The 70,767-nt window shown below is 41.2% G+C and overlaps 5 protein-coding genes and 1 long non-coding RNA gene across 20 annotated transcripts in view; 2 read left to right on the top strand and 4 right to left on the bottom strand.

The window, feature by feature from the left end:
- Positions 1-14,310: 14,310 nt before the first annotated feature.
- Positions 14,311-37,650, bottom strand: LOC127002998 (putative sodium-coupled neutral amino acid transporter 7). 3 transcript variants are annotated; one of them, XM_050869355.1, is made up of 12 exons: positions 37,533-37,650; positions 31,125-31,393; positions 30,574-30,695; positions 29,900-29,980; positions 29,305-29,422; positions 26,262-26,394; positions 24,311-24,422; positions 21,463-21,567; positions 20,783-20,979; positions 19,115-19,196; positions 17,054-17,171; positions 14,311-15,708 (listed from the first exon to the last, which is right to left on the bottom strand). In XM_050869355.1, exons 2-12 carry the CDS (start codon positions 31,384-31,386, stop codon positions 15,521-15,523), a joined length of 1,518 nt encoding a protein of 505 aa, XP_050725312.1. In that variant the 5' UTR covers positions 31,387-31,393; positions 37,533-37,650; the 3' UTR covers positions 14,311-15,520. The 3 variants fall into 3 exon arrangements, with proteins under 3 accessions (XP_050725312.1, XP_050725311.1, XP_050725313.1); XM_050869354.1 differs by lacking the exon at positions 37,533-37,650 and adding an exon at positions 36,706-36,813; XM_050869356.1 differs by lacking the exon at positions 37,533-37,650 and adding an exon at positions 36,617-36,728.
- On the bottom strand, positions 19,256-20,216 carry LOC127003001 (uncharacterized). The gene is made up of 3 exons (XR_007756812.1): positions 19,887-20,216; positions 19,682-19,785; positions 19,256-19,577 (listed from the first exon to the last, which is right to left on the bottom strand). It is a non-coding gene; the product is annotated as an uncharacterized LOC127003001 (long non-coding RNA).
- A 907-nt stretch (positions 37,651-38,557) lies between the features above and the next one.
- Positions 38,558-41,854, bottom strand: LOC127003000 (probable small nuclear ribonucleoprotein E). Its single transcript, XM_050869359.1, has 3 exons — positions 41,688-41,854; positions 40,094-40,262; positions 38,558-38,947 (listed from the first exon to the last, which is right to left on the bottom strand). The coding sequence occupies exons 1-3, from the start codon at positions 41,736-41,738 to the stop codon at positions 38,877-38,879; spliced, it is 291 nt and encodes a 96-aa protein (XP_050725316.1). The 5' UTR covers positions 41,739-41,854; the 3' UTR covers positions 38,558-38,876.
- Positions 41,855-42,572: 718 nt separating this feature from the next.
- LOC127002999 (PDZ domain-containing protein 11-like) lies at positions 42,573-44,278 on the top strand. Of its 2 annotated transcripts, none has more exons than XM_050869357.1 (4): positions 42,573-42,691; positions 42,996-43,048; positions 43,315-43,401; positions 43,743-44,278. In XM_050869357.1, the coding sequence occupies exons 2-4, from the start codon at positions 42,998-43,000 to the stop codon at positions 44,013-44,015; spliced, it is 411 nt and encodes a 136-aa protein (XP_050725314.1). In that variant the 5' UTR covers positions 42,573-42,691; positions 42,996-42,997; the 3' UTR covers positions 44,016-44,278. The 2 variants fall into 2 exon arrangements, with proteins under 2 accessions (XP_050725314.1, XP_050725315.1); XM_050869358.1 differs by lacking the exon at positions 42,573-42,691 and adding an exon at positions 42,761-42,848.
- LOC127002997 (probable ATP-dependent RNA helicase DDX17) lies at positions 44,246-54,661 on the bottom strand. 6 transcript variants are annotated; one of them, XM_050869352.1, is made up of 12 exons: positions 54,482-54,661; positions 50,318-50,581; positions 49,976-50,162; positions 49,586-49,825; positions 49,171-49,323; positions 48,846-49,018; positions 48,037-48,147; positions 47,659-47,720; positions 47,499-47,558; positions 45,633-45,869; positions 45,346-45,480; positions 44,246-44,680 (listed from the first exon to the last, which is right to left on the bottom strand). In XM_050869352.1, exons 1-12 carry the CDS (start codon positions 54,499-54,501, stop codon positions 44,673-44,675), a joined length of 1,650 nt encoding a protein of 549 aa, XP_050725309.1. In that variant the 5' UTR covers positions 54,502-54,661; the 3' UTR covers positions 44,246-44,672. The 6 variants fall into 6 exon arrangements, with proteins under 6 accessions (XP_050725309.1, XP_050725306.1, XP_050725305.1 ...); XM_050869349.1 differs by lacking the exon at positions 48,037-48,147 and adding an exon at positions 48,374-48,484 and having other exon boundaries at positions 44,246-45,480; XM_050869348.1 differs by having other exon boundaries at positions 44,246-45,480.
- A 6,445-nt stretch (positions 54,662-61,106) lies between these two features.
- Positions 61,107-70,767, top strand: part of LOC127002995 (daf-12-interacting protein 1-like) — a 46,665-nt gene continuing 37,004 nt past the window's right edge. For 5 of the 7 annotated variants that reach the window (XM_050869341.1, XM_050869346.1, XM_050869347.1 and 2 more), the window contains exons 1-3: positions 63,050-63,146; positions 67,302-69,594; positions 70,139-70,220. In XM_050869341.1, coding sequence (XP_050725298.1) covers positions 67,387-69,594; positions 70,139-70,220 — 2,290 coding nt within the window. In that variant the 5' untranslated portion in view covers positions 63,050-63,146; positions 67,302-67,386. Of the gene's footprint in view, positions 61,253-63,049; positions 63,147-67,301; positions 69,595-70,138; positions 70,221-70,767 lie in introns of those variants that run through there. The other 2 variants (XM_050869342.1, XM_050869343.1) reach the window with 2 other exon arrangements.

Below are 70,767 nucleotides of genomic sequence, written 5' to 3'. Positions count from 1 at the left end.
GAAAACAAGACAATGGTAGAAATTAAAAACCAAACGAATGGACAATAGGAGAATTTACTGAAGGGAAATCTGCCGAAGGAAAAGACGATAATTAGAAAAGGGAAGATTACATATGAAACGAATGCACGAAAGCAGAAAGGAAAAGAAGACAGCTAGAAAAGGGAGAGTTCCTTATTGTAGTCTCTCCATACAAGAATCTCTCTCTCTCTCTCTCTCTCTCTCTCTCTCTCTCTCTCTCTCTCTCTCTCTCACACACACACATAAACTAGCTCGTATGTATGTATGTATGTATGTGTGTGTGTGTGTGTGTGTGTGTGTGTGTGTGGCGAACGAAAGGAAGCAAGTGAACCCAACTTAAACACACACACACACACACACACACACACACACACACTCACTTCCCGACCTCCCGACTCGTCCCAATTGTTATGGAGATGCACCCGACCATCCCCTCACTCCCCCCCTCCCCCCTTCCCCCTTCCCCCCCCCCATAGATTTCCCATAGAGTTCACGCCGCCACTGGACGCTCAATAACAATTTGCGTAACGAATGGCCCATAAGGCGTCATTGACCAGCGAGGAGGAGGAGGGGGAGGAAGAGGAGGAGGAGGAGGAGAACTGATTTTAGATGGGACACACAGAGAGGAGAGAGGATGCGAGGGGGTGGTAAGTGGGTATATTGGGGAAGGAGGAGGAGGAGGAGGAGGAGGAAAGGATGGACGCAGCATGGTCTTACAAATGAGGTGGAGGAAGCAAAGAAGACAGAAGAGGTGGAGACGAAGGAGGAGGAGGAGGAGGAGGAGGAGGAGGAAGAAAGGGTCCAGGCATCATGGTTTGGCGAAGGAGATGAGGCGGAGATAAAGAAGAATAAAGAAGAGGTGGAGAAGGAAGAGGAGGAGAAGGGAGAAGAAAGGGGAGAGGCTGCATGGTTTAACAAAGAGGAGAACCTGTTTAGCGAGGAAGGAGAACAGAAATTGGGTATCAGTGTAGAGTTGAATGAGAGAGGGAAGAAAGGAGAAGATTACATGGTTTTTCAAAGAGGAGATCAACCAACCGAACCAGGAAGTACACACACACACACACACACACACACACACACACACAGTATATAGCGCTGCGTCACGCCAGAGGGAGCACCAACGAGTCTTTGTTCCGCCTTATAAGACGCAGAAGGTTCGGATCGGGTTCGCGGGAGGTCGGTCGAGAGCTCTGAAGCACTTCCTGAACTGACCACTCGCAACGCACGCACACACGCACACACATACGGTCAGAAGGGAATGAAGGAGGCAAAGAAGTACACAGAGGAGGAGGAGGAGGAGGAGGAGGAGGAGGAGAACTGATTTTAGATGGGACACACAGAGAAGAGAGGATGCGAGGGGATGGTAAGTGGGTACATTGGAGGAGGAGGAGGAGGAGGAGGAAGAAAGGGTAGAGGCAGCATGGTTTGACAAAGATGAGGTGGAGCAGGCAGGCAAAGAACACAGAAGAGGTGGAAGAGGAGGAGGAGGAGGATAGAAACTGATTTTAGATGAAGCGGTGAGTGGGGGAAGAGAAGGAAACGGGGGGGGGGGGAAGGGGGGGGATAAAAAGGGGAGAGGCTGTGAGGAAATAAAGGATTAAGGGAATAGATAAAGTGATGGAGCTATAAAATGCACAAGAAAACATCGAATCGGATCTTTTATGAACGTGAACACTGGACACCAAAACACTATCAGGAGAGGAGGAGGAGGAGGAGGAGGAGGTGAAGAATGAGGGAATAAGGAAATGAGGTGTTTTGCTATACCCTAAAAAACACTTCTTTAACTGACTCATCCCATCAAACACACACACACACACACACACACACACACACACACATGAGAAAGAGGTTGCCCGGACGGAAAGGGGGAATGAGGAAGGGACGAAAAAATGAATCAGGAAATGAGAGGAAAAGGGTGAGGAAGAGAAGGGAGGAGTAGAGTTTATTAAGGGAGAAGAAGGAAGAGTATTGATGAGAGAACGAAGATAGGGCAGTGATGAGGGAGAAAAAGGGAAGAAAAGGCAGTGATGAGGGAAGGAAGGAAGGAAGGGTGATGAAGGATAGAGAAAAACTGAGGTGATGAGAGAGAGAGAGAGCGAGAGAGAGAGAGAGAGAGAGAGAGAGAGAGAGAGAGAGAGAGAGAGAGAGAGAGAGAGAGAAAGGAAAGGTAATAATGAGGGAGATAATAAAGAATAGGCGTAATATATATTGATGAAGAGAAAGGGAGATGAAAGGGAGAGGGGCAGTGAGAGAAGCCATCGAAGTACAGCAATTTAAAAAAAAAAAAAAACAGACTGGTCAAACACTTCATCCGCCCCTCCCTCAGTATTTGGTCTGTAAGCTTTGCAATCTCCGGCTCCTTTCCCTGCTACTGACCAAGAGAGACGGGGGGGGGGGCGAGGGGGGCTGGGGGAGGATTAAGGGGGGCGTGTTCCTCCGCTAAGGGTGTCGGGTGGCGGGGCGTTCGTATACAAGAAGGGGCTGAGATTTGTTTGGCTAATGATAAAAGGGACTCTGGCCGGGCCGCGGGGATGCTTAATGAGCCTGGGTCCCGTTCGTGCTGGCCCTTCTTTCCTTCTTGCTGGTGGAAAATGATCAAGTACTGGGAGGAATGAATACGAGAAGAAAGGGATGGAGAGAAGAGGGATGGGAGATAACGAAAAGGGAAGAGAGGAAAGAAGAAACTGAAAGGACAAAAGAAATAAGGAAAAGATTAGAAGGAAGGAAAGGTGGAGAGAAGAGGGAAGGGAGATGACGAAAGGGAGAAAGGGATGGGGGAAGAGAGGAAAGAAGAAACTAAAGAACAAATGAGATAAGAAGAGAAAGATTAGAAGGAAGGAAAGATGGAGAGAAGAGGGAAGGGAGGTAAAGAAAGGGAGAAAGGAATGGAGAATAAAAAAAGGGAGGAAAGAGGGAAGAAGAAATTAAAAGGACAAAAGAGATAAGAAGAGAAAGATTAGAAGAAAGGAAGGAAGGAAGGAAGGAAGGAAAGATGGAGAGAAGAGGGAAAGGAGAGAAAAAGAAAGGGAGAAAGGAATGGAGAATATAAAAAAAGGGAGGGGAAGAGGGGGAAGAACAAAATAAAGTGATAAAAAAGATAAGGAAAAGAATAGAGAGAAGGAAGGAAAGATGGAGAGAAAAGGAGGAAATGAAGGAAGGAAAGGTGGAGGCGATGATAGTGTGTGTGTGTGTGTGTGTGTGTGTGTGTGTGTGTGTGTGTAAGCGAATATATGCAGAACCTGTAACTTCCTATGCACAATCATTATATTCTAAACACACACACACACATACACACACACACACACACACACACACGCAGGGAGGCAGGGAAGTGTGTTTAAGTGATTGGATGTTTTCAAATGAGGAGGAGGGTATCTTAGACGTGGTAATATGTCACTTGCTGGAAATAAGGTGTTTGAGCCTCACGAGATGATGTATTGTACTGAGTGAACCAAAGAGTGAACCACTGCATTCGGAACAAGCTGACTGTCTCTACACACCACCAAATAACTTAAAACTCTAAATGTGCACGTAAAGGTGGAGGAGAGGAACTAAATCACCTGTTTGTGTTCTTTCATAAGCAAGTATTTTGAACTCTGAATAGTATTGTTATAAGCCAGAAGGTAAGTTGCTGGAGGATCATTAATTAAGAAGTGCTGGGGCAAGTAGAGTATGTGATGGAAGTTAAATTATATGACTGTGTGTGTGTGTGTGTGTGTGTGTGTGTGTGTGTGTGTGTGTGTGTGTGTGTGTGAGCCCCTTCCCTAACTCTTTCTCTCCTTCCTTGATCACGCAGACATCTTTAACGACCTCCCCTGGTGTCAAATGACCGCCGAGGAGTGAGGCATCCCCGGGCAACTAAGAATTGTATATTGACCGACTGAGTGTGTGAGTGAGTGCGTGAGTGAGTGTGTGAGTGAGTGTGTGAGTGAGTGCGTGAGTGAGTGTGTGAGTGGGTGCGTGAGTGAGTGTGTGAGTGAGTGCGTGAGTGAGTGCGTGAGTGAGTGTGTGAGTGAGTGTGTGAGTGAGTGTGTGAGTGGGTGCGAAACAAACAATTCAGAAAAAAACATTAGGAGCGGGGTGTTTGATGGCTGATAAAGAGGTGATTGGCTGAATATGAACTGCTGGGCTTAGGGGGGGGGGGTAGAGGTGAGAGAGAGAGAGAGAGAGAGAGAGAGAGAGAGAGAGAGAGAGAGAGAGAGAGAGAGAGAGAGAGAGAGAGAGAGAGAGAGCATTTTTTCCTTTCATTTCCTCTTTCATCTTTTTCTATTTGCTTTCGTTTTCCCTTCCCTGTTTTCTTTATTTCAGTCTTTTTCCTTTTTCCTCCATTTTCTCCTTTAACAATCTTTTCTTTCTTTTCGCCTTCCTTCCTTCTTAAGCAAACTTTCTCACTATATATATGAGGAGAGATCATTTACCGGGATATAATTGTGTTGCAACGTGTGTGTGTGTGTGTGTGTGTGTGTGTGTGTGTGTGTTTCCCTCATCTCTCATCGTTTACTCTTTGTTTGTTTTTTCCTTCCTTATTTCTCTTCCTATTTCTCTTCTTCTCTTAACCATTTTCTTCTCCTTCCTTCCTTCCTTTCTTTCTTCTTAATCATACTCTTTCAAAATAAAAATAAAATCACTTAGTGCCGGATATATGCAACGTGTGTGTGTGTGTGTGTGTGTGTGTGTGTGTGTGTTTGCCCAGCCAGACTAAACTATGGGGGCCGTGAGTCGTTTCCTTGTAAGGGGCGTGAAAGAGACACTAAGCCAACACGTAAATCTTAAGCGAATAGCGATGGCGAGATTAATTGAAAGATTTTGTGCCAGTCACTTCCCCGCTTGCCACACACACACACACACACACACACGTTGATTCATAATTATATTTGGTCTAAGTGATTTTTTTTTTATATACTGAAAGATGGAATACAAATGAGATGTTAATAAGATGGAAGGAAAATAGAAAGATCAAGAAAAGAAATAAAAAATAAGAAAAATAGACAAACTGAAGGAAAAAAAGACGAAACAAAAGGAAAAAAAGAAAGAGAAAATGAAATGAAGAAAAAAAGACTTTACATACAAATAAATAAAATAGGAATAATGAATAAATAAATAGATAAATAAGGAAATGTACACAAATGAAAATATATATATCTAAGTTAGCGACTGAATAAGTAAATAGCATAACATAAATAAGCAAGGTGTGTGTGTGTGTGTGTGTGTGTGTGTGAGAGAGAGAGAGAGAGAGAGAGAGAGAGAGAGAGAACGATGACTATGGCCCACCCACAATATTCACTGCAATCACAACAGAAGTAGGAAAAAATTGCTATACTCAAATTACCCTCGTGTGTGTGTGTGTGTGTGTGTGTGTTCGTTCCACTTCATTGAGCAAAGATAATATCCTTGAAAGCTTAATCATCGCCGAGGAAGATTTAAAGGTGATTTCATTAGCCGGAGTGAAGGGACTGCTTGTTTGAACTCACTCATAACTCTCTCTCTCTCTCTCTCTCTCTCTCTCTCAACTTGTGATGGAGTAACAAAAGAAAGTGTGAAAGAAAGGCGAGAAAGAATAACAAACTCAAGATTAGGCTATGCAACAAATGACACTCAACACTTAATGGGCTACAAAAACATTGAAGAATTAAAAAAGGGATACAGAAATAAGGAAAGGAGGCGAGGAAAGAAAAAAAACAATAACTAGGAAAAGCTACAATGATTCCCAAACACATTACATTCAGCAAAACGAGAAATAACAAAAAATTAGGCGAGAGGAAAAAATAACACTAGGCTAAGCTCCGAAGGTTAGCAAGCACACAACTTATTCAACAAAACAACAAAATATTTAACAAAGGAGGCGAGGGGGAGGGGGGGGGGGAATTTTAAGCTGCAAAGGATCCGAACACAAATCATTCAGCAAAAAGAAATGAGAAAAAGTAACATTAATGAAGGTGAGGAGAGAAAAAATATTACTATAGGCAGGCTGCACAGGTTCTATAACACGGCTTATTCGTGAAAAATAAACAAATAAACAAATAAATAAAAATATAATGGGGAAAAAACAAATCCTAAGCTAGACTACAAAGGTTCTAACACAGCTTATTCGGTAAAAATAGATAAAAGAAACAGAGGCGAGGGAGGGAAAATAATAAAACTACCGGGTGGGGGAATTAACAAAAACTAAGCTACGTTGCAAAGAGTCTCAAATACCACTTACTCGACATAGAAAAGATATGTGAAGATAAACTGAAGGCGTCTATCTGTATCGAAGTGACTGAGAGGGGGTGGAGGTAACAGAGGGGGAGGAGTTAAGAGGCATAGGGGAGAAGATAAGAGGCAGAGGGGAGAAGGTAAGAGGAATAGGGGTGGAGGTGAGAGGAATAGGGGTGGAGGTAAGAGGCATAGGGGAGAAGGGAGGCATAGGGGTGGGGGTGAAAGGCATAGGGGGTGGAGGTGACCATATATTGACTCCTTACCTTATTTCGGCATGCAGGGTGTCTTATGGTGTCTATGTAGCAAAGCAGGCACCGTGGTAAGCTATCTATGGTTGGCACGCATTAAAAACACCAAGAAAAGCACTAAAAGCAGAACCCCGCCGGCTAAACGTATCCTTGGACAATGATTTTCACCCATTTGAACTGAGGACTGGACCCCGGGCAGAAGAGTATTACCAAACTGTCGTACTCAGAACACTGTATTTGCTGGTTTCTGAGCCAAGTCTGTCTCACCCACACAAATAACGGTATTCAGTTATTCTTATTGTTAAAGTCGTAAATAACTGATGTTTTTGGCGTGTAGAAAAGATAAATCGAGGGTCCTAAAAACTTATCTGATTATCATGTATTTTGTATGATTATCGCACATCTGGGAACGATCCTACACTGGTGCTGCCATCATGCGGGCACTCTTCGCAACCCCCCTGTCGTCAAATATTGCTGCCTTTTTTTTTTACAGTAGAATAAACATCTCAAAGGCAGCTCAAGTACCCTCATCTCTCATATAGTCTCCTTGTCCACATCCCAAGTACTTCACTGCAGGAAAATCGCCTTGCTCAAGCTATAAGTTTAGAGGGTGTCTTCGCCTCCTCAAGATTCTCTATTTCAGAAACAATCTTGTATGGGCAGCCTGCCACATGCCCGTATCAAAGTCACAAATACGAAGTCGTTTCAGGGAGGCGGGGCGTGTGTGTGTGGCGTCAGAGGGTTTGAGTGTAGTGTAGGCTACAGGGCAAACTCAAATAAATAAAATATAAGAGCAAACAAAAAAGGTATTGAAAGGCGGACTCAATTAAACCCCACCCAAAAGGACTTCATAGCTGAGTCTGAATTATAATAAGTAGATAATAGCCTAATCATAACAGACGATTGATGAGTCAGCACAAATTACTTAAATGTTGCATTTGGTTGTATAATCTCGTCGCAGAGTTTTTAGAGGACAACTACATTTTTGTGTTGGGAGTCCCACAGCGCCCTCCACTTAAAAACAGCAATTATTATTTCTTCAATGTTCCTTATGTTTACATCAAATCTGCTTTAATAGTGTTTGCAAGCTGGTGTCTGACGTCTAGCGAGCCGCTGGGTTTACCTGTGGCGGGGAAGGTCGCGGGTACACATGGCGGTAACAGGTAACAGGTATGCCGCGTGCGGTGTGCCCAGCCTCATTAGATAATATGTTTGTTCTTGCCTCTAACCGGCTATAATAGGGAGCCCGCTACCTTCTATAGTCTACCTATTTGTAGCTTGCAACAGGATAGGCAGCCCGCTACCCACTAGCCTCCCAGCAAACCGCGTTCAGTGTGGCCGCACCATAATACCGTAAGCCAAGTGAATCCGCCGTAAAGCCTCCCTCCTGGTGAGACCCGCATGCAGCTGGCCCACGATAGCTATCAATGTCCTCGCCACACGCATGTACAGACTGCATTGTTTCATCCAGCAAGCCTCCAAACACTTCTCTCCAGGAGCCAAGGTCGTGAGTCAATGGTAATCTATCCCAGCTTAAAATGGTGGTGCGTGCCCCCTATAAATGGCATATACCTATCGCCCAAAGGAGCAGCACATTGAAATTGAATCATCACCTCTTAAAACACTTATTTCACATACCTGGTTAATGTTGCTTGATCACCTTCCTCTTGACTTCCTCCCGACGCCCCAGACACAGAATCACGTCCTTGCATGATCTCGTTAACGCAAAATAACACAAAATAAGAAGACAGCGCCACGTGGTCAGCCTCCCACTTGTCTCGACGTGACGGTCGACCCTCAGCTGCTCGAGGACGTCAGCAGATGATTCAGCAGGTGTCAAAAACGAATCTAAATCCCTTCTTTTTTTCTCTTTTTCTGCTTATTACCTTCTTTATCTGTTTCTTTCTGCAGTTATTATGTTATTGTCACTGTTATTGTTTTTTTATTTGTTTCGCTTTTTTTTTTTTTTTTGTTATTGTGTCAAAGACGAATCTAAATGCAGTTTTTTTTCTTATCAGTTTTACCTTCTTATTTATTTATTGCTTCTCTCATTATTATTTTTGTTTCATTCTTTTTTTTCTTATTGGTTATTCGTAGTTATTCCTTAATACTTTTTCTTTTTCTTTTTTTTGTCTTCAACGTCATTTCCTTACTTATTTTCTTAGTCAACGTATTCGTACATAATGGAATAAGAAAATAATGGACTAAAAAATGGCCAAGGAAGATAATGGACGTAAGATAATGGCCTAGGAAGATAATGGACTTAAGATAATGGCCTAGGAAGATAATGGCTGTAAGATAATGGCCTAGGAAGATAATGGCTGTAAGATAATGGCCTAGGAAGATAATGGCTGTAAGATAATGGCCTAGGAAGATAATGGACTTAAGATAATGGCCTAGGAAGATAATGGCTGTAAGATAATGGCCTAGGAAGATAATGGGCATAAGATAATGGCCTAGGAAGATAATGGCTGTAAGATAATGGCCTAGGAAGATAATGGACTTAAGATAATGGCCTAGGAAGATAATGGACTTAAGATAATGGCCTAGGAAGATAATGGCTGTAAGATAATGGCCTAGGAAGATAATGGACTTAAGATAATGGCCTAGGAAGATAATGGCTGTAAGATAATGGCCTAGGAAGATAATGGCTGTAAGATAATGGCCTAGGAAGATAATGGACTTAAGATAATGGCCTAGGAAGATAATGGCTGTAAGATAATGGCCTAGGAAGATAATGGGCATAAGATAATGGCCTAGGACGATAATGGCTGTAAGATAATGGCCTAGGAAGATAATGGACTTAAGATAATGGCTGTAAGATAATGGCCTAGGAAGATAATGGACTTAAGATAATGGCCTAGGAAGATAATGGACTTAAGATAATGGCCTAGGAAGATAATGGCTGTAAGATAATGGCCTAGGAAGATAATGGACTTAAGATAATGGCCTAGGAAGATAATGGCTGTAAGATAATGGCCTAGGAAGATAATGGCCTAGGAAGATAATGGCTGTAAGATAATGGCCTAGGAAGATAATGGCTGTAAGATAATGGCCTAGGAAGATAATGGCTGTAAGATAATGGCCTAGGAAGATAATGGCTGTAAGATAATGGCCTAGGAAGATAATGGCTGTAAGATAATGGCCTAGGAAGATAATGGGCATAAGATAATGGCCTAAGAAGATAATGGACGTAAGATAATGGCCTAGGAAGATAATGGATGTAAGATAATGGCCTAGGAAGATAATGGGCGTAAGATAATGGCCGAGGGAGATAATGGACATAAGATAATGGCCTAGGAAGATAATGGATGTAAGATAATGGCCTAGGAAGATAATGGATGTAAGATAATGGCCTAGGAAGATAATGGGTGTAAGATAATGGCCTAGGAAGATAATGGGCGTAAGATAATGGCTTAGGAAGATAATGGGACTAAGATAATGGCCAAGGAAGATAATGGACATAAGATAATGGCCTAGGAAGATAATGGGACAAAGATAATGGCCTAGGAAGATAATGGACATAAGATAATGGCCTAGGAAAATAATGGGACTAAGATAATGGCCTAGGAAGATAATGGACGTAAGATAATGGCCTAGGAAGATAAAGGATGTAAGATAATGGCCTAGGAAGATAATGGACGTAAGGTAATGGCCTAGGAAGATAATGGGACTAAGATAATGGCCTAGAAAGATAATGGACATAAGATAATGGCCTAGGAAGATAATGGGACTAAGATAATGGTCTAGGAAGATAATGGGACTAAGATAATGGCCTAGAAAGATAATGGACATAAGATAATGGTCTAGGAAGATAATGGGACTAAGATAATGGCCTAGGAAGATAATGGACATAAGATAATGGCCTAGAAAGATAATGGGACTAAGATAATGGCCTAGGAAGATAATGGATGTAAGATATTGGCCTAGGAAGATAATGGACATAAGATAATGGCAGCTGGTAATATACAGCCGTAGAAAAATAATAAATAAATATATGAAGAGCTGGCACAAGAAGCCGTAACACAATAACCATGCAAATAAAGGGAGGAATATTAAGGAAACTCAACATGTACAAAAAATCATCATGGCTCTATTGTCATTGTGTAGCAAAATTCATACAAAATACTGAGTTGTCGAGTGAGTGAGTCAGTGAGCAAATATTTTACAGATACCTATAATAATGATAATAATGATGATAATAATAATAATAATAATAATAATAATAATAATAATAATAATAATAATAATAATAATAATAATAATAATAATAATAATAATAATAATGATAATAATAATAACAAGTCAATCAGACCCACAGCGTAATATCACTGTCCCGCCTTACTGCTACACAATACTGGTGCGTGTGCGGCTGCTGTGTGGTGGCATGGGAGGGTTGGCTTTCATCAGTGGCTGGATCAGCAGCTGCTGTTCCCAACAGCTGGGATCCCAGAAGCCCACTAGGAGGGTCTGCCATGTACATAGTACATACTGCTCACAGTACTCCCTCCAACGAGCCCTCTGCCTGTCCATGTCCAGCACAAGGCAGCTGTCTGCTGCTCAGACAGTGCTCACCTGCAGAGGCTCGGAGCAGAGCTTCTTCAGGGCTCAGAGGTCATTTGCATTGAAATGGCCCTCAACATCCTGAACAAGACTCATGACATAACTCTCCTTGCCTCTCCTCAGGGGGGCTCTAGTCCTATGCAACAGATCCTCATGCTGGTCCTGGCTCCTGATGGACACTGCAACTCTTCTCAATCTTCTCCAGCGTCTCCACCGAGGCAAAACAACTCCTTGATATTGGAGGCTCTCCAATGCACTCCTTGGCAGCTTGAAGTTTTACATTTGAATGTATCCCAGATAAAAATCTACAGATATATACATAATGCATATTCATGATACATAAATCTGAAAAGCTAATAATATTTCTACAAAGAAAAAATGTATATACACTAAGGAAAGTGGGAAACATATAACAGCAGAGGACAGGGAGATGAGAATGAATGACTCACAGTGGCAACCCCTGACAGGAACAACCTAAAGAGGGAGAAGACTTGGGTAACAGTCGCCCCCCGTGGTGTGAAGCCCTCACTGAACCAAGAAGCACACTTCACACACTTAATGGAGGCAATAAATCTCCACTGTGCAGCTGATTCATCTCTGGGAGGGAGGGATGGAGAGCAGGAGGGCCAGGGTGCCAAATACTCAGGGGTGGAAGAGGGGAAGGAAGGGAAGGAGGGAGGGCCAGGGTGCCAAATACTCAGGGGTGGAAGAGGGGAAGGGAGGGAGGGAGGGAGGGCCAGTGGGCAGCTCATGAGGAACCAGAAGCAAATAAAAAAATAAACAAACCATCTTGATCACAAAACCCTCAATTAAATCATCTGTAAGGTCTGTCTATCCTGTCCTATCCAATCGATTAATCCTAAACATTTCATCATTCTAGGAGGGTTTCTGGGTCCACTGCTCATTAGTACTGCTTTACTCACAGCACAAGGAGACGGAATACAACCTCTACCCCTGACCTTAAGAACCATCAACAAAATCAAACTTGGACATGAGTATAAATGGTAACCTATTATGGACTATGAGCATTCTTCTGTAATCTTCTTTTTCCTCCTGACAACTTTTTCTCATGTTCATATAAGGCACAAAGGAGGTTAGTTGGGAAAGTTGGAAAGTTTCGTTTAGTCGGCACAACATCTGTGGTCATATGCCGCCGGAGAGAGACAGAAGGGGAAGGAATTATAGGAGAAGAGAACAGATCCCAGGAGACGGGACACAACCCCCGATTAATACCTGGTACCCATTCACTGCTGGGTGGACAGGGGCGCAGGGTATCGGAAAAGCTGCCCAAATTTTTCCACTCTGCCCGAGGTTAGTTGGATTCTCGTGTGTGCTTCTACACGTCCATTGTGCAGAAGCCTCGTCAAACTATCACTTGGCTCATAAAACTACCCATGAAAATACCCAGAACACAACGTCAATGAAAGCCTTATCAAATGTGGATGTGGAGGCCCCGAAGTGCTTGGGAATATGGGCCTTAAACTCTACATCAAAAGGTAGTGTGTTTCATCCTCACCCAAGGCATTACGACATGGACGAGAGGTAGGGTCACACTCTTAATCATTTTGGCCCCCACATGCACACATTTGGCAAGGGGTTCATAGGTGTCGTAGCCTTTCCATAGGTAGTTTCATGACCCTGGTGGTAAGTCAACAAAGCTTCTGGACCATGAACGTTAAGAAACACACTCATAAGGTCCCGATACATCTCCTATTTAGCCTTTGGAATTATTTTATGTGAGAGCCGGAACTGTCTGAGAATACCGACTGTAATGTTCTCCTGTAACACTAGTAAACTTAAGCCTTTGAACCAGCACAGCAAACACAAGCCAAGGCATCAGTTTCATTGAATTCTTGATACACTTGAGGATTTTATCAAGTTTTGCTTATTATTGGCAGTCAAGGCGTTGAAAGTTGTCTGTTTTTTCATCCCGTAGATTTACATACATCAATATTTACTCTGTTCTGGCAAAGTCCTTAACATGACCTTGTTAGCCAGAACAGAGTATATAAAGATAAAATTGTACCAGAGGAGCGACTGGACAGACTTGATTTTCTTTTTCTTTTTTTTTTCTTATTTAAAGTAAAGGAAACAGCTCAAGGGAAAAATGCAAAATGAAAACTATGAAGTCCACTCAACTCTGCTCCTATAAAACCAAACAGAAATGAGCACCCAGACGAGAGATTACCAATTACATCACCCTAAACTTGAAATCCTGCAGCAGTATCCAGAATAAAATTAAACTGGTGCTGCGGCTTGTGTTTGCACTGCCTGGCTCTGTCATGGACAACCAAACTGCAGTAGCTCAATCGGTTAGAGCACTGCGCTGCCAGGCTTCACAGCCTGACAGGCGGTGGTTCGAGCCCTGCTCTGGCCGGTTTCTGTTCATTGATTAGGAGTGGTTACTGTCCCCCCTTGACCAAGGGGGATGGGGGGTGTGGTGTGTGAGGTCCTGGCAGTACCCAGAGATCGACTATAATGAGCATGAGCTTACTCCTGTCGGGCGACTGTAAGTCTGAGTGTCTGAGATTTCTTAATGAAAATATGTGGTGCCTAGAAAAGACATACCAGCCACATTTAGGTATTGTCCATGCTTGTATTATATTAAGTAGGAGACTTACTAAAAATGTGGCTCCTGGGACTTTTACAAGCACCAGAAATAGGTCTAGGAAGCTGTTTAAGTAGCCATGTGTGTGCCTGACCAGAATTTCATATAAAATGTTGATATAGTACAAAATCTTACAAATATATATAAAATAATTCTATATCTCTAAATTATATATATATATATATATATATATATATATATATATATATATATATATATATATATATATATATATATATATATATATATATATATATATATATATATATATATATATATATATATATATATATATATATATATATATATATCAAGACAACCAGTTATGAAGAGTTTACAACCTTGCTCCAGCATTCAAAACATACAGAAAAATATTATTATTACAACTTAAGACACTGAAATATATGTTGAAAATAAATATAACTGGATACACAGAATGGTGTTGGGAAACACTCACAAACCATCACACTGAAACATAACCAAAAACATTCTCACATTTGCATAATTCTCCACATCATTATCACACGAGGCAGAAAACAAAGAAAATATAAAAAATTTCTTGTGACTAATAAATTCTAAATAGAATCATCACAAGACTAAAAAAATATATATTTATATATATATATATATATATATATATATATATATATATATATATATATATATATATATATATATATATATTTATATATACATAAAAAATCTCTTGATAATTAAATTCTGAATAATAATCACACTAGTGAATTCTTAATTAAAATCAAATAAAAAAGTGAAAAAAATTATCTCTACACTAAATTTTTAATAATACTTATCACATAAAACAAATAAGAAAAGATAAAAAAATCTTCCTTCATAAAACCATCACAGAAGAGATTAAAAACAAATAAAAATAAACCAAACCTCTTGATCACTAAACCTTCAATAAAATCATTAGTAAAAAAAATAGCAAGCAGTCAATCCTAAACAATTATCTTTCACTATGAAAAAAATCTCGTTCGACCCATTCACTATCAAAGGCTTCCTCTTGACCCATTCACTATCAAAGGCTTCCTCTTGACCCATTCACTATCAAAGGCTTCCTCTTGACCCATTCACTATCAAAGGCTTCCTCTTGACCCATTCACTATCAAAGGCTTCCTCTTGACCCATTCACTATCAAAGGCTTCCTCTTGACCCATTCACTCATAAAAGTCTCCCCATCTTGACCCATTCACTATCAAAGGCTTCCTCTTGACCCATTCACTCATAAAAGTCTCCCCATCTTGACACATTCACTATCAAAAATCTCTCTCTCGACCCATTCACTATCAAAAATCTCCCCATCTTGACCTATTCACTATTAAAAATCTCCACCTAATCCCTAAAAATCTCTCTCTTAACCCATTCACTATTAAAAATCTCTCTATCTTGACACATTCACTATTAAAAATCTCTCTCTCTCTTGACCCATTCACTATCAAAAATCTATATCTTGACCCATTCACTATTAAAAATCTCCATCTAATCCCTAAAAATCTCTCTTTTGATCCATTCACTATCAAAAATCTCTCTCTCTCTTGACCCATTCAATCAAAAATCTATATCTTGACCCATTCACTATTAAAAATCTCCATCTAATCCCTAAAAATCTCTCTTTTTATCCATTCACTATCAAAAATCTCTATCTTGACATATTCACTGTTAAAAATCTGTGTGAACCCTAAAAATCTCTCTATCTTGACCTACTCACTATTGAAAATCTGTATAAACCCCTAAAAATCTCTCCCTCTCAACCCATTCACTTTAAAACAACCTCTTCATCTAAACCCTGAAAATATCTCTATCTCGACTATAAAACGATCTCCCTTTCTAAAACACCCTCTCCGTCTATACCCTAAGCCGGCCATCATTCACACAGGGGCTGGGAGCTGTCCGGGTGGATGATGTGCTCCACGCCGAGGGTGAAGGCCAGGCCGAACGCAAACATCCCCACCACCACATACATCATCGCCACCCCCACCAGCAACGACCTCTTCCAAGTGAATGGGTTGAGCACGACACGCTTGCCCAAAACCTCCTGTAGTAATAACATGCCTGCAGGAGAGAGAGAGGGAGGGGTCAGGGAATAGAGTAAGAGAGGGTGGATAGAAAGGAAGAGGGAGGGTTTAGGGTTTAGGGAACATAGAGAGACCAGGAGGGATTGGAGAAAACAGTAAGAGAGAGAGAACATAGAGAGAGAGAGCAAGAGAGAGGGAAGGAGTCAGCTCAGGGGCGTGTTGTGAGGAAACTCTTAAAAACAAATATGACATGAAGAAGAAGAAGAAATAGAATAAGAAGAAGGAAAAGAAGAAGAAAGAGAAGAAGAAGAAGAAGAAGAAGAAGAAGAAGAAGAAGAAGAAGAAGTGAAATGGACCACAGTATTGAAGATGTTGAACGACCCAGCACTTGACTTACATACAAAATACACTCCCTAACTTTTGAACAGAATACTTACTCACTTATGAACAGAATACTTACTCACTTATGAACAGAATACTTACTCACTTATGAACAGAATACTTACTCACTTATGAACAGAATACTTACTCACTTATGAACAGAATACTTACTCACTTTTGAACAGAATACTTACTCACTTATGAACAGAATACTTACTCACTTATGAACAGAATACTTACTCACTTTTGAACAGAATACTTACTCACTTATGAACAGAATACTTACTCACTTATGAACAGAATACTTACTCACTTATGAACAGAATACTTACTCACTTGTGAACAGAATACTTACTTTTGAACAGAATACTTACTTAATTATGAACAGAATACTTACTCACTTATGAACAGAATACTTACTCACTTATGAACAGAATACATACTCACTTTTGAACAGAATACTTACTCACTTATGAACAGAATACATACTCACTTATGAACAGAATACTTACTCACTTATGAACAGAATACTTACTCACTTATGAACAGAATACATCTCACTTTTTTTTCTTTCTACATCGAAGGAGACGGCTCAAGGGCAACAAAAAGTGAAAAAAAAAAAAAAGCCTGCTATTTGCTGCTCCCATAATAGACAGAAGTAAAGAGTGCCCAAAAGAGAGGTCAATTGAGGGTGGAGAGGTGTCTTGAAACTTACTCACTTATGAACAGAATACTTACTTACTTACTCACTCACTTATGAACAGAATACTTACTTACTCACTCACTTATGAACAGGATACACTCCCTTACAAACAGAATACTAACTTACTTACCCACTTATGAACACAATACACTCACTTACACACAGAATACTAACTTACTTACCCACTTATGAACACAATACACTCACTTACAAACTGAATATTGACTTACTTATCTACTTATTTACTTACGAACAGAGTACACCACCTACGCTAGACTTACGGACAGAGCGCACTCACCAGGGAAGACGAAGATGAAGATGGCTGCCATACTCCCCAGCAGCTTCACCACGATGTTGATGTTGGGCGTGAATATTGCCATCAGCATGGAGGCCGCCCACAGCAGCAACGCGATGATCTACGGACACATGCAGCTCTTAGTCACTCTCCATATAGATCCTGAAGTCTCTCTCTATTAGTTCCCAAGGCAAACAGAAAACACTACAAACATTTCTTATAGTGCAGTGTTTGGTGTTCATGTAGAAGGTAGAAAATTTGAGGACACAATGGGAAATCTCTTTAGTGTTAAGTGAAGAGTCAAAAACCTAGTTACTTTACACATAGATCCTGAAGCCTCTCTCCTAGTCCCCAAGGCAAACAGAAAACACTACAAACATTTCTTATAGTGCAGTGTTTGGTGTTCATGTAGAAGGTAGAAAATTTGAGGACACGATGGGAAATCTCTTTAGTGTTAAGTGCAGAGTCAAAAACCTAGTTACTTTACACATAGATCCTGAAGTCTCTCTCCTAGTTCCCAAGCTAAACAGAAAACACTACAAACACTTCTTATAGTGCGGTTTGGTGTTCATGTAGAAGGTAAGAAATTTAAGGACACGATGGGAAATCTCTTTAGTGTTAAGTGCAGAGTCAAAAACCTAGTTACTTTAGACATAGATCCTGAAGCCTCTCTCCTAGTTCCCAAGGCAAACAGAAAACACTACAAACATTTCTTATAGTGCAGTGTTTGGTGTTCATGTAGAAGGTAAGAAATTTAAGGACACAATGGGAAATCTCTTTAGTGTTAAGTGCAGAGTCAAAAACCTAGTTACTTTAGACATAGATCCTGAAGCCTCTCTCCTAGTCCCCAAGGCAAACAGAAAACACTACAAACATTTCTTATAGTGCGGTTTGGTGTTCATGTAGAAGGTAAGAAATTTGAGGACACGATGGGAAATCTCTTTAGTGTTTAGTGCCAAGACAAAAACCTCATCAAAACACTACAGACATTTCTTATAGTGCGCTGTTTGGTGTTCATGTAGAAGGTAAGAAATTTAAGGACACGATGGGAAATCTCTTTAGTGTTAAGTGCAGAGACATGCACTGAACTTTGAGGTAGAGGGCAGAAGACCACCAGTAAGGCCAAGGAAGACGTGGAGAAAGGTGGTGGAGGAAGATATGAGGAGGATGAACACCACGGAAGAAATGGCTATGGACCGGCAACAGTGGAGGAGGCTCATATCCCGTCCAACCCCACCATAGGGAATAAATGGACGTTAAACGATGATGAAGATGATGATGTTAAATGCCGAGTCAAAAACCACATCATTATGGACAGTATAGTTTGTTTGGCATGGAAGAACAGCGACACAAGACTTGGAAGTGTAAGAAATAGAGGAAGGATTATCGCTGGATTGAGCAAGATGGATAAGGATCAAGAAAGTCCAACCCCAAGAATGGAAGATGGATTATAAATGAAGAAGAAGAAAGAAGAATAGTAGAGCTGAGGTGCTGGCCTTGTATTTAAACCCCTTGACTGTGGATTTCCTACCAGAAGACATCACCAAGCTACAGGAATGGAACAAAAAGTGGCTGCTACAATTCAATGAAGAAAAATGTGAAGTCCTGCACCTTGGGAGGGGATATCCAGCATACCAAGACCACATGGGAAACACTCCACTATACACCACAGAGGCAGAGAAAGACCAGGGAGTATGTGTTACCAGGCTACCAGTGAAGGGGATATCCAACATACCAATACCACATGGGAAACACTCCACTATCCACCACAGAGGCAGAGAAAGACCTGGGAGTATATGTTACCAGGCTACCAGTGAAGGGATATCCAGCATACCAATACCACATGGGAAACACTCCACTATCCACCACAGAGGCAGAGAAAGACCTGTGAGTGTATGTTACCAGGCTACCAGTGAAGGGATATCCAGCATACCAATACCACATGGGAAACACTCCACTATCCACCACAGAGGCAGAGAATGACCTGGGAGTATATGTTACCAGGCTACCAGTGAAGGCGAAATCCGTGCCAACTGCAGCTGACGGGTTAACAGTGTAACTCACCCTTCTCCTCCTGGGTTCGGATATGGCAGCCTCAGTGGGTGGGATGGAGCGCAGCTGAACATATAAGTCGCCGATTGCTTCCCTGCGCAGGACGGAAAAACAGTTTACTATATCCTGTAAATTTAAAAATGTCATCTATGCTCTTCTACACATAAGAAACCATATCCACTATTGCTTTTCTATATATCAGGGAAGATCACTTAACCTGGTAGCAGCGACGGGCCAAATTTGTGGCTTTACCGTGTAGCAGCGACGGGCCAAATTTGTGGCTTTACCGTGTAGCAGCGACGGGCCAAATTTGTGCCATGATATAAACCCCCTAAAATAGATGATGCATAAACTGATCACAAATGCTTTGATATATATTTTGAAACGGTTTGTGTGATTGATGATTTTTCTCATTTTTCTCGCTTAGAGGGACCATTAAGAAACATAATCCCTGCTGCTACTGGGTTAACTATACCTTATGCTGTACAAAATGACACATCAGCTCTTCTACGTAAATTTACTAACCTTTACATCCTATTGCTTTTCTGTATATATGAAGGGGACATCAATTAACTATACCTTATGCTGTACAAAATGACATATCAGCTCTTCTACGTAAATTTACTAAGCTTTATATCCTATTGCTTTTCTGTATATATGAAGGGGACAACAATTAACTATACCTTATGCTGTACAAAATGACATATCAGCTCTACATATATTTACTAAGCTTTATATCCTATTGCTTTTCTGTATATATGAAGGGGACATCAATTAACTATACCTTATGCTGTTCAAAATGTCATCTAAATTCTTTTACATATAAGGAAACTAAACATTATTCCCTATTGCTTCCTCGTACATGAAAGAAAACCTGTTCACTATTTTTTTTTTTTTTTTTTTTTTTAAAACAAAGGAGACAGCTCAAAGGCACAAAAAAAGTAAACAATAAAAAAAAAAGCCCGCTACTCGAAACTATACTAACTAACTAATTCTATTTTCGCTCCACTTTCTTTTTAGGAGCAGTGCTTTTTTTACAGTAAAGGGTTCAAGGGCAAAAATGAATAAATAAATAAGAAAAGCTCGGTAATCACGACTCCTATATAGAGTGTAGAGATGAGTGGCCGAAAGAGAGGTCAATTTCAGATGGCTTTTTTTGGCGGGATTTTTTTTGTTTTTTGGTTTCGTTCCGCCCCTGAGCTGCTTCCTTTACTGATACTATAAAAACAAGCATCCTTACCTACTAATCACTGCTCCTATAGAGACTGTACAGATGAGTAGCCGAAAGAGAGGTCAATTTCAGATGGCTTTTTTTGGCGGGATATTTTTGTTTTTTGGTTTCGTTCCGCCCCTGAGCTGCTTCCTTTACTGATACTATAAAAACAAGCATCCCTACCTACTAATCACGAGTGTAGAGATGAGTAGCCGAAAGAGAGGTCAATTTCAGATGGCTTTTTTTGGCGGGATTTTTTTGTTTTTTGGTTTCGTTTTTGCCCTTGAGCTGCTTCCTTTACTGATACTATAAAAACAAGCATCCCTACCTACTAATCACCAGTGTAGAGATGAGTAGCCAAAAGAGGGGTCAATTTCAGATAGCTTTTTTGGCGGGCTTTTTAGTTTTTCGGGTTTCATTTTTTCCCTTGAGCTGCTTCCTTTACCGTAAAAACAAATCATCCCTACCTGACGCAGAACATGAGGATGGGGTAGGTGGTCCAGGACTTGATGGCCAGGAGGATGACGGCCAGCAGGACTTGTGGCTTGGTGGCGTCGTAGGAGAGCAGCACATCGCCGTCCACAGTGGAGCCGAAGGTCAGGTAGCCGTAGTTAGCGGAGATTGTGTACACCAGGAAGCACACCACCACGGCACTCACACAGGACTGGGGAACCAAAGAAATGCTGTGATATTTATACTCAGTTGCCAGGACTAGTAATGACTGGGAATTAACCACTTGAGTGTGAGAGAACATTGAAGATTATAGAAATGGAGGGACAGAGGGGTAGACTAACAAATATCTTAAAATATATACACAACTAACAAACAAACAAATAATAAGAAAATCAAGAAGTACAAACAATAAATAAAATACCCAATATAATATAACAGCACAAGGTATAGAGGAAAGTTGGAAAGTTTCGTTTAGTCGGCGCAACATCTGTGGTCATATGCCGCAGAGACAGAAGGGGAAAGAGTTATAGGAGAAGGGAACAGATCCCAGGAGATGGGACACAACCCCCGATTAATACCTGGTACCCATTCACTGCTGGGTGGACAGGGGCGTAGGGTATCGGAAAAGCCGCCCAAATTTTTCCACTCCACCCGGGGGTATAGAGGAAGTTGACCTTATTTGTATGTGACGCACCTTGGTGAACATTGATGCCTTGCGGTCCTTGAGGCAGGAGTAGATGGGCACACAGCTCACGTGACACTGGTAGCCGAAGCATATCGTCGGCACCACATCGAAGACCTGCAAGGAAAAATAGGTTATTGTGGGAAAGGGAAAAGGAGACTCTGATGGTTTGGACATGTAAAGAGAGCTGGGGAGGATACAGTGCTGGGAGCTGTGGAGAGATTAAAGGTAGAAGGAAGGAGACCAGTCAGTAGACCTAGGAAAAATGGGTTGTGGTTGGAAGGGGAAAGGGAAAGACTACAATGGTTTGGACATGTAAAGAGAGCAGGGGAGGATATAATGCTGGGAGCTGTGGAGAGATTAAAGGTAGAAGGAAGGAGACCAGTTGGTAGACCTTGGAAAAATTAATTGTGGTGGGGAAGGGAAAGGGAAAGACTCTGATGGTTTGGGCATGTAAAGAGAGCAGGGCAGGATACAGTGCTGGGAGCTGTGGAGAGATTAGAGGTAGAAGGAAGGAGACCAGTTAGTAGACCTAGGAAAAATGGATTGTGGTGGGGAAGGGAAAGACTCCGATGGTTTGGACATGTAAAGAGAACAGGAGATACAGTGCTGGGAGCTGTGGAGAGATTAAAGGTAGAAGGAAGGAAACCAGTTAGTAGACCTAGGAAAAATGGATTGTGGTGGGGAAGGGAAAGACTCTGATGGTTTGGACATGTAAAGAGAGCAGGGGAGGATACAGTGCTGGGAGCTGTGGAGAGATTAAAGGTAGAAGGAAGGAAACCAGTTAGTAGACCTAGGAAAAATGGATTGTGGTGGGAAACAGAAAGGGAAAGACTCTGAAGGTTTGGACATGTAAAGAGAGCAGGGCAGGATACAGTGCTGGGAGGTGTGGAGAGATTAAAGGTAGAAGGAAGGAGACCATTTGGTAGACCTAGGAAAAATGGATTGTGGAGGGGAAGGGAAAGGGAGACTCCGATGGTTTGGACATGTAAAGAGAGCAGGGCAGGATACAGTGCTGGGAGGTGTGGAGAGATTAGAGGTAGAAGGAAGGAGACCAGTTAGTAGACCTAGGAAAAATGGATTGTGGTGGGGAAGGAAAAGACTACAATGGTTTGGACATGTAAAGAGAGCAGGGGAGGATACAGTGCTGGGAGTTGTGGAGAGATTAGAGGCAGAAGGAAGGAGACCAGTTGGTAGACCTAGGAAAAATGGATTGTGGTGGGGAAGGGAAAGGGAGACTCCGCTGGTTTGGACATGTAAAGAGAGCAGGGGAGGATACAGTGCTGGGAGCTGTGGAGAGATTAAAGGTAGAAGGAAGGAGACCAGTTGGTAGACCTAGGAAAAATGGATTGTGGTGGGGAAGGAAAAGACTACAATGGTTTGGACATGTAAAGAGAGCAGGGGAGGATACAGTGCTGGGAGCTGTGGAGAGATTAAAGGCAGAAGGAAGGAGACCAGTTGGTAGACCTAGGAAAACGTGGAGAAGGTGTATACAGGACAAATTTGCCAGATTGTCTTACTCAGCCTCTTATATTTACCAACTTCCGACCCCAAAACTGTCTCGTGGACCCCAATAATGAGATTCACTTATAATTATTGTTAAAATAGTTAATTCCTGATGTTTCTTGGCAATAGTTAGGCGTCAGAAACCGGTAAATACTATGCTCTGAGTACGACAATCTGGCAACGGTGATACAGGAAGACTTGGCATTGATGGGATTGGATGAACATCAGGCGGAAGACAGAGTAGGGTGGAGGAGAGCCATAAAGCGTCCAACCGCTCAGGAAGAGTGAAAACGGACGGTAAACGAAATGATGATGATGATGATGATGATGACGGTGGGATAAAAATAAATAAGAAAATACGAGTGAAATAAAAAGTAAAATAAAAATTAAAAGAAAAGCGTCGAGATGGAATTAAAACTAAAAAAGTGTGCTGAAGTGGAGGACATACTCGAAACTATGTGTGTAAGTGGAAAAAAAATGTTTAGGTGGAATATAAGCTAAAAAATGTGTTTAAAAGGAGGAACAAAAACTTTAATATTATGTTTAGGTGGAATAAACTAAATAAATGTTTAAATGGAATAAAAAGTCAAGTAATACAATAACAATGAAAAAATTGCACTTAGGTGGAACAAAAACAAAAAAAATGCGTTTAAATGGAATAAAAAACTCAATGTCTTTAAGTGAAATACAAATATGTTTAATTGAATTATTTATCATTTATTTATTTTGTTTTAACCCGGTAGCAGCGGGGATCATGTTTCTTAATGGTCCCTCTAAGCGAGAAAAATGAGAAAAAATCACCCCTCACACAAGCCATTTCATAATATATATCAAAGCATTTGTGATCAGATTATGCATCATCTATTTTGGGGGTTAAAATCATGGCAAAAATTTGGCCCATCGCTGCTACACGGTAAAGCCACAAATTTGGCCCGTCGCTGGTACACGGTAAAGCCACAAATTTGGCCTGTCGCTGCTACACGGTAAAGCCACAAATTTGGCCCGTCGCTGCTACATGGTAAAGCCACAAATTTGGCCCGTCGCTGCTACACGGTAAAGCCACAAATTTGGCCCGTCGCTGCTACATGGTAAAGCCACAATTTGGACCTTCGCTGCTACACGGTAAAGCCACAAATTTGGCCCGTCGCTGCTACACGGTAAAGCCACAAATTTGGCCCGTCGCTGCTACACGGTAAAGCCACAAATTTGGCCCGTCGCTGCTACATGGTAAAGCCACAAATTTGGCCCGTCACTGCTACACGGTAAAGCCACAAATTTGGCCCGTCGCTGCTACACGGTAAAGCCACAAATTTGGCCCGTCGCTGCTACCAGGTTAAGTGGAATGAAAGCTTACCTGAGTCCACGCCACATCGAAATCGTTGATGGGCCCGGGGTCGTAGTCGCCGGAATAGAACTCCGTGACGATGATGACGGCCAGGTACCAGATGGACACAACACCAACGTAACTGGAAAAAATGCTCGTGCTCAATCAACATTACACTTCAGCGGATCTGTTGCATGAAAGGAATCCAACGCCTTTATAAATCTGTACACAAAACACACTCAACATTACGGTGTATGGAAAATTATACAAAAGGAATCCAATGTCTTTTTAAAACTATGCAAAAAATAAAAGGATCCATGAAGACTAGAAGAGGACAGACAATCTATGTGAAAAAAATGTTTAAACCCAATAGACTATATGCCTCATGGAATTATTGCATGAAAGGAATCCAACACCTTTTTAACCCCTTGCCTGCCAATTTCCTACCAGAAGACATCACCAAGCTACAGGAATGGAGCAAAAAGTGGCTGCTACAATTCAATGAAGAAAAATGTAAAGTCCTGCACCTTGGGAGGGGATATCCAGCACACCAATACCACATGGGAAACACTCCACTATCCACCACAGAGGCAGAGAAAGACCTGGGAGTGTATGTTACCAGGCTACCAGTGAAGGGATATCCAGCACACCAATACCACATGGGAAACACTCCACTATCCACCACAGAGGCAGAGAAAGACCTGGGAGTGTATGTTACCAGGCTACCAGTGAAGGAATATCCAGCATACCAATACCACATGGGAAACACTCCGCTATCCACCACAGAGGCAGAGAAAGACCTGGGAGTGTATGTTACCAGGCTACCAGTGAAGGGATATCCAGCACACCAATACCACATGGGAAACACTCCACTATACACCCCAGAGGCAGAGAAAGACCTGGGAGTGTATGTTACCAAGCTACCAGTGAAGGGATATCCAGCATACCAATACCACATGGGAAACACTCCACTATCCACCACAGGGGCAGAGAAAGACCTGGGAGTATGTTACCACTTACCAGGCTACCAGTGAAAGCCAAATCTGTGCCAATCGCAGAGGATGGGTTTAACCTTTTCACAAAATACAAGGATCAATGGAAAGTAGAAAAGAGCAGACTGTTTATGTATGGTAAAGACTACATATGGTAAACTACCCACATGCTGTCCTGAAGACCACCTATCAACCCAAACTCTAGATTAACTTTCCAGAGGATCAAAAATAAGCTCCGGGGGACAGCATGCACTACACAAGATGGGGCCACTATAAACACACTTGCCTGAGCCATAACAGGGTGGGGCTGACCATCAGGCCCCACCAAGAAACCCTACAAGCACCACTGGCTAAGAAAATAAATAAATAAACTACTTTTTAACCCGGTAGCAGCGGGGATCATTTTTCTTAATGGTCCCTCTAAGCGAGAAAAATGAGAAAAAATCATCCTTCACACAAACCATTTCATAATACATATCAAAGCATTTGTGATCAGATTATGTATCATTTATTATGGGGGGTTTATATTATGGCACAAATTTGGCCCGTCGCTGCTACACGGTAAAGCCACAAATTTGGCCCGTCGCTGCTACACGGTAAAGCCACAAATTTGGCCCGTCGCTGCTACACGGTAAAGCCACAAATTTGGCCCGTCGCTGCTACACGGTAAAGCCACAAATTTGGCCCGTCGCTGCTACACAGTAAAGCCACAAATTTGGCCCGTCGCTGCTACACAGTAAAGCCACAAATTTGGCCCGTCGCTGCTACACAGTAAAGCCACAAATTTGGCCCGTCGCTGCTACACGGTAAAGCCACAAATTTGGCCCGTTGCTGCTACCGGGTTAAAGTCTTCCTTCGTGATCTCTTGGTTTCGTATTCACAGTTTTTTTTGTATATACATTATTGTTTCGTTTATATTTTCTTACAGGCAAAAAGAGGAAGCAAAATTTGTTATGAATAAGCAACTAACAAGAACGCCGCCCCCTCACCTCATGTAGCGCAGGCCGTCTATCCTCTTGAGGCAGCACGGGAAGATGAGCAGCAGGGAGGACACGGTCATGGTAAACTTGCGGTTCAGGTACCAGGAGTGGCAGAAGTCGCTCCCCAAAAAGGAGGCGAAGGCTGAAAGGACAGAAAAAGAAATATACAATGATTTATTTACCAGAGGAGGAAGTTAAGGCCATAAAAAGAAGTATACACTGATTTATTTACCAGAGGAGGAAGTTAAGGCCATAAAAAGAAATATACGCCGATTTATTCACCAAAGAAGGAAGTTAAGGCCATAAAAAGAAGTATACACTGATTTATTTACCAAAGGAGGAAGTTAAGGCCATAAAAAGAAATATACACTGATTTATTTACCAAAGAAGGAAGTTAAGGCCATAAAAAGAAATATACACTGATTTATTTACCAATGGAGGAAGTTAAGGCCATAAAAAGAAATATACACTGATTTATTCACTAAAGAAGGAAGTTAAGGCCATAAAAAGAAATATACACTGATTTATTTACCAATGGAGGAAGTTAAGGCCATAAAAAGAAATATACACTGATTTATTTACCAATGGAGGAAGTTAAGGCCATAAAAAGAAATATACACTGATTTATTCACTAAAGAAGGAAGTTAAGGCCATAAAAAGAAATATACACTGATTTATTTACCAATGGAGGAAGTTAAGGCCATAAAAAGAAATATACACTGATTTATTCACTAAAGAAGGAAGTTAAGGCCATAAAAAGAAATATACACTGATTTATTTACCAAAGAAGGAAGTTAAGGCCATAAAAAGAAATATACACTGATTTATTCACTAAAGAAGGAAGTTAAGGCCATAAAAAAGTGATAAAGCTAACACACAAAACCTCATCCCACAATTTTTTTTAATACCGAAGAAGGAAGTTAAGGGCAAATAAAAATGGTCTTAATCTCAATGGTCTTAATCTCAATGGTCTTAATCTCAATGGTCTTAATCTCAATGGCCTTAATCTCAATGGTCTTAATCCCAATGGTCTTAATCCCAATGGTCTTAATCTCAATGGTCTTAATCTCAATGGTCTTAATCTCAATGGTCTTAATCTCAATGGCCTTAATCTCAATGGTCTTAATCTCAATGGCCTTAATCTCAATGGTCTTAATCTCAATAGTCTTAATCTCAATGGTCTTAATCTCAATGGTCTTAATCTCAATGGTCTTAATCTCAATGGTCTTAATCCCAATGGTCTTAATCTCAATGGTCTTAATCTCAATGGTCTTAATCTCAATGGTCTTAATCTCAATAGTCTTAATCTCAATGGTCTTAATCCCAATGGTCTTAATCTCAATAGTCTTAATCTCAATGGTCTTAGTCTCAATGGTCTTAATCTCAATGGTCTTAATCTCAATGGTCTTAATCTCAATAGTCTTAATCTCAATGGTCTTAATCCCAATGGTCTTAATCTCAATAGTCTTAATCTCAATGGTCTTAATCTCAATGGTCTTAATCTCAATGGTCTTAATCTCAATGGTCTTAATCTCAATAGTCTTAATCTCAATGGTCTTAATCTCAATGGTCTTAATCTCAATAGTCTTAATCTCAATGGTCTTAATCTCAATGACCTTAATCTCAATGGTCTTAATCTCAATGGTCTTAATCTCAATGGCCTTAATCTCAATGGTCTTAATCTCAATGGTCTTAATCTCAATAGTCTTAATCTCAATGGTCTTAATCTCAATGGTCTTAATCTCAATGGTCTTAATCTCAATGGTCTTAATCTCAATGGTCTTAATCTCAATGGTCTTAATCTCAATGGTCTTAATCTCAATGGTCTTAATCTCAATGGTCTTAATCTCAATAGTCTTAATCTCAATGGTCTTAATCTCAATAGTCTTAATCTCAATGGCCTTAATCTCAATGGTCTTAATCTCAATGGCCTTAATCTCAATGGTCTTAATCTCAAGTCTTAATCTCAATGGTCTTAATCTCAATGGTCTTAATCTCAATAGTCTTAATCTCAATGGTCTTAATCTCAATGACCTTAATCTCAATAGTCTTAATCTCAATGGTCTTAATCCCAATGGTCTTAATCTCAATGGTCTTAATCTCAAGTCTTAATCTCAATGGTCTTAATCTCAATGGCCTTAATCTCAATGGTCTTAATCTCAATGGTCTTAATCTCAATGGCCTTAATCTCAATGGTCTTAATCTCAATGGTCTTAATCCCAATGGTCTTAATCTCAATGGTCTTAATCTCAATAGTCTTAATCTCAATGGTCTTAATCTCAATGACCTTAATCTCAATGGTCTTAATCTCAATGGTCTTAATCTCACCCTGTGTCACTAAAGGTACTTCCTATCTTATTATACCTGGGACTATATTCTTGATTTGCTTGTTTATAAATGTAATGTAAATATAATTAGGTATAAGTGATTCATTTAACTGTGTTGTTTTACTTTGAGTTGTTCGTCGCTAAAAGCTGTCACGCCTTCTTTTGGTGACGCAACACAGCATTTTTATTACCAAAGGAGGCGGTCTAGGGCATATAAAAAAAATAGGGATAAATCTAGCTAAACACTGCTCCTACAAAAACTACATATAAAGTGATAACTGCATTTTCCCTTGAACTGTTCCTTTGTTGTAAAAAAAATAGGGATAAATCTAGCTAAACACTGCTCCTACAAAAACTACATATAAAGCGATTACTGCATTTTCCCTTGAACTGTTCCTTTGTTGTAAAAAAAAGAGGGATAAATCTAGCTAAACACTGCTCCTACAAAAACTACATATAAATTGATAACTGCATTTTGCCTTGAACTGTTCCTTTGTTGTAAAAAAAAAGAGGGAAAAATCAAGCTGAACACTGCTCCTACAAAAACTACATATAAAGTAATAACTGCATTTTCCCTTGAACTGTTCCTTTGTTGTAAAAAAAAATAGGGAAAAAATCAGACTGAACAATGCTCCAACAAAAACTACATATAAAGTAATAACTGCATTTTCCCTTGAACTGTTCCTTTGCTTAAAAAAAAATAAGCCGAGTGTTAAGATTCTGACCTCTATCGAACTGGTCGCCGATGATGATGATGAAGGTGATGCAGGTGACGAAGCAGTACACGGCGATGCACAGCGCGGCCGCCATGCCCCAGCCCAGACTGCACATCTCTAACACTAACTGCACGGGGAGACACGACTCTTAGCGGAACAGCTCCTGCGTGTTTTGCCGAGGCTTGATGGAGGCTTAGGGCATTTTTTAAACACTTCAGCACCCAAGCAAATATTTAACAAGACTTTCATTAGAGTTTGTGTCATTTTCTTGGGTAGTTTTATGACCCTGGTGGTAGTTTGACCCTTCTTCTGTACCATGAACCTTAAAAACACTCATTACAACCCGTCTGATCCCCTTTATGGCCTTGGGAAATAGCTGATTGAGAGATTGAGCGAGTGAGAGAGTTTGACAAGGCTCTCGTGGGCATTTGGGTCATTTCCAGGGGTAGTTTTATGACCCTGGTGGTAGTTTGACCCTTCTTCTGTACCATGAATCAAAAAAAAACTTATTAGAACCTAACTGATTTTTTACAAGTTAACTAATGTGGAATGAACACTTAATTTCTATGAGTTTATAAGTGTGGAATATAGTTTTTTCACTTACTTCCTGATATGTTTTGCAGTTGCGTTCGCTCCCACACTTGGCGATGATGACGAGGGACCCTAAAGCTAAAGCAGTAAATATCTGAAAGAAAATCATACAATATAACTAATGGTTTGAGTCTGTATATTTGAGAGTACAGTGCTCCCTCTTTGTGAGATCAATTAACTATGGGAAAAACTGAATATCAAATGTGGGAGCAACGATTAGCAGAAAGTTGGAAAGTTTCATTTAGTCGGCGCAAAATCTGTAGTCATATGCCGGAGAGAGACAGAAGGAGAAGAAATTAAAGGAGAAGGGAAAAATTTTGGAAAGTTTCGTTTAGTCGGCACAACATCTGTGGTCATATGCCGGAGAGAGAGATAGAAGGGGAAGGAGTTATAGGAGAAGGGAACAGATCACAGGAGATGAGACACAACCCCCAATTAATACCTGTACCCATTGACTGCGTAGGGTATCGGAAAGGCCACCCAAATTTTTCCACTACGCCTGGGAATCGAACCCGGGCTCTCTTGGTGCAGCGATTAGCGGGCTTTTTTTCTACACTTTCTTTTTGTTGCCCCTTGAGTTGCTTCCTGTGCATAAAATAAATAAAATAAAATAAATGAAGCCCTGAAATGTTTGGGTATACGGGCCCTGCATACACATTAACCGAGGTGAAAACTGCAGGTACTCACACCATGCACCAAGTTGCCGGTCACTATTCCCCCAGCCTCGTGGAACGCCCGGGGGAAATTAAGCAGCCCAGCACCCAGGGCAGCGTTGACTATGAGGAACACTGCTTTGTACCATGAGATCCCTGGGAAGAAATATAGACGTAATGAATTCCTGGTGCAAAATATATAAATTCCTGAATGCCTGGAAATATATATTATGCTACAGAAAACCTGATGATAAATATACAAGTTACTGAACACTTGGCAATAACTACATAAACTCCTGTATGTCACTCCCTCAGGAATGACCCAATGGAAGAGATGTTTTGCAGATTACAGGTTAAAGAAGGGAAAGCATCTACAAGTCACACTGAACAACGGATACTCAGAATACATGTGAAAAAAATAAAATCAACCTAAACAACACTTCCTAGACTCAAATGGAGATGTGTTGCAGCTTACAGGTTAAAAGGGAAGACAATATACAAGTCACACTAAACTACAAATATACAGGAAACAATGAAAACAAGAATATTCAACCTAACACACAAACAATTCATTGGCTCCCTCACCCGGTTCCTCCTCAAAGCTTCTGGTAAGGAGTTGACACGGGGCGAAGATATCCACGTGTTGGTCCCTGGTGGCTGGCGGCTCGGCGTCCGTTAGGAGAGCCACCCCATCCTCCTGCTCCGGCCGCACCCTATACTCGGGGACGGCCGCCACCACAACCACTGGCGGGCTCGCAGGGCGTCTGCGGCTGTTCTTTGCTGACATTGCCGCGACCACCGCCACGACCCCGTCCACCTCCTCCGTGCCGGCCCCATCTTGTGACATGACTGTGCTGGAGTGACAAAGAAAATAGTGATGAGAGAGAGTGACTAAGATGATGGACAGACTGTGAAGGAGAGAAAATAAACAACTGTAATATGCCTAAAGAAATGGTAATAAGATAAAAAGATGAGGGAAATACGTACTGACAGAGAAGGTGAAACAGTGGAATGATAAATGGAAACAGCAATGAAAAAAAGTCTGAAGTGATGGAAATACTGCTGAGGAATAAAGTGAAAATAAACTGTAGAATGTTAAACGAAAATAATGATGAGCGTAAAAGACTAAGATGAAGGAAAAACTGACATAAACAACTGTGAAATGCCTAAAGAAATAGTCATAAGAGAAAGAGAATAAGACAAAGAAACTTAAAACAGTGAAATGCTAAAAGGAATAATGAAAGAAGGAAGGAAGGAAAGAAGAAAGGAAACAAGGAAGGAAGGGAAGGAAGGAAGGGAAAGAAGGAAGGAAGGAAGGAAGGGAAGGAAACAAGGAAGGAAAAAAGGAAGGAAGGAAAGAAGGAAGGAAGGAAGGAAGGAAGGAAACAAGGAAGGAAGGGAAGGAAGGAAGGGAAAGAAGGAAGGAAGGAAGGAAAAAAGGAAGGAAGAAAAGAAGGAAGGAAGGAAGGAAGGAAACAAGGAAACAAGGAAGGAAGGGAAGGAAGGAAGGGAAAGAAGGAAGGAAGGAAGGAAGGAAGGAAGGAAACAAGGAAGGAAGGGAAGGAAGGAAGGAAGGAAGGAGGGGAAGGAAACAAGGAAGGAAAAAAGGAAGGAAGGAAAGAAGGAAGGAAGGAAACAAGGAAGGAAGGAAAGAAGGAAGGAAAGAAGGAAGGAAAGAGGGAAGGAAACAAGGAAGGAAACAAGGAAGGAAGGAAGGAAGAAAGGAGGGGAAAGAAGGAAGGACAGAAGGAAGGAAGGAAGCAGGTGAAGGAGTTTGAAAAGTAAGCAACAACCCATCTATATAAATAAAATACCCACAGCAAAAACACTAAACACACGAGGGCCTGCCGGGGAGCTGGATGCATATAGTACCTGACCTGTAGCTCTCCTTCCAAACACAGAGGGGTGGCCGAGGAGTGGACCAGAACCATAACTTATCCACTGAAGCAGGTATGACTGTTATGGCCTTTGGGATATGGACCAGGTAGGGCACTGATAAGCTTAAGGACTTGCTAGATGTGCATTTAACTCTTAAAACCCTGTACTCATTCACTAGTCCACCTTACACACACTGAGGCTTTAGAAGATTATAAAAGCCATGTTGAAGACCCATCTAGTGTTTCTTTTTCCCTGTATATATTAAAGGTAAGGATACTGGAAAGGGAAGAATGCACAATCTGGTAACATACAGAATAGACAACCAGTCCAGAGATAAGCCTAACCAATGCTTGCAGGAGGTACACATAACCTTTTCCCTGTGATTATTACATTTTAAAGGGCTTACCAAGTATTCTGCTGTATATATGAACTATCACACTTTAACCCCTTGACTGTGGATTTCCTACAAGAAGACATCACCAAGCTACAGGAATGGAGCAAAAAGTGGCTGCTACGATTCAATGAAGAAAAATGTAAAGTCCTGCATCTTGGGAGGAGAAATCCAGCATACTAATGCCACATGGGGAACACTCCACTATCCACCAAAGAGGCAGAGAAAGACATGGGAGTATATGTGACCAGGCTACCAGTGAAGGCGAAACCCGTGCCAATCGCAGTGGACGGGTTAATAATTTTCCTGTCCGTCATGAAAAACACCATTCACGACATACTTTGTGGGCATACCTGTTTCTTTCATCACTTAAACTTCCCACTAATTACAAAATGGGTTTAAGTATCAAGACAGTACCCACCACAAGACAAGTTAACTAATGACCCAAGGAAATTAATTATGCTAATGAGTGCTGTCATGAGGAAGATTAAATAAGATACACATTAACATACCAACAGACATTAACCACCACAAGACAAGTTAACTAATGACCCAAGGAAACTAATTATGCTAACAAGTGTCACTGAGTCCTGAAGGCTGTCATGAGCAAGATTAAATTATATATGCGGTACATTAACAAATTAACAGAACAAAACAACAGACATTAACCACCACAAGACAAGTTAACTAATGACCCAAGGTAACTAATTATGCTTACGAGCGCCACTGTGTACGGAAGGTTGTCATGAGCGAGCTTTAATAAGATATACATTAACATAACAACAGAACAAAGCAACAGATATTAACCACCACAAGACAAGTTAACTAATGACCCACGGAAACTGATTATGCTAACGAGTGCCACTGTGTCCTGAAGGCTGCCAAGAGGAAAATTAGGTAAAATATACATAAACATACCAACAGAACAAAGCAACAGACATTAACCACCACAAGACAAGTTAACTAATGACCCACGGAAACTGATTATGCTAACAAGTGCCACTGTGTCCTAAAAGCTGTCATGAGCAAGATTTAATAAGATATACACTAACACAGCAGGAGAATGAAGCAATGGACACCAGGAATATTCACAGAGATAATATATAATAGGCCATGCAAGCTCTTTATGCTAATGTGTGTTATGTATCAAAGAAGGTATGAGTTGAGAGAGATAAAATCAAGTACTGCTACAAATTAAAACTGACCCGAACACTGACCAACACAAACACATCATATATTTTTTTTACAGCAGAGGAAGCAGCTAAAGAGGAGAAAAAAGTCCAATAAGCAAAGAAAATTAAAACCACCCCCAACACTGACCAACACATACACATCATATATTTTTTTACAGCAGAGGAAGCAGATAAAAAGGAGAGAAAAGTCCAATGAGAGACAAAATTAAAACCACCCCCAGCACTGACCAACACAAACACATCATATATTTTTTTTACAGCAGAGGAAGCAGCTAAAGAGGAGAGAATACACATCATATATTTTTTTACAGCAGAGGAAGCAGATAAAAAGGAGAGAAAAGTCCAATGAGAGAGAAAATTAAAACCACCCCCAGCACTGACCAACACAAACACATCATATATTTTTTTTTTACAGCAAAGGAAGCAGATAAAGAGTGGAGAGAAAAGTCCAATGAGAGACAAAATTAAAACCAACCCCAACAATAAGAAACACAAACACATCACATACTTTTTTTTACAGCAGAGGAAGCAGCTAAAGGGGAGAAAAAAAGTCCAATGATCAAAGAAAATTAAAACCACCCCCAACACTGGCCAACACAAACACATCATATACTTTTTTTACAGCAGAGGAAGCAGCTAAAGGGGAGAAAAAAAAAGTCCACTGAGCAAACAAAATTAAAACCGACCCCAACACTGACCAACACAAACACATCACATACTTTTTTTACGGCAGAGGAAGCAGCTAAAGGGGGGAAAAAAAGTCCAATGATCAAAGAAAATTAAAACCACCCCCAGCAATGACCAACACAAACACATCACAATTTTTTTTTTTTCTTTTTTTTTTTACAGCAGAGGAAGCAGTTAACGGGGGAGAAAAAGTCCAATGAGAAACAAAATTAAAACCAACCTGAACAATGACCAACACAAACACATCATATATATTTTTTTTTACAGCAGAGGAAGCAGTTAAACACGGAAGAAAAGTCCAATGAGAGACATAATTAAAACCGACAAGCAATATGAATACTCACTAACCATCTACACAACAATCAAAATCAAAACTTCTCCACCCCAGCACTGACAGGACATATAAATACTCACAAGCCTTCTACAGAACAAACAAAATAATAATCACTTCACTCCAGCACTGACAGGCCACATAAATAGACTCACAAACCTTCTACAGAACAAACAGAAGAAAGAAACAAAACACAATTACTAACAATCCATATGAATCACAATATATAGAACAAACAAAATCATATAGCCCTAATCACTTCACCCCAGCACTGACAGGCCACATAAATAGACTCACAAACCTTCTACAGAACAAACAGAAAAAAAAAGAAAACTCTATTACTAACACACCATATGAATCACAATATATAGAACAAACAAAATCATATAAAATCATATAATCACTTCACCCCAGCACTGACAGGCCACATAAATAGACTCACAAACCTTTTACAGCACAAAAAAAATAATAATCACTTCACCCCAAGCACTGACAAGCCACAAAAATAGCCACACACACAACACTAATACCTCTGCCAGGGCTACACACACACGCTGCCTCAACCTCCAAGGAAATGTCTGGCTGGAGGACATTCAGGACAGACAGACAGACACTTGACCTCCAGACACACTCCTAAACACTGGCCCATTGTGCTGTGACCTCGATAACTATGTAGCTACTGAGGAGAGTGCAAATGTTCAGCTACAGAGGAAATATGAGGGTGAATCTTAAGAATTAACACTCCACCCCCTCCTCTGCCACTCCAGCCCACCCCTTACCCCCCAAAACAAGCCTGGGGACCTGTGGGAAATTGGGGTTTTGGGGGTGGAAAGGAAAACTCACTGAAAAATGGGCCTCCAAAAATTACATAAGATTAACCAAAGTAGGTAGAATTGGATGATCTGAAGGTGTGAGGGTGTGTGGAGTGTTATGTGTCAACCAGGTAGTCGTGAGTGACAAGTTAATGAGATCTGACCTGTAATAACGAAGGGATTTATTTATTTATTTATTTTTTTTTTTTTTACAGCACAGAGAGCAACTCAAGGCCAACAAAAAGATGTAAAAAAAAGCCCACTAAAAAAAAAGGCCTGCTAAAAAAAAAGCCTGCGTATAGAAAGAAAGTTCTAGCATAAAGAATAGTTGATCTTGTAGGATTAGAAAAATATTAAAAGCTCAGTTAGATAATCTGTCACCCATGGCTACCTGACCAGCTTAAGATATCCTAATTCTTCAAGATCAACAGTTTCCTAGTGAGATATGTCTGCTTTCTGAATGGTTATACGCATTTCACTTCCTTACCCTTTTTATATCCTACGTAATTATTAAATGTAAGATTCATTAACCTGTCCCTCTCGGCTACCTGTTTAACTTAATACATTCTCAAACCTACAAGATCAACTATTTGCAAGGACTTTCTGAACAGTTATATGCATTTCCCTTCCTTCCATACGCATTTTAGATCCTACGTAGTTATTACAGGTAAGATGTCATTAACCAGTCACCTACGGCCACCTGAAAACTTAAGTAACTGCGTAGGATAAAAAGTAAAATGTATGGGAAGTAAAATGCGTCTCAGAGTTCAACAACCTCTACCAACCTAACTGGAAAACGCTGGATCTTGTGAGGTTACGCCCACCTGGTAGTTGTGAGGGACAGATCGATGACAGGTTAATTGCCTCAACCTACCTGTGGGTGTGGGCGTGACCCCGCGCGGCCCCAGGAGGAGGAATGTTTACGTTTGTGGGCGATCACGTGGACCCTGCGTGCCGCCCAACTAACGGGGTCACTATACCATACATACCCATAGAACAGTGTAATAGAACCAAAACTGTAGCTATTATGTGTGCCGCCCAACTAAATACACCATACACGCCCATAGAACAGTGTAATAGGACCAAAACTGCAGCTATTATATGTGCCGCCCAACTACGGGGTCACATATAATACACACCCATAGAACCAATCTGGGAACAGTAGTACGTAGACTCGAGTAAGGCAATTAAAAGGCAAAGTGTGTGATTAAGCAACAGAGATAATCAAGAGGAAGTAGACCTATGAAGCAATAATAAGAAAATAAGGATATATAAGTGCACTGCCTAGTTCTGTTTATATAACCCCATAGAACACAAAATTTAAAGTAGAGATTCGCGTAACACAACTGAAAACCAAAATATGTGATGAATAACTAGAAAAGGTGGATCAGTGAAGCCATACAAACCGATATAATTCAAAATAAGACATGGATATAGGAGTGAAAGATGGTATAATCAATCCTACACATCCTTATAACCCATATATACATCAATTTTACATATATAGAGAATCATAACTCACACACACACACACATTAGACAGCTATCCCACAGACCCCAATAAAATACAAGGGTGACAGGGCTATTTAACATGGTCTAAACTATCCCATACACCCATATAGCACACCGTAGTAGGTTAATATCACTATACACACCTAAATAAGATACCTAAAGGAGGATTAAACTGCCTTTGACACTCACAATACACTTGGCTGAGGTTGCGTAACTAGTGTAGCGTAGCACGTGGAGAGGGACAAGGGAGGCGGGGAAGAGACTAACCACTAACCAGACCAACCAGACTGACCCCTTGCCATTTATGTAGTCTCAAGGTCATGATTTATCCTGTGATTCACTTGGATGCTCGCTAAATAAAGACTGGCTTCGTGCTGAGATGATTTATGGGTGGTGCTTTTAAATATCCTAGCAGCAAGAAGTAGACTAAATGGTTAATTGGTATATTGTTAGACGCTTCCAGGTCTCACATTTACTATTTTCAAAGGCCAAAAATGAGACAAGTTGGGTTCTAATGAGTGGGTTTTTTGGGGTTCATGATACATAAGAAGAGTCAAACTATCACAAGGGCCAGAAAACTACCTCTGGAAACGCCCAAAACTCCTACGAAAGCCTTGTCAAGTACGTGTTCTTGGGAGTCGAAATGTTTAAAAATACGAGCTCAATAAATGGTTGGGGGATAATGCTTCTAGTGTTGAGAGAGAGAGAGAGAGAGAGAGAGAGAGAGAGAGAGAGAGAGAGAGAGAGAGAGAGAGAGAGAGAGAGAGAGAATGATGTGTAAGTGAATAATGGAAATGCTAAGACACATACCAATCCATCATCTTACGACAACTAATATTTCAAGGACATATTACGTAATGAACCATACCTTTTTTTCATAAGGGGAGGGTGCTTGACGTTTACATAAGACTTTCACACTATCCAATACAGTGACCTCCATGTATAATTTTGTCTGCATAACATATTACATAATCAACCATAACCTTATTTATTTTTAAGGGTAGGGTGCTTGACCTTTACATAAGACTTTCACACTATCAAATACAGTGACCTCCATGTATAATTCTGTCTGCATAACCAAACTAGTATGTTATTGTGTAGTCCTTTTAATTTTCTATTCATTTATTATATGCAACAAAACCTCCTCCCTAAACTTGCATAGAAACCTAGACTAAAGTTTTATGAGGTATTCAAGTGTAAATAAGTCTCAAAACCAAATTTGACGTTTTATTATAAAATTCAAATGATTATTCAGCCATAGCAGAGTATTTCAGTGTATTACTCTGGTGTTTTTGTTTAATTTTTTCAATAATAAAGTATTGGGCCAATTTTACAAACACATACATTCCAAAATTTCCTTGATCAGTGTTTCGGAAATGATCATCCTAAAATTCCTGGTAAACTTTGGTTCCAGTTCACTATGGAAGTTGCATTGCGGCGTTGGGTGAAAAATCAGTAGAGACAATCAGCGTACTCCTTATAATTATCTAAACTACGATTGTAAAGTAAAAAAAAAATCTTTGGCGGTATAAACTACATGTCGGTGCCATCAGGTTGTGTGTTCTGGATTAGTGTTATGTTGTCGCCTTTCAGGAGGATGCGACCTGCAAGAGAGAAAAAAGAACCATCAGAATATCAAATTATGAGAATGTTTTGTGACGAGAGGTCCATAATTGACTGCCTAAGAACTAAGAGTAAGCATTAAAACCTCTCCTAATGACCATTCTTTAAAAACTCAATAAGTGACTGTTCTGAATAAATCTTATCCATGATGCATACACTTGCCTGTCACCTTGTATTATGAGAAAACACTTGGCTCCATCTTTTTTAACACATCAAAACACTTGCCTATAGTCTTTTAGCATGAGTAAACACTTGCCCATCATCTATCAACATCAAGAAACACTTATCTATCCTCCATGGCCATTATTTTTTTGTACAAACTTGCTATCATCTTTTAACATAAGGAAACACTTATTTCTAATCTATGGAAATTTGTACAAACTTGCTGTCATCTTTTAACATAAGCAAACACTTGTCTGTCATCTATTAACATCAGTAAATATTTTCCTACTTTGTTAACATCTGTAACTACTTCCCTACGATCTATTAACATAAATAAACACTTGCCTATAGTCTGTTAACATGAGTAAATGCTTGCCTATCATCAGTTAACATTTGTACAAACTTCCCGTGCAGTGGAAATGAGTTATATAAGAGATGCATGTGGTGTTTTAGGATGGGATGGAGAAAGTACGTAATGAAAGCATGTATGCCCGGTTTGGTATGGGTGCGACAGCGAAAAGAGTGGAGTGTGGAGTGTTGGAGTGGGTGAAGTGTGGTGCATTGAGATGGTTTGGACACGTGATGAGAATGGGGAGAATGAATTCGTGAAGAGTGTACGAGGGAAGGATTGAGGGAGTGGGTGTCAGGAGAAGACCACCTGTGAAGTGAATCAATAGGGTGAGTGAGTATTGGAGCGAGAGAGTTGAAGTAGCAGGACTGAGTGTGCTGAGAGGGAGTGCCAGAACAGGGAGAGATGGAGACACTTCTGCCGTGGCCACCCCCTGAAGGGAAGTTTCCGCGAGGGAGCAGCGCGTCGGATATATAGATAGATAGATAGATGCCTATTAGCTCTTAACATGAGTATATACTTGTCTAGCACTGTTAACATGAGGAAATACTTGTCTATTGCTTGTTAACATTAGTGCACATTTGCCTATAGTCTGTTAACATCAGGAAATACTTGCCTATCGCCTTCCTGGTTCCCTTCTTCATCTGGAACTCCTCGGCCTGGTCCAGCATCACATTCATGTACTCGTCGAACCCGATGATGTGGCCCTCAATGCGCAGGTTTTGGTTCTCATACAGCCACACCTGGACTCTCGCTCTTGACTGAAGGTACCTGAAGATTAAGTTCTGAAGGGTCTGTTAAGGAAAATTCTGGGGACCTTTGAGAAATTTTGTATGTAGAAATAGGAACATAAATCTGTTTATTTTTATTTTTATGCATAAGTAAGATGGAGCACTATAAAATGGTTGCCTGCACCATAACAAGCTGAGGCTGACCACCAAGAACCACCAAGAAAGTCTACCAGCACCATAGGCACAACGTAAAAAAAGCAGATGTAGCCTAAAGTAAAAAGAGTAAAAATAAAATTGCTCATCTTGCATTTCCTTACTCCAGCAATAAGTTTTACATGCAAATGAAAATAAACCCAAACAAGCACCAAATTTTCCATTTTACAATAAATTGCTAAGCTCATTGACTTTTTTTAGCAAGTTTTCTTTTTATTTATATGCTGGAAATCAAACAAAAAACAACCTAACCTAACTTGCTATGAAAAAAGGCTACACTATTAACCAAACACATTCAACCAACCCAACCTAACCTCATCTACAGGGGGAAGAGGGGGCCATCAAACTTCCACCCTCTCACTGGGTTACAAAATATGCGTATGTAAACACATACTATGCACTCAACTCTCACAAGGCGATTGTCAACGTCTCCTCGTGTTAGCGAAACATCTTAATTGAAGTTCTGAAAAATCATAAACAATATTTTTGACACTTGTTAATTTGCGAGGTATTTATCCAGAATCACACCCAACTCATGGCAGTGATTGATTATGTAATTTTCTGATAATTTCAATGTGCAAATAGTAAATTACTCATTTTTTGAGAGTTCAATTTAATTAAGAGACGATATGCTACCCTCCTTGCCGGCGACGGACTACTATTTTAGGGACAATGACTGAGTATTTAGAAGCGCTAGGTCACTACACGCTAGGTCAAGGTGGCATTTTAATAAGTTTAAGAGAACACGGCAGGGCAGGACACGGGTTTAGTGGTGACCTGCTACGCTGTATAGAAAGGGCCGTGATTCTGTATATTAACCGATGATCCTGGGCGATAAAGACGTTGAAATTAATAATGCCGGAAATAGTGAAAACAGGCATATGGCGGTAAGCTGGCTGGGCACTGAGGGCGGGGAGACCACAAACAACAGATCTCTAGCCTCACCAAACACCTGAACACCCTCACAAACATGACACAGATAAAGACACGGACAATAATAAAGACAGAAGTGATATTAAAGACACAGGTAACGTTGAAAATAAAACAACATACACTCGGGACTCTAAAACGTTCATGGCAAGTTCAACATTCACATCAAACATGGTATATAAGTAAAGACACATAGACACAGAGACTATAATAAAGACACAAATAATAATAAAAAATAAAACCATACACACTCGGGCCTCACAAACGTTCACGCTAAGACCACCAAACAAACCCCAAAATAAACCCCAAAAACGTTTCTTCTCGGCAAAAGGATACGATGGGCAGCACCATAACCTTCTGGACCTTGGATTTGGGAGCGTAAGACATCTTGGAAGGGTTTACTTGTGCCTAAATATCGAAAAAGAACAAGAGGAAGCAGAAGTCACACGCCGCCAACGCTTAACACGATGTTGTAGGAATAAATTCGTAATCGCAAAATAACTCGCATGGAGAGGTCCAACTTGCTTAATTTTTTCTATATTCCACTCATCGCTATCATCTACTTGTCCTGTTTCCGCTCCAATACGTGGTACAAACATCAGAGCAACACTTTTAATACCTAGAGGGCTTTATAACAAACGAATAGGGGAGATTTTAGAAAGAATTACCCCCTCGTAATATATTAACTCAGTTTTTGCTTGTTTGGTCTGTTGGTCTGGTGTGTTGTATTCTTGCTGGCAATATTAATCATCATGAAGATCATAAATGGAGAAACTAGAAGAAAATGAGGAAAATTGATATGGTTTCCTGCTGTGTATTCCCCAGTGCGCATGCGTAGTGGACAGCAGAGCGACTTATTTCTGCGAGGAGGTATTTCTCCCAACACCGGGAACAACGGGAAGCGCCTCGGTCTGGGCCAAAACGTTTATCTAAAGCTTCAAACTGCTTTCTTACATTCCTCTAAACTCTAAATCAACCTCTCTTAACATTTGAAATAGTCTTGTTTATATCTACACATAGTACAAGCTGTAATATTCCTGGAAATGCCTTGGGTTAATTAAGTGAGCAGGTCAGGCCAATTTACCCGATGTATTTTTTTTGGTTGCTGTTGATTTCCTCGTGTTGATGGTTCTTATCTCTCTGTGGTTTATTTTTTGTTTGATATATTCAGGGTCTAAATGAAGTATGACACTGAAATGAGACAAAAATGTATCAAGCGTGCCGTTGCTAAGGCGAATGAATGGGCTTGCGGATGTTTGTGGGTTGACAACAACAAACAAAACAGCTTAACCAGCCCCTCAAACATTGCGGAAGAACAACCCATTCCATTTTCTGTTAAAGTACGGAAACAACACGTAACCCACACTTTATTAATCCTAGGCTTGGAGATATTCACACCATCAAAGAAAGAACCCGAGAAGTCATTACGTACAAAGAAATGAGTGGTTGCACGTTGCTCCGTTACCTTGTGATCTCATTAACCTATCTTATTAGGAGGTATTAATGCCTTACATGTGCTTAACCCTGTTCTTCATCACGATAACATTGATAAACTTTCTAATCTATTCAGGAATTCATCATACTACTATAGCTGGATGGTTCTAGTTATAATGGATCTGCGGAATAATGTTTTTTTTGTTTCAGATATGGAACTTCCAGCTTATGAGCATCCCCCTCTTTGGATTCCACCCAATGAGGTATTTTTAAATTCTAATAATGCTTAATATAGCTATGGAAGGATAAAATTACTCATTTATTCATTAGTATTTGGTTGCTCTTACCTTTAAATGTCAAAAGATCGATTTGTTGCAAGTTCGCCCATCTTATCCTTTTATTGTTAATTTCTTCAACCAGGATGTAATTATGTTGAAGTTCATGTAGACATTATGTCCTTACCTGTTATTATATTTGCATGTGTTGATCTTTCTAGCTCACTTCGTTTTTTAATCATTTATTTCTGCAGCGCCCCGCCCACCCGGAGTACTGCAACGACCTGGAGCAGTTCGATGTCCGCACCGTGAACCTCGTCCGTGAAAGCGCTTTTGACCCAGTGAGTTGAATGTTCAGTTGGCAAGCTATCCTTCCATCTAGTCATTTTCATTTAATTAAGGTGAAGGAACTTTTACAATGCTTCCTTGCAGTTGCATTCAAATAAGGTTCGGAATAATGAGCCAGTCTTTTCATTAATAATCTCTTCCCTTGTGGTTCAGAAATTGTTTACTAATGCCACATTACCTTCCAGCTTCCCTTTGATTAAAGATTAATCATTGGTCTTTCTTGGGAGTTCTGGAGAAGGAACCAATGCAGCATTCTATACCCACTGATGAAAGGTTAACCATTATCATCTCGGAAGTTACAAAGAAATCAATGCATCCGTTTTTTTTTTTCCAGTTGGGGTTCAATATCCGTGGAGGCAGAGAACACTACTGCGGCATTTACCTCTCCAAAGTGATGCCCAACATGGAGGCAGAGCAGCTTGGTCTGAAGGAGGCAGATCAAATACTATCTGTGAACGGAACAGACTTTGAGGACATTGAACATGCTAAGGCAGTGAAGATCCTCAAGTCCCACACACACATCGTGATGAAGGTTCGGTACTTTCCCTACGGGTACAGGAAGACTTACGACAAGGTGGAAAATGCTAACGTAGGAATTCTCACTTGATAGCTAAAGGTGATGTGTATGCTCAGCCCAAGATGCCATTTTCAAGTACAAAACTATATACCAACGAAGTTCTGAATCAAATCCAAAGATGGAAGGCAACGAGGATGATCTAGACCCAACATGAACCATTTGGAGTAAACCTGCTATCTCAAATGTGGTGTCTTACCCTGGGTTAGTTTTGTTATTGTGGGAGAGAATCTATTTGTACTAAGGGATGGAACTCCTGCAAGTATTAAATGTTGTTTTATTCAGAGGGTTACAAAGTTTTATTGGTCCATACACAAAGTCTTTCAAAATGATTGAAAAATAATATCTATATATTACAACAAAAAGTTGGAAAGAAGTCCTTCCTACTGACAATGGAATATTTGGTTTTGGAAAATAAAAAAAAAAGGGGAAATCAACGACATGCTGACTAAACTCAACTGGCTTTTGGACAGTGAGGTTTACTAACAATGACGTCGTTGGCTTAAGCAGACAGCAGTCCCGTAGACAAGGAGGAATGGCGCAGGTATCCGCACACATATGATGGGGTGAGCCGAACTTTCCCTACCCTTGACAACCAGGCCTGTCAAGTACTTAGTGGTAACGTGCGCAACCTCTAATCTCCTAGAAAGGGGATGGTGCAGCGGTAAGCGGTCACCTCCGGCCCGGGCTTCAGTAAGCTGTAATAGATACCAACACGTCAATAGTAAACTCAAAACTAACTACTGATATCTACTGAATAGAACACCTCACTTGCCAAACATGCCATTAATTTTTATCACTTAGGAGACTACATCAGCATGTTGGAATGGAAAATTCCAATTCTGTGCATACAGTATACTAAGGTCAGGAAATAGTTTAGATACACCTATGATGAGAAACCTTGCCAAGTGAGGCCTCATCATCAGTTACAAAGGACTGAGAGGATCTCTTGACACTTGTTACGGAGATGAGTCGCCGAAGCAAGAGTTGAGGCATCCACTTGGCAAGGCCCCAGTTGGAGAGCAGGAGGCAGGAGCTTGACTAGGGCAGCCGCGGGGTCACTGCCGCGGCCAGGTCAGTGCACCAGGCATGGCCCCCATCATGCCTAGGCCACCAACAGTACCAGCTACGGAGGAAGCCTGGTTGAATATGCCCATGGCCACATTCTGGACGGGTGGACGTTGGGGGCCATTTAAATGGCCCTGGGAAGTTCCTTGGCTCATAGTGGCTTTCAATGACCCAGAACCCATGAGTGGTGGTGGCCCGTTGAGCCGAGCCTGGCCTGCACCCACCCCATTGGGCACAGCAATGCTGTTGCCTCCGCCTCTAAACTGGTTATCTCTTCCAAGCCCTTGTGACGTACCATATCCATTTCCATTGCTGTAGCCGTTCCTTGAACCACTACCTGCCCCACTACTACTACCCATGCGGCCGCGATCACGATCGCGTCCGAATCCTCCCCTCCTGTCGTCATCACGTCCCCTCCAGCGATTGCGGCCTGTTAGTGGTCAGACAAAAATAATTAAAAACCTGAAACTAACATGTGTATTAAGCTTCTAAATTACTGAAGACAGTGAACCTTACTTCAACAGCTTGTTAATAAATGCACTGAAAGTTCCAGAGTACATATGGCATGGAGGAGAACATTACCTTTGCCACCCCCACCACGGGCCATGTCCATGATCTCGTAGAGTCGTGGATTCACTACTTGGTTCGCCTCCTTCAGCACCTCGATCAGATCCTTGGCTTGCTTGCAGTTATCAGCCGTGAAGAAGGTATACGCAGTGCCAGTCTTGTCTGACCGCCCAGTTCGACCAATGCGGTGGACATAGTCCTCAGAGCAAGACGGGTAGTCGTAGTTGATGACAAACTTCACATCATCCACATCTAAACAGTAAACCCCATGTTATTACCGGGCACAATGCTGGGGGAGAGGAACTGCCAAGCTTAACCTCGGGAAACAATCAGGGTAATCTTTGGGGAATTCAAATGCTTATTGAAGCACTGAAAACTGGAAAACTTGGCAGTTGAAGGCCATTTCATGAAAGCAGTTAAAACAGCAAGAGCAAGCAGAAATTCATGCAAACAGAAAACCTCTTGTGAGTATTTGTGAAATGGCCCATAATGTGATCATCAATCTATAAGTGCTAAACCGCGATTCATATACATCACTAAAACAAGCCTTCTCCACAACCACCTGTGGCTTTAAAACACTCGAGCCCTCAATGGGTGCACACTCATTTCTGAACTTTAATTAGTTTGAAAACTAAAACTTCCATTTAAATTTATTACTAAAGCCTAAAAATTACTGCGAGCATGCACCCCACATGCCCCCAGCAACCACTGCTTCCCGCGAAGATACCTACGTTCAATATGTGGCTGAGCGGGAGAGGCAGCGGCAAGTGGGGGCCGGGGTGGACCTTTAAGGGCATCCATTCCCTGGGCTGAGGGCCCTGTGTTTGGGGTCAGGGCCTATTAAAAGGCCTGTTCAGCCCCCATGAACCACAGGTCAGGGGCTTGTGTGGCTTGTCACGATGCTACAGTAGTGAATCAATTGGCTGTTCCAGGATGGGCACGCCAGGTGAGACCAGCGCGGACTGCTGCAGACCAGAGTGGGTCGAAGGAGACCAACACAGGCTGCAGGCGACCGCAAGCTTTGGTCATCGTTGACCTCTGCCACCTCCTGATGGCCAAGGCAACGTGACCACCTGTCTGGCACCAGTGGACGCTTGGCACCAAAGCGCATTCGTGCACAGTGATACACGAAGAGTCTCAGAGGCACCGGAGCTTAATGCAACGAAACACCCTCCGTGCATTATCTCTCTATCAGTGCCTCTGCAAAAGAGAAGACCAGACTGAATTAACAGTGGCTCCATGCAAGGGAACTGCTTCCTTAACCTCTGGAGGCACCCACAGTGAACCTTTAAGGGAGGCTTTATTATTTATAAACATCATGGTGCCTTATACCCATCAAGTAACTACCAAACAAAAAGCTTTACGAAGTTTCATTACACCTACATTCTATTAGTTTACCCATATTTAGGTATCAACCCTTTGCCTGAGCTTATGAATGCATCCTGAAGTGAATATGTCATTGGAGAGAAAAAAAAAAAAAAAAAAAAAAAAAAATCTCAGGAGTTACAGAGTTTGAAGCAATACCCAAATATGGTGAGTTTTAAGTATATATTACAGTGTTGGTCATGAATGTGGCGTCATCCCTAGTCTGGACAATGATGCATGTTTACACCTGCATCATGACCAGACTATCACTCCAGAGTTTGAAGAAGCTGCACACAACCACTGGTGTGTAGCCTGTCTTACATCATGCAGGTGGAAAGCATTGCCATTGTCAGCAGTGATCACCTGCAATAATGATAGCAAGCCAAAGGCTTTTCCCACTATATGAAACCACCTAAAGTACAGTCTGGACTTATATTTTGGTGCCCTTAGCCTTCTTTGAAATATATGATCCCTCACCCACTTGCTGAGGAAACTACTTAGTGCTAACATATTTACCTAAGCCGCGAGCCGCTACATCTGTGGCCACCAGAATTGGGGCCCTCCCAGACCGGAACTCTGAAAGAGGGCGAGGTTATTCAACGTTAATACCACCTCAACGCTTGGCATGTCTTCATGTTACAAATCCATGATGTCACTGGATTTCTCAAACACTCACCACTTAAGACCCAGTCTCTCTCTTGCTGAGATTTATCACCATGGATACACATAGCAGGCCACCTGGATAAAAAACAGAGCACTATAAGCTACCACCTACAATACCTTCCAGATATGTCGTCATTCCTTATAACATTATATATGTCCATGATATTAGAAAACAAAAAAAGTGCTACTTTAGGCAGACCTAAGGGACACTTTCTTTTACAATTACTGAAAACTTTACTCTCCGGGGAAAGATGAACACAGGTAAAAAATAATAATAAAAAAAGATTCTACTCTTCCACAGGACAATGAACTCGTATCCTCTTCTAATCAAACTGGTCGCTCGAGGCCCGAGGCAGTGACTGACAAGCATGCAGGATGCCTCTCATCTTACCCAGTACTCCTCAAACCCCGAGTAACATCCTCCACCTTCCTCTTCGTTTCGATAAAGATTATAGTCTTGTTAGCCTTCTCCTGCGCCATCTCATTGAGCAACTGACGCAGCCTACAGAAAACAAGGAAAGGGGGATGAAGGACTTTCCGATAGGCAACACAGACTTTGCTTGCTTTTGAGAGCTCTAGGCTTTGACTTGCTGTTCATCCAGCCTTACATGTCCTGAGAGTGCTCAAAATAAGCAAAGTCTGCAGTGTCCCAAAGGCCTGAGGTAGCTTCAGGTAGAAGAATGACACCGAGATCCTCAGGATCTATCATACAAGTGCATTTTCTTTACCCTTCGCGTCTCATTCGCCTAGTCAAATCGTCGACCTTTCTTTTGGTCTCAGCAAACACGATGATCTTGCTTTCCTTTTCTGCCATGATTTCTTCTAGTAGCTGCCGGAGTCTAAGGGACAAGCCAAATCATTTAAGCTGAGTTGAAAATAAATCACTAGATCATCAGAGCTAAAGTACTGTACAAAATTCTTAATTTTAAGTGAACTTTAAGAAAAGGTCAATTAATATTAATTCAAAACAATCATGACTGGTCTCCACCATCTTTGACAACAAAACAATCTTTACTCAAAAATAAAGCAAATCATGACAGTGAATCATAATGGAGAACAGGCACATAATAAATATTAAACATGTGGAGTCTTGAAAACTCCTAACGTACAGACTGTAAACAAATAATCTCTGAGGGCAATGACTGATTAATGTGTTTTCCATGTGGTCAAGACTTGAATTCAAAGCAGCCATCCACTAACTTTGTGTCCTTCTCTATCTCTTGGCACACATCAACAATCTGAAGAATGTTGTGGTTAGCAGCAAGAGAGAGGGAGCCCACGTTGAGCTGGATGTAGTCCTTGAGGAAGTCTTCAGCGAGATTTCTCACCTCCTTGGGCCATGTGGCGGACCACATGAGGGTCTGTCTGTCGGGCTGCAGGAGAAAATGTGTTAGCACCAAATAATTGAAACTGCCAAAAAAAATCCATTAGACAAACAATGATGGAGACTGGCAAACCATTTACATGATCATAGAAAAAAATATTAAAATCTAAAAAGGGACCCTGATCACATCTTTCAACTTACTCTGATTTGATCAACAATTTTCCTAATCTGAGGCTCGAAACCCATGTCCAACATGCGGTCGGCCTCATCCAGCACCAGGTACGTGGTGCGGCGGAGGTTGGTCTTGCCAGCCTCGAGGAAGTCAATAAGACGACCGGGCGTGGCTATACAGATCTGCAGAGGAAGGACATCTTGGTTACAAGAAATGGCCAACTTAAGTAGTTTGATAGACAACCAGAACATCAAGACTACTAGAAAAATTAGCACATAATTATGATAAACTAATGCCAACTAAATTATCTAAGCGGTGGCTATAGTGTAAAAATTTCATAAGGGAAGGTAAATTTCCGAGAAGCAACAAACACAAGGTAAAACCAAGACCTCATAAAATCACATACATTTATGATAGAAGTTGACACAAGCAATGCACACCAACCTCAACCCCTCTTTCAAGGTCACGGATCTGTGGTCCCTTGGGTGCTCCTCCAAACACACAGGTGGAGCGGATCTTTGACGAGGCACCGTAGTCCTGGGCCACTGTCAGGATCTGCTGTGCCAGCTCCCTGGTGGGGGCCAGGATCAGGGCGATGGGGCCGTCCCCACGCTCTAGGTACGGTTGGTGGTTGATGTGTACAATGGCAGGCAGAATGTAGCCCAAAGTCTTACCTGAGCCAGTCTGAAAAGTACACATTCTACGTTAGTTCAGTCACACACCTACATTCACTCCATATAACACTGCCCAAGCTACCTGTAAAATTATTTGCATTCAATTTATATGTGGCACTGGCCCTCTAGGTAACCAAAGGACCTCCTGCAGCATTCTTACCTGTGCAATGCCTACAAAGTCCCTCCCTTGGAGAGAGATGGGCCAGCCCTGCCCCTGGATGGGTGTGGGCTGCTCATACCCCTGTCTACGGATCTCGGCCATCACATAGTCTGGGAAATTGTAGTCGCCAAAATACTGGATGGGGTTGGGGATATTTCTTCCTCGAAGGGTAATCTCCTTGTCGGTTCTGAGTGGAAACAAAATGAGTCAAAGAATGGCCAGAGGTTATGTACTTATTCTTTTTTCTTTCTTAAGACAGGCCATTTTGACTCCCCACCCTGGATATAAGAAAAAGGGCTATTTCCTAAGGCCCCCAATGAGGCAGCCAACACTCCCCCTTACCTGTATTTCTCTATCTCGTAAGGAGAGCGGCTGAGTACGGTGGGTGTGGGCTGGTAGAAGTTCTTCTCGAAAGGGGTGAGCTTGGTCATGTCCCATCTCGGCTTGCGTAGGCGCTCGCCGGGCTGTCTTCCCTTCAGTGACGGCCGCCCTCCCCCGCCGGATCCCCAGCTACCACCACCTCCTCCTCCTCCTCGTGAGCCCCAATCATCCCTGTCACGACGGCGATCGCGATCACGGGAACGAGAACGAGAACGGGACCGAGACCTAGAAGGGGATCTTAGGATTAACTAATTATAGGTGTGCCTGAAAATGAACGCATTAGCAATACTTTCCCAAACCTGCCACATTTATGGGAGGAAAGGAAGGACACTGAATATACAATTTCCCATTGAAGAAAATATTAGCTGCAGCATGGTCGGAAAATAAAAAAAAGTTGAAGCACTACTTATATTACTTAAAAGTACGGTGCCTGAAAAACAAGAATTAGGAAGGTCGAGAAGCAACCTGTTGTGCAGTAAAACAGTTAACTTAAACATGAACTCATGACACAAGCAACTAATAAAAAAATGGGAAAAAGTAATTCTACATACAAACCAAAAGTACTCGTTGCAATCGCTGGATACATGTATCAAGTAACCGCTACTTTACCAACCATCTGATGACAAAACAACCTAACAGTCAATAGCAGCAAAGCCAAGCACCACACAGTTCATGCCACCAAGAAAGGAAAACCTCAACCTTAAACTTTCTCTTTAGTCCGTCCCTCTACAGATTGGTTTGAGTAGACCACGAAGAAAACTGCACCAGTTACTTCCTGAACAAATATCTGAACCAAACACCCGTTCCATGCTGGACCTCTCAAAATACGAAAACTAGATATTTCACACCCCATTCAAAATAATAAAATAGCCATCTGCAGCTGCAATAGATAACTGCCTTGAACTATTAAAATAAAGATAGTAACCAATAAAGATTTTATATAGTAAGCTGGAGGGCTACATCCAGAAAAGCAAGCCTAAATTTTTTACTAAAAAATTAATCACAAAATTAAGCAACCAATGAGGGCTATCCAAAATCAAAAAGGTGAAAAGGACTAAATTTAGAAGTCAGCCTATTTTTTTTAGCAAATAGCCAAAAAGCTGGTTTTTTTAAAGGATAAGTAAAAGAAACCATAAATCAACACTACAAAAGCCATGCCGTTAGTCCTCTCAGGAACATTTAGCCAGATGAAATTAAGTGGTGTACTTATTGGGGGAAGGCTAGATAGGCTATCACGTGAACTTGTCATAAAAAAGGGGCACAGATAGGGGACAGATAAAATCTAGCAGGTAAGGAATTAAATAAATATAAGAGGCTATGAGTTATTGTTTCGGTATGTGGACAAACTGCAATTTTGAGTTCTATTTGATTATGTATGGCTGCAATGTTGAAAAAAATAATAATCCTCGCTAGTGTGTTACACACACGGAGAAGTTAGAATAACCATTCATAAAGCACCAAAACTTATCAGAATGTAAATAGTTTAACTTTAAAATCAGGAGATGCTTAGCCTAACAACCTGACCAATTAGTTTGGAATCACCCAATGCTTCCCTGAATATATATACTCTTTAAGTTTAATTAGATAAAAGCTGAACTGACGAAAATTAAACAGCTCAATTTTACCCATACTGTCCAAACATCTAACCCAATTAGCCTAACAACCTGACCAAGTTCATAACTACCAAATAAAAAAATAAATAAAAATACAAAAGATCAATTAAAGAAACCATACCAGATCACAAACTTACAATATACACCATGCAGAACTTATCAACTCTGCTGCAGCTTCAGGATCAATACTACACCGAAAGTGAAAGCCAGAAGGAAATCCAAAAACACCAACTTTCAATCACATGCAAAGCTGAACAAATGGACACCTTAGCTTACACAATGGAACAATACTGAGGCCCAATGGTACACAGGAACCCATTAAAAAGTAGACATAATGGGCAAATTTCAAGTAAATTCCGGTAAACGAATAGATCGGTAAAAAACATTACGGATAATTGAATACTGGTCAATGAATAAAATAAACGAAAATGAGGTACCCGCAGACTACTGTGCGAATTAGAGGGGGGGAAAAAAAAAAAAAAATGAAAACGGTCAAATTAGTGAACTACAGTAAATAGGTGAATAAATGGCAGTCACTTTAATTAAACGATTATAAAGTGGTTTGTCGGGTTATAAGTGTCGTAGGGTGCTAAACTGGAATTTTCGGTAATAACCCTGAATAGACTCCTTACATACCTAGTTAAATCAAGGAATATTTGTGTTTACTGCTGGTGTATGAAGGTGAACCGACTTGGGTGAATTACTAGATGAACGAATAGATATACTGATACAATAAACGTAAGGGTGAATGACCTAATACCAATATCAAGGCCTATCACCATAAAATGAAGGTCATCATTCTATATTTTTTTTGCACTTCCCATGATTCTGAGTGGCTTACAGTTACTGAGGTGACCTAAAATCTAGGCCCATTAACCCTTAAAAGTGACCCTTCTATAAAGAACTTTTTCTACCCTTCCCTTTAGGCCTAAGTTAATGGGTTTTCACATTCCATATAAGACCAAGTTAATAATTAATGGTCAGATCTAACTACATATCTACACCCATTACCACTACTAAAATATCACTACACAATTACATAGTTTCTCTAATCACTACACTAACTTTTCCTACCCATTCCCTTAGCCACGAATTAATGGGTTTGCACATCACCCTTAAAAGATACCGACTGATATAGTTAACGACATATCTACACCCATTCCCACTACTATATCACTAGACAAACTCTTCCCATTCCCTTAGCCACGTATTAATGGGTTTGCACATCACCCTTAAAAGATACCGACTGATATAGTTAACGACATATCTACACCCATTCCCACTACTATATCACTAGACAAACTCTCTACCCATTCCCTTAGCCAAGAATTAATAACGGGTTTTCACGGTGCCCATGAAAGATACCGGCTGTTTTAGTTAGCGACGGTTTGAGTCACCGAGGAGGAGGCGTTGAAGGGGACAAAGGGAAGACTGAAAGGAAGAGTGGGAAGGTGAAATGCGACACGATATTTCAACTTATCCGCTTTCTCCCTTCACAAAATGGCGACACGAGGGGAAGACATTGCCATTTCCGCCGACTGGCTCCCCTAATAATTACCTTCCCCCTTCATTACCCGCCGTAATTAACCATCGTATTGAGTTTATGAAGCCGAGCGTAGCAATTTTAACTCGGGGGCACGAATATAATGAATTGAAATGACGTGCAACAAGATGGTGATAGGATAATGAAGTTTTATTTAAATCACCGGAGTAATTAAGCACCAAACCCTTAGTTAATGAAGCCACGTTCATGAATTAGGGGAAATAGGAAAATATGGACCAGAAATTACGTGTATAACAAAATGGCGACTTAGGTGAAAAATCCAAATGGTCTCTTCCCTTTAGTCTCCATCCCTGACGTCACTTAAAACCTCCTCCCTCTTAGTTAATGATCCCAAGGAGATAATTAAGGTAAATATCACGGAAAATGAAGTGGAAATGACGTATATATAACAAAATGGCGACGCAAATGACATCTTCCCTTAAGTCTCCAACCCTGACGTCACTTAAACCTCCTCCCGCATAATTAATGATCCCAAGGACATTAGTTAAGGTTAATATCACTGAACATAAAGTGGAAATGACGTGTATAACAAAAATGGAGAGGTAAATGATATCTTCCCTCGAGTCTCCAACCCTCATGTCAACTAAACCACCTTCCCCTTTGTTAATGAAACCATGAAAGATAATTAAGATCAATATCATGAAAAACAAAGCGGAAAATACCGGTATAACAAAATGGCGACGTAAGGTATACAGCTTCAACATAGAAAATGACTCCTCGTTCCCTCGTCTTCATCCACAATCATCGGCGTAGCAAAGGACCATCCAACTTGTTAATGACGTCAAAGCGATAGTTTGACGCATTAACAAGGTAATTAAGGGCAAGAGACACCGCCCAGAGACACGAGTACGCCGGGAAACGCGCCCGAAGAATAAAATCGATTAGGGTGATTTCTCCTTCCTCGCCGCCATGTTGAGAAAATCACCGCTAAATGCTCCTATTCCTCACCTGCGACTTCTGTAGGACATAGCGGTGGTGTGTCTTGGTCTACGGATTCACGTGCTAAATAAATAAATAAGGAACACTAGTTAACGCGAGATTTTAGGCCGGAAAATGAGGTGCAAGTCCTGCCGACGAAGTGCTGCTGCCGTCCACCTTCGCCGTCGTCGCAGGAAGAGGTCCGCTAACCCTCCCGCCCGCTCCTCACCCACCGCTGCCACTTTCCACTTGCTTTTTTTACACCTTATTCCCCAATTTCACCCGCTAAATCTCATTGTATCATTAACTTTTATCCCCTCTCTTTCTTTTTATTGTGTTAGTGTGTAGTTTGGGGTGCTTCAAGGTGTGTTAAATGGTGGTTACTTTCTGGAGAGTGGCAACCTAGGCCATTGCCCCTGGTTATGCTGCCCTTTTTATCGGCTATTTTTACGCAGAGATTCTACGTCGGATATTGATTTATTCCCGTTCATTTTGCCTATAATTGTATTTTGGGGTTAATTTTACTCAGTTATGGCAGTGATTAGTAAGGCGTAGCTTAGTGATAGGAAATAATAGACCAAGATATGGCATCGCGTTCCTCAAAAATGACTAACAGGAAGCGCGTCACGGCCAGGCTTTCACAAGATTGACTGAATAACAATGAAAACCCCCTTTTCCACTAATATAACTGCTTTTTCAAGGAACCATTATATTTATGAGACATATTGAGGCATATAACTGCCGTACTACGAAGTTTTTCGCGCTTGTTTATAATCTTGTTAATTGTTTCTTCAAGGAGACTTTGGCTTTGGTTGCTATTAGCTAATTCTTACTAACCAAAACGTTATTTTTAATGAATAAACTTACTTTTTTAAATAGAAACTTAAACATTCATGCAAAAAACTATTTGTTAATGTAGTTTTACTATATCAAAGTCCTATATTATTAAACCCAAGCCAAGAGGATGTACAATCGAACAACCATTATGCAATACTTGGTGGGCTGGGAATTTTTCTTTTACTCAGAACAACAGAATAACCATCTCGCGGGCAGGTACAGCGCATCCCTTTGGCAACTTGGGAAACATTGCCTTGTCAAAGAGAAAAGAAAGCTGCAATACGGGGAGAAACTATGGGAAAATCTAGGTCAGCTGAATACGCAGTGGCTATGGCTGACTGCCTCTCAACCGCAAACCCGCTCTGCCCTTTCATCCCCATGGCTGAAGCGTTATGTAACCACGTCCATAGGCTCTCTAACCCTCTGTACAGGCCTAGTATTAATTTTAAAGGGTATATACATGGTTAAAATGCATGTATGGGAGATAAATCCATGGTTCTCTAGCCTCCATGGTTATCTTATTACCCTGTTATTGCTCCTTTTATTATATCTACAGGGTGATTACATGCATATAGGGCGCCAAGAATGTAGTTAAAAAGGTTAAATGTTGTAGGAATCAGTCACTACTTTGCATTTCTTGGTAACATGTAGCTACGATGTTGTGTCTGTTGCCATATCAACGCCGCCATCGCCACCGCCTTGTCAAGTTCGGGGAAAGAGGCTCCGAGAAATGTTGCCACGTGGCCATTCCCAGCTGGGCCCCTTCTTCGTCCCATATTTTACTTGTTTCTTCTTTCCTTCCTCTCTCCTCCTCCTCCTCCACTTCCCTCTCTTCCTCTACCTCTTTTACCTTGATTTCATACTTACTAATATGTGGTTCCTGTTATTGTGGAGGTATAGTCATGCGACCCCTTCGTGCCTTATTTTACTTGTTTTCTTCTTTCCTTCCTCTCTCTTCCTCTTTTACCTTGATTTCATACTTGCTAATCTGTGTTTCCTCTTATTGTGGAGGTATAATCATGCTGGACCCCTTCTTCGTGCCGTATTTTACTTGTTTTCTTCATTCCTTCTCCCCTTCTCCTCCTCCATGTCCTTTTCTTCCTCTTGTACCTTGATTTCATACTTGCTTATCAGTTTTTCCTCGTATTGTGGAAGTATTCATATTAAACAGGATATGAATCTCTCTCTCTCTCTGGTTATCACTTTCTCCTCTTGTATCTTTAAATCTTGATAGCATACGCAGACAGTGATTATACCTATTTGTATAATGCATCGTCACTTTGAGACAGATAAGAGAAGATTGCATGAATATAAGTAACTTGAGATATATTGATTTTGTCGGGTGAATGATCTCCAAGACGTCATACTGGCAGTGAATATGCAAATAAATGAATTAATGAATGGATCTAACAGTAATCGAGCCGGCATTTTCCTCCACTGAGCTTCCACTATTGATTGAACTATCTCAAGCTAATATTCGAACACCAAGCTTCAATTAACTTATGTATAACCTCATCGAAGCTCAAACTACATTAGAAAATTCATAAAAAGATTCTTACGTACCCTTCTAAAATTACCTTAAAATATCCTCTACCAAAACAAGACACCCATTGATGCTTGTAATACCCAATAGAATAACCATAAATACCTCCTAACGATCCGAATAACAGGTGAAAATACATAAACTCATTATTATATTATTATTTTTCTATGGAGGTTCAATAACATGTACGTCTGGCAGCCCCGCGTACCCGAATGACGTCATTGGAGCAGCACCCGCCAGACTCTCCCCCTCCCTCCCTCTCTCCCCCTATCTCTCTCTATCTCTCTCTCTCTCTCTCCGCACCACTTCTCCCATGTGGCTGAAGAGAGAGAGAGAGAGAGAGAGAGGGTACTGTTACGCAAGATAGATGAGGGAGGGAGAGAGCAGTTGCCAGATTCATGACTCATATTTTGTGCCAATCTATGTTATGTACGGGAGATTTTAAATTTTCTTTCATCTCTACTGTTTCTCCTTATTGTGTCCTGATCAAGCTGTCTATTGTTATCTTTCGTATTTTTAGTCTGGCTGATTTATTGGTTATTTATATTATTGCAGCCTAAAGGTAAATGAAAAGATATATGTTTGGCAAGTGTGTGTGTGTGTGTGTGTGTGTGTGTTATGTAAGAAGTTGGGTTGTGATAATGTGCGTACATGTCTTTATATAACAAGGAAGAAAGTGTCAAGTTACCTCTAGTTATGAATACTAAAACGCGTGTGTCTGTGTTTTTGTCTTTTTCCTGTTTATTTGTAGCTATACAGAAAAGGTCAAGCGTGTGATGTAATATACGTGTGTGTGTGTGTGTGTGTGTGTGTGTGTGTGTGTGTTGTTCCTAAGTAAATGGGAAAAAAATGTCAGGAACGAGTCGACCTGGTGATGTAATATACGTGTGTCTGCATCTTTACTTATTTGATCATTTATTTATCTATTCATTTTCTTTTATGTGTGTGTGTGTCCATGCCTTACTCTTTCACCCCTCTCCGTCCCTCTCAAAGCTTATTATAAACTCATAGTCCCCCTCATTATATATCACTCTCCTTTTCCCCACCCTCTTCAATTCCTTTTCTTTCTTTATCAAACTATTTTCCCGGAATCCCTAATTGGTCTATCTGACTTTCCTTATCTTCTTTATTTTTTTCACTTTATAGATCTTTCCTATTTCCCTTATCCTTTCTCCTTTATCTCCCTCTTTTAGCCTATTCCTTTTCATCTTTATTTATCAAAGTATTTCATGGAGTTACATTGGTCTATATCTTTCCCTCCCTCCTATTTTTCCTTCAACTTTTTTCCTTCTATCCTTTCTCCCTCTCTCATCCTTTCTCCTATACATTTCATCTGTTTTCCTTCCTTTCTCCTTCTTCCCTCCTGTCCTTGAACCTTCCTACTTTTTTTTTTCCTCTATCCCTTATCCCTCTCTCATCCTTTCTCTCTTTCACTTGTTTTCCTTCTTTCCTCCTTTCCTTCAACCTTCCTACTTATTTTCCTTTATCCCTTCCCCCTCTCTCATCCTTTATCCTTTATCTTTCATCTGTTTTCATTCCTTTCTATTTCTTCCCTCCTTTCCTTGAACCTTCCTACTTTTTTTCACTCTAACCCTTAACCCTCTCTCATCTTCCTTCAGCTGTATTTCCTCCTGCCTACGACTTGAACTCTTTCAGGAGGAGGGTATCAGCTGGACACCTCTCCTTCCGAAGTTGACCTCTCTTTTGACCACTCATCTGAGCGCTTTTTATGGGAGCAGCGAATAGCGGGCTTTTTTTTTTCATTATTGTTTCTTTTTTTTTGCCCTAGAGCTGCTTCCTCTGCTGTAAAAAAATATGATGAGATGACAGGGTAACGAAACTATATGATGAGATGACAGGGTGATGAAACTATATGATGAGATGACAGGGTGATGAAACTATATGATGACAGGGTGATGAAACTTAGTTGATATGACAGTGACGAAACTATATGGCTCGCAGCGGTGATATATTAAAGTCTGAGCAGTAGGGATTTAAAAGTTACTGATTCATGTCTTATCTTTGCTCTCAGTCACGGCGTATTGTGAAACCTGATATGGATGCTGCTGCTGCTGATGATGAAACAAAGAGAAATAAGGAAAGTATAATTGAATAACACGAAAAGGAAGATGGAGGAGAAAGAGGGAAAGAAAAACAGATGGGTAGGCTTATTTGTTTCTTCATGGCCGAGACAGGTTGAATATATTGGCAAGATTACAAGAACGATAATAATAATAACAACTAGCCTACACTCCAATCTCTCCTTCCTTTCCTTTTTTTTTCCTTCCTTCTTTCTATCTTTCTTTCCTTTTTTCTCTCCTTCCTTCTTACATGTCAAATTGTAATCGAGAAAACGAGGCAGCAAACGAGTAGGCTAATGTGAGTGATAAATAACATAACAATGTCAATTATTATCATTATTATTATTATCATTATTACTATTATATGACGTCAGTGTGGCATCTGGAAAGGACGTCACCATCTCGCCGGTTCCTCGAGGTCAAGGCTACGAAGTGACCTACATTAAACTATACTACATTTATAAGCCAAATGTTTTATAGAGGTATATAGGCTTTCTTCTTGTGTTTGTGGATACCATGGAAAATATATAATAGGCTAGCCATGCATTGAGTCCAGCCATACGAGGGGAGATCGATGTTTCGTTTTCTCGTACCTATAAGGAGTCTGACATCGAGCAGGCCTTAAAGAAAAAAAAAGGAAGGAATGAAAGGAAAAGGAAGGGAAAAAGTAAAGATAAAGATAAAGGAAAAAGAAAATAAGGAAAAACGAAGAAGGGGAAAAACAAAGATAAAGAAATTGGGAATGAAAAAATAAAATAAAAGGAAAATAGAAATAAAACAGACAAACAGTCCATGGATGAAAAGCTACGTGTTAAAAGTAGGCTATTCAGAAAGGCTAAATACACATGCATGGTTCCCTAACTTCCCTTATACTAGGCTGTTCTTCCCCATTGTATCATATGCATAGGGAAATTAGGCACATGTATTAGGAGCCAAGAATTTAGTAAAAAGTTATAAGTTGCATGAATCAAGATTATTGGCATGAAGGTAAAGAAAGAGAAGGAGAGATAAAGAAAGGGAAAAGTGAGAGGAAAGAAAAGGAAGATATGGAAAGATGAGATGGAGGAAAGGGAGAAATGAAGTAGGCTAATAAAGGAATCCTCTCTCTCTCTCTCTCTCTCTCTCTCCGTAATCCTTTGAATCAGGATGTGTGTGAACGTGAGATATTCCTGGCCATAGACAAAGCAGGGCTGTTGTTGATGATAAAACCTCTCAAGCGCGCACAGAAGGTCATCGATTTGTATTGTGTAGTCTTATTCAGCTGATTTGACGTCAAGAGCATGTCCATGGGCTTGGGAACGCGGCCATATATAGGTCACCTCAAGCCTTCGCATATATATACCACTGGATCTCTAATAAAAGTTACATTAGAGCTCAGTAATATATACCCAGTCTTGTGTATTCTAAGATGTTTGTTACTAAATTTCTGTTCCTCTACCTTTTTACTCTTCTATATAATCTCGTCCTCTTTCTACTTATCTTATTGCTTTCACATTATTTTCTCTTTCTCGACGTCTTAGGTGTTTTGGGGCTACTGAATTAACCCTCTCTACCCGATTCGTCTCCTGTAAAAATAATAATAATAATAATAATAATAATAATAATAATAATCAAAGATGCGTGGGTGTATGTGCAACTGGATAGTATACCTGACTTGTGGTAGTCTTTAAACACTACTATCACTATAAAAAAGGCCTATATATGTTGTTTGTCAGTCCTCCGATCTATTAGTTGGCGATATATCAACATGAGTGTACGGAAGGCTGGACAAGGATGAGGAGCCGTTCCCCCTTGGAAATCTGCATTTTATATTCCCGTTCACAATTTCGTTTGCACGTTATAAATAGTAGAACCAGTATTATATCAAAGCCTCAGGAGGATACTTGGTGCTGCGATTATTGGGAAACTGTGTGCCATTGCCTTGTGGTTTATCAAGGAAAATAGGGAATTCGATGTATGGATGTGCGGGACCTAAAAGATATTGGCTCTGTCTGCGGCTCTGCGCGAATAAAAATCCTGCGGACACCTCTCCAAGGACGCGAGGAACCGGCCTGGGAGGACACGTGTTTGAGTTACTCCTGCAGAAGGTAGATGACTTTTCTTCTTCTTTTGACCTAAACCGCTGTTTATCGGTTCTTATAGGTTCTCCTCTCTTTTGCTTGCTTATTCACAGGCAGCTTGGTGATGGAGCTGAAGCGATTACAGTCCTTCATCGCGCGCAGGATACTGGAATTAATGGAGTTATCCCGCCTGCTCCATCCTTGCTCACGAGGAGGAGGAGGATAATGAGCATTCCTCGTGCATCAGGGGTACAGGCAGGTGTCAGCGGTCTATTCACTGGTTAGTATTAATTAACAAAAAAAAGACGTTGGATTAGGACAAGGAGGCGGGCAGAGACAGAGTGATGCAGAGAGCTGATATGTACTCTTGATTGGGTTTAAGTGAGATTAATTAATGTTTTGCTGTTTTAATTATGACTGAGAAGGAAGACAGGATGATAACAGTAGCTCTAGAGTCTAAACCATAATCTTGATCTTGATAATAATGCGCAGGGGACCAGTATAGATGCATAACACGCACAATGTCAACCACGTGAGCGAGTTGGTTTTAAAGGATAAATACCAAATTACTTCAGTCTGCTGTTAAAAGGAGTCTTGTTTTCCCCGGCTGAACCCTAACACTTGGATGTCTGACTGAACCATTTTTACCAGCGATGCAATAATTCAACAAACAAATAAATAATAGCTGAATGAAAGCAAATAGACTACACGAATGTACAAGAAAGTAAAGGAGGAAGCTCAATTAAGATGATTAGCTGTTTATTTGTCTGAAATGTCCGATTACTAGAGTTAAAATGACTTATAATTGGTGTGGACGTGTTTATGATTGAGAAGGAAAACAAATTAGTATACAATGGTAAGAAAAAAGTAAACATTTAGAGTATGCAAAATAAAAATAAACCGTGTACAGGGATCATTAATGAAGTTACGGGAATGAAACGATAACTAAAGGAAATAATTAGATAGAGATATATCCCCTTAATTTATCTCTTTCCATCTCATATGGAAGTAAAAAGGGGAGATCCTGTCATTAACTTTCCTTCAGTGGCTTTGATACAGTTCAAGAGACAGATGTTAACTCAATCATTCCTTAGAAAATAGATAGATAAGGAACAGCAAATAGACAGATTGAAGACCGACCTACAAATGTCAGAATACGAGGATATGGTCGAGTAATTGAGTATGGAGATAGATAGATAAAGAAGTAGATAGAATAACCAATACCAGGGCAACCTTGCAGAAACAGTAGCGATCATTAAATTGACTGGGAGAGAGAGAGAGAGAGAGAGAGAGAGAGTCAGTCAACCCTTCATGGCCAAAAGGAAAAAATGAAGACTAGAGCATAGAAGTTCTCGGCCGGTACAGTTTCCAGCCTGCCTGCCAGCCTGCCCACGCCAAATGTCCATCAAGCAGAGCCAATAATCCAGCCCAAAATGGTGGCCTGCCTGACTCCACCACGCAAACTCAAGAGTGGCAATCGGTTATTTTTATTAGGCACTGCATGGCATTACAGAGGGCATGGGCAATGGATCTCGATGTTTAAAGGGGGTTGAAATAATATTCTAGATTAAAATAACTAAATATAGGAGTGGTGTTATAGCAATATGTCAAATGATAACAAGAACAGCCACCACGAGCAGATGATAAATGTAATATGGATTGGGGAGTAAAATGTGAGAAGTTAGCATTTATTAAAACGAATTATTTCACGTATTAATAGAGGGAAAGGGAAAATAGTGTTAGCATCCATTAAAATGACATACACGGAAACAAAAAAATACACACAACCATGAAACTATTTTTTCTTCAACTCTGTAGCCTTAATAGTGACTTTAAACTTCCCTAATGCCTCAAATAATCCCCCAAAACGACAAAAATAGGGAAAAATACTTAGCATTCCCACTACATGACATCCTAGGAACAAAACAAATAACACAAACACAAGAAATTGAACATTTTTATCCTGCACCCAAACTTCAGGACACCCCGGCATGGCCCCAAACTCCCCTAAAACCCCAAATAAATCTTAAAATCCCCGTAAATGACCTAAAACACAGTAGATTAGTACCCCCGGACAAGCCCCCAGCTCTTTGTTGTTCAAAATGGCGTTCACGGACAAGCTCTCCGCTGGCGTCCACTTAAGTTAGCCACCACAGAGCCGCATGACGTGGAAGGTAAGCATTTATTCCCACGTATATCATCCTCAGAGCATATAGAATCGGTTAACGGGATGAAATAACTCTGGGGTCAAGGGGAACTGTGGAAATTCGAGTCGGCGTCTTCTTTCTCGCCCATCAGCCCCCGCCCGCCGCCTCCTGCCTGTCCTATTTACCGTTTTTTCGTGGTTTTGGTGGGCGTATTTACGTGTTGTGTTGTCCACGGGGTGTTGCTGGTGTCTGTGGTGTTGTATGGGTGTTGTGGGTGGGGGTAGGAAGGGTGGAGGTGGGTCTCTCTCTCTCTCTCTCTCTCTCTCTCTCTCTCTCTCTCTCTCTCTCTGGCTTGTCCTCTTGGTAACCTCTCTCTCTCTCTCTCTCTCTCTCTCTCTCTCTCTCTCTCTCTCTCTCTCTCTCTCTCTCTCTCTCTCTCTCTCTCTCTCTCTCTCTCTTGTATGAGGGTGGGGTGTAATTCTCTCTCTCTCTCTCTCTCTCTCTCTCTCTCTCTCTCTCTCTCTCTCTCTCTCTCTCTCTCTCTCATCTATTGCTGTTTTATGATTTCTCAGGTGCATTTCCTTAAATTTTACAGCATTTTGTCAACGATTTGGATGTGATGTTTATGGTTATTCTGTTTATTGTGCTCTTCCCTGTATGAATTTAATGCTGTTTCTGATGTTAAGTTACTATATGCTGTTTGCTGTGTTAGTTTCCCAGTTCCCTTTGTTGGTTTAGATGTTCCTGGAATTATTTTATGTGCTGTTTTTGTATTATTTTACATACTGTGGTCACTCATACTTTCTTATGAAATGAGCAGTGATTAGTCAGCTTTTTTTCCTTTTCTTCTCCCTTGAGCTGCTTCCTTTACTGTAACAAAAAAAAGGTATTATTTTACATGCTGTTCCCAATGTTAGTTTATAATTTATATGATCCTGGAATTAGTTTCCATGATGCTCCCCAAGGTTTTTACATTTTCCCAGCATTATTTCACATGCTGTACCTGGTACAAGGATTATTGTATATATATATATATATATATATATATATATATATATATATATATATATATATATATATATATATATATATATATATATATATATATATATATATATGCTGTTCCTGGCATTAGCCTAGGTTACATGCTGTCCCAGGTGAAACTTTCTCGATCCCAGAATTAGTATACATGATGTACCCTGTACAAGTTAACACATTAGCTACTAATATTACTATTTTACATGTTCCTGGTAGTAATTTACACATTCTTGGTATCATTGTAAATGCTGTTCCTCATATCAGTTTACATGTCCCTGGCATTAGTTCAAATGCTGGTCCTAGTATTAATTTGGAAGGTGTTCCTGGTATTAGTTTACATTTTTGAGGATTTTGAAGCCAGGGGTTGAGATTTAAATAGACCTATCCACCTGAGATGACAAAAATATCAAGTATTTTGCTATTGAAATCACTTCAAATATTTATTTGTTAACTTAGTACCTATTATCTCCATTTTTAAAATTGATATGCACATTAATTGATTTGAAAAATTATTGGAAGGGCTAATAAACTCTGGGAAAGGCTAGTAACTACGAAAAGAGAAAAGTGTCCTCAGAGAATGGTCATCAAGATTGGCAACATGTACACCACTTAGTCCTGTGAGTCAAATCCCATCCATCAGAATGAATTTGGGGCAGTGTACCAACTGGACCAGTTGCCAGAGGCCACCTCTGTGACATTTACCTTACACCCCCAGCCCAGTAGAATGATTACAGATTTGCACCACACGGGAAAGTTAAGATGGACTTGAAATAAAGTAGAAAAGTCAAGTAAAAGTAAAAAAAAATGTGTTTAAACATTTGAAGCATCTTATATTGAGTATTGCTTTTATTATTGAAATACTGAAGTAACCCCCCCCCCCTCCCCCCCTGCACCCACACAATTCCTGCACAGTGGTTTGGTGTGGTGTTAAGCTAATTCTGTTTTTTTTTTGGCAAAACATCTTATGGTTGTTGTATTTTTGTATTTCTTATTGGTTTTCTTGGATATTTTTCATGATTGGGCAGTCATGGTTTTCCGGACACAATGTTTCCAAAAACCCATGAGCCAGATAGTCATGGATTTTCATAATTTTTTTAAAGATATACAAATAGTTCTTCAGTTCTATAAGTAAAACAGCAGTCTTGGTGTGTTTTTAAGGGGGGCAGCAGATATTCGCTGTAATTTAACATCACTAGGGCCTCTGTTATGTACTCCCATGAAGATTAACCTGATAGCTGTGGGGATCATGTTTTTAAAGGCTCCTCTAAGTGAGAAAAATGAGAAAAAATCATCACTCACACAAACCATTTCATAATATATAGCAACACCGTTGTGATCAGTTTATGCATCATCTATTTTGGGGGGTTTATATTACCTATGGCAACTATCAGGTTAAGGGACGGTTGTATTTTAACGCAGATTGGCAAACAGCATCCATGACTATCTTTATATTTATTACAGCCATAAATACAGAGGGGAAAGATACTATTAATGCACATTTTTATCTGATGCGCTGTGGTCAACAGAATAAGATTACACTATAGCCTACTTACTACAAAGCATTCAGTTTACATTCACACTCATCTGAGTCATTTGAGTAGATTCTAAATTTCAAAGAAAGAGTTGATAATTACATGTTGGTTTTGCGTTGAGTGCAAATGGTCCCAATCTGTGTCAAAATATGTGAAAAGTTATAGATATATGAAGTAGCCTGCATCTTAACATGCTTGTGTTGCTGACTCAAGCAAATGATGTTAACAAATAGAGATTTAGCTGCACATTACTTTATAATCTTGGTGCTCATCATCATTTTCAATGGATATAACATAGATTGAAGGTTGAAACTTGGTAGTAGATAAGTTTTGATTCATATTATATGTTAATTATTTCAAATACAATGTTAAGGGAAGGATCCGCCACCCTATCTTAAGTAATTAGTTGAAAAATATTGAAAATAAGTTCAACGCTCTGGCATGACCACCTAAGCATAAGCTATCAAATGGCAGACTTATTTTTTCCTCAAATTTAAATGTCCCACCGAGCCTGAGTTTAAAAGCCCAACACATGGATGTGACAAGCCAGTCTTAGTGCTGGTGACAGGAATTGTTTGGTTACATTATTTTCGATAAATAGGATCATATAATCACGTACCACTGTATTCTCGTGCATCTGGCAACCTTCCTGCCCCCCCCCCCCCCCCCAGATAAGTTGCTGCCTGAGGGAAGATTGCATTGTTTACTCCACAAATCTTCCTTTCTGAGCACTCTCTTAGGCATTAGAACAGTTACTGTTGCCCTGAATCCAACATGCCAAGGTGTAAACATCAGGTTGAGAAGAACCGCTGGATGGGTATAATCCAGGCGACTTGTGAAGATCAAACCTGGCAATGATGAGTTCCTTGGCGCATCACGATACCCTCGCCCTTTGAAAGGGGGGACCAGGAGCCAGATCATAAGATAACTGCATTGATGTGTGATTAATGAACCCTAAGGAATCATATGACAATGGGTCTGCAACATTATAAATCTATTTGATTGCGCTATGACACATAAATGGGAAAAAATCTTTAATCGCCATTTTCTCAAAATCGTGGATAATAACATATAAAATTAATCTCCTCCTTTAGTTTTTGCATGACTGCCATAAAAATTTGTGGTAAGAAACTAGAAAGGTTGTAGAATAAAGTTAGAAAAAATGACCAAAATCTTTATTTTTATAATAATAGTACCATGAAAATAAGTCTGGACTGCAAGTTTTTTCAAAAATTGTTTTTTGCGACTAAATGAAATATAATTTAACTTTTTTTTTGTATGGTAACTTTGTTAGGAAGGTTATAAAGTATTTTGTGTGTAAAGGACAAGAGGAATGATGCACAAATGACGGAGGAGATCGATTTCAAAATTTTTGAAAAAAACAAAAAAAAAACAAAAAAAAAATAAATAAATTGCATGATTCATTTGATTTTTTTTTGTATGATGATCAGGGTATCATACTTCATTAGATACATTGAAATCAAGACCCTAGGACTATTTATAAAAATACAGGCTGATTCTTGCCTTAAGCCTGCTCCCTTGTGCTGTTAAATAATAACTAGCGATATATTTTATTTATTCAATAATTTAATTTCTTTGCTTCTCCTTTCAGGTGTGGCTGAGTTTATATCACAACCCCCATGAGAGTGGCAGCCATGGACAGTCAGTGGTTGCTGTGAGTGGTTGGCACCAGCACGATGGCTGACTCACTGCCAGACAGCAGGGGCGGGGGGGAGGCAGGGGTGGCGGGGGCCAGGACGAACGGGCCGCCAGGAGGAGAAGAAGCGCAGCAGCAGCAGAAGAAGGAAGAGGCTACACTAAACCCAGGTGCTGATGCTGCTCCTTCCTCAGGCCAGCAGAATGAGTGTGGAGGCACCAATCAACACCCAGCAGGAGCAGGAGGTGTGGTACCTGCTGGTGGGGAAGGAGGGGACACAGATGGGCAGCAGAACGAGTGTGGAGGTGCCAGTGAGTGCCCGTCAGGTGCAGGGAGTGTGGTGCAGACCGTGAAGGAAAGAATGGACATGGGGAGTCTGGTAGTGGTTCAAAACAACAGTGAAAATACTAATAACAGTGAGCCCTCCATGACACAAGGCGAGCTGAGTCAGGGCTCTGATGAAACAAGGCCGGCACTCACCAACATGGCACCAGCTGGGAGGGGAACCGAGGACACAGGTGACCCAGTGGCAGAACAGAACAACAGTGAGGGTGCCGGTAGTGAATCCAGCAAGGCACACGGTGAACTTAGCCAGGGCACCGATGAATCAAAGTTAGAGAAGGTGAGTGTGTCTCAAGCCAAAGACCCGCCAGACAGGAACACTCCTGCCACACAAGAAGCTGTCATTGCAGGGGCAGGGGCACCTCCAGCCTCAGTAGCAGCTGTGACTGTTAGTACAAACCCACCTGAGTCTCTGCCACCACTACCAGACAACACCAGTAATCTGGCAGGCCCAGAGCAGCTAGCATCAGGGCCGCCAGCACCACCACCAAGCACTGAGGGTTCTGCCATGCCCAGTTTCAGTGTGGATCCCCTCAGCAGTGTATCAAGTGATGGTGCTCTGCAGGCAGCAGCAAAGGAACAGGCATCCCCCAAGGCCAGCTCACCTCTGCCAGCTCCTGAGGCTGCTGGGGCTGAAGGGAGTTCATCTGAGTCATCCCAGTTATCCTCTGTGCCCATGGAGAGTGACTCATGTTCTGAAGTGGCAGTGGGTGTTCTCAGGAGCATTGTCCCCGAGGAGGCTGGAGGCACCATGGCAGCAGTGTCAGTGAGCCAGCATGAGGACGGAGCAGCGTCTGGGACACAGCTGCCAGTCAATGAGTGCCTGAGCAGAGTAAGTAAGAGCCAAACAGACGCTACTGGTGGCAGTGCCTGTGCAGTGACTGACGCCGAGAAAAACAGAACCCAGAGTGAGGCAGCGGCCATGCAGGAGAACATGGCTGGTCAGAGTGGTGAGCCGATGGAAGTGAGTGAAAACTGGGATGACAGGAACTTTACCTGTGAGGCAGACACAGAGACACTGCCATTGATTGTGGCCACACATTCTCTGTCCCACAAAGAGAGCACTGAGAAGGCACCCAGCAAAGCAGTGGAGTCCACAGCGGCAGCAGAAGTGAATGGTGGTGCAAAGAAAGCGGTGCCGTTGCTGGTCACCGAACCCCTCAGACCCGTGACCATCGGGAGCAGCCTGCAGCCTCTGGAGGAGCTGCAGGAGGCCACGGCGGAGGAGGAGGCGCCGTCCTTCACGGCCGACCTCGCCATTATGGACAGCAGCGCGGATGAGGCGGACAGCATTGGAGGCCTGGTGATCAATAACGTGATTGGCGCTGCCGATGGTGTGGTGGACTTCCAGCCGGACGAAGTGGAGGCAGAGAAGGAGCTGATGGACATAAGCTCCTCGGCCCCGCAGATCACCGACACCACGGAGGATGACGGGCCGAGTGCCAAGCGCCGACGGCTGGAAAACGGAACAAGCGAGGGTGAGGACAGGACCGAGGAACCCAGAACCGTCATCCTGAAGCTCATTCCAGTGAAAAATGGCCACGGTGTCTGGGACTCTCGGAAGCTGCTGGAGGTTCTGTCGGCCAAGGGAACCATCATGCTGCAGGTCCATGCCTCCAAGGAGAACCTGGAGCTGTGTGAGGCGGACAAGACCGAGGCCGAGAAAACAGTGGACTTCAGTGCCATCATGACCGCCATAAAGGATGAAGACCATGACCCTGTATTGTCCTGCAGCAGCGGCGGCGGTGAGGCCGAGAGTGACGACCCCCTGGCCATCGGCACCTCCTCGGAGACCAACACTCAACCCTCGTTTGCCCGCTCCTTCCCACCCCCCCAAGGCCGGTCCACTGCCCTCCAGCCTGCCATTCCCCCCAGACCCACCTTCAAGCACCTGCAGATCCCACAGGTGAGGGACTAAGGGTCTACACACAATAAAGGGCAGGTGTGGTCTGATGGTGCCATATATGATTGACTGATATACATATAGGTTGGAGTGGATGGTTGGTTGTGTCCATGCATGTCTGATAAATGAGGTGTCTGGAGGGTAAAGGGCATAAGGGACAAAGCCATTTTTTTTAGTTTGCCCTGGGAAAGGTAGACTACACATCCCAGGAAGAACAAGAAACAAGATGGAGGGGAAAGCAGCCTTGTATTTGGTGCACTGAGGGTTGCTTTTCCCTTGCAGCTTGTATCTTGTTCTTCCTGGGAAAAAGCTGGCTCTGTCCCTCACGCCCTTCTCCAAATCCCTCAACTGTAAATTAGATATGTTGACACCATTTTTATCTTATTATTACCTGTCTTCAAGGAGAGAAAGTGGATGATAATGAAATGGTATGGTCTGTCTGTGTGAGTGTCATTTTCTTTGTCACCAGGATATGTAAAAATCAGACTATTATTGTCACCACTCCCATCATGGTGTGCCCTTACTCATGGTTCCTCTCCTCCTCCAGCACTACTACATGAGGAATGAGGTACTTGGCCTGCCTCCGCCGCTGGAGTTCGAGGAGCCGCAAGGATCAGCGGATATGTCAGGTATGTACTTGGATCCCCTTATTTGTTTTCTTCATCCCAGGTGTAGGCAGGCAGTGTCCCTGTCCCCCATTGGTGTATATGTCAGCCACCTAGACAGTGGTTTTGTTTATTGTTTTCAAGGGTGAGTCTGCCTACACCATAATGTAGTATATTTCGTTCATTCCTTAGTTTATTGTATTAATTAAGATATCTAGTCATTCATTTAGCGTGTTTAACACTGACGCATTCATGCTTCCATATTTTCCACATACCAAAGGTGACTGGAACTGGCTCCATCAACATTCAGTTTAGATTACTGCACAGTAGACTCATTCATAAACAAATACACACTCACTCTCCTGCACAACACCCTAACGAGGCAGGCCAGCCTGTGTCAGGTGGCTTGTGAGGGTATCCAGCCTTTGTGTCTAAGCAAACAGCACCCTAATAGTAACAAGTACACTTGATTCACTTCCCTCCTTGCACTCCTCCCCCCTTCCCCATCAGCCAGTCCATTATATATGCATGTGATGCAGAATGAATCAGAATTATATTATGCATAGTATTA

Source organism: Eriocheir sinensis, chromosome 24 (assembly GCF_024679095.1).
Source record: "Eriocheir sinensis breed Jianghai 21 chromosome 24, ASM2467909v1, whole genome shotgun sequence".
NCBI lineage: Eukaryota > Metazoa > Arthropoda > Malacostraca > Decapoda > Varunidae > Eriocheir > Eriocheir sinensis.
Note: the sequence above shows the minus strand (reverse complement) of the source record. Positions and strands in the feature narration are given on the sequence as shown.

Excerpts from the sequence above, each read along its gene's own strand:
- LOC127002997 (XM_050869349.1), bottom strand. The coding sequence starts at position 54,501 with ATGTCCTACAGAAGTCGCAG. Across the intron at positions 50,582-54,481 it reads ATGTCCTACAGAAGTCGCAG|GTCTCGGTCCCGTTCTCGTT; the intron begins GTGAGGAATAGG and ends ATCCCCTTCTAG. Across the intron at positions 47,559-47,658 it reads GAGAGACTGGGTCTTAAGTG|AGTTCCGGTCTGGGAGGGCC; the intron begins GTGAGTGTTTGA and ends GCCCTCTTTCAG.
- LOC127003000 (XM_050869359.1), bottom strand. The coding sequence starts at position 41,738 with ATGTCTTACGCTCCCAAATCCAAGGTCCAGAAGGTTATGGTGCTGCCC. Across the intron at positions 40,263-41,687 it reads AGGTTATGGTGCTGCCCATC|AACTTAATCTTCAGGTACCT; the intron begins GTATCCTTTTGC and ends CAGACCCTTCAG. Across the intron at positions 38,948-40,093 it reads GGGAACCAGGAAGGCGATAG|GTCGCATCCTCCTGAAAGGC; the intron begins GCAAGTATTTCC and ends TCTCTCTTGCAG.
- LOC127002998 (XM_050869355.1), bottom strand. The coding sequence starts at position 31,386 with ATGTCACAAGATGGGGCCGGCACGGAGGAGGTGGACGGGGTCGTGGCG. Across the intron at positions 19,197-20,782 it reads ATCCTCATGTTCTGCGTCAG|GGAAGCAATCGGCGACTTAT; the intron begins GTAGGGATGATT and ends CGTCCTGCGCAG. Across the intron at positions 15,709-17,053 it reads CTTCATCTTCGTCTTCCCTG|GCATGTTATTACTACAGGAG; the intron begins GTGAGTGCGCTC and ends TCTCTCCTGCAG.
- LOC127002999 (XM_050869357.1), top strand. The coding sequence starts at position 42,998 with ATGGAACTTCCAGCTTATGAGCATCCCCCTCTTTGGATTCCACCCAAT. Across the intron at positions 43,049-43,314 it reads TTTGGATTCCACCCAATGAG|CGCCCCGCCCACCCGGAGTA; the intron begins GTATTTTTAAAT and ends TTATTTCTGCAG. Across the intron at positions 43,402-43,742 it reads GTGAAAGCGCTTTTGACCCA|TTGGGGTTCAATATCCGTGG; the intron begins GTGAGTTGAATG and ends TTTTTTTTCCAG.